Raw genomic sequence first — 60,948 nt, 5'->3', positions numbered from 1 at the left:
TATGAAAGTTTCATTTTTCAGCTGTAATCCATTTATATTAATGTGATTTCTGAGTCAAGTGAGATGCAGTTGAAAAGCATGCTTATTTTAAATTTTACCAAAATATGTTACAGCTATTTACCAAATGAATCATCAATTTCACTTAGTTAATCTTGAAACTTCTCGGTGCGTATGTGTTGTATCAATTATCACAGCTCACCAAGAATATGCGGTCACTACATCCATTAATCATCAACGCAGACACCTTGGCAAAGGGCAAAGTTTGAACCACGTCTCAAATTATATATATAATTGAAGAAGAAATTCTGTTCCAGAAGCAAAATGTTATAAAATCATCCCTGCAGCAAAAATAATAGTAATTTTAAAAGCTTACTGAGTTCCTTTAAAATAAACAAGGACAGAACTGCTATCTTGGATGAAAAAAAGAGGCAGACTACTTTTATGAATGCCATAAAAATAAACTATTTTAATAGATACATAAATAAAAGGTTTAAAGTAGAATTTTCCCCCCCAAACATCAAGATGGCCTAGCCTGTGTACAGAAACGGAACAATATTCACGTGACTACTCCATTAAATAATCACTTTGTTACATTCAATATAATTGGAGGCAAATACATAATGAAGTGATGCACCTGAATCGTTCTCCTTCCTCATCCTAGCAGTGTAGACAGTATTTTCTTATTTTACAGTACTCTCAGGATATGGATCTGTTAAATAAAACTCTGAATGACAGAATGGAAATAAAATTAAAAATCAAAGGGAAAAAAAAAACCAACCCCAAACAACCCTAGCGCCCACGGGGGTACCTCGCATCACCCACTAAGGAAAGTTTTACTGGAAGAGAAATAAGTATTGTGCTGTAAAATAAATTATGTCTTTTATATCTTGTTGTATCTTAAAGTGTTTAAATACTACATTCGCTTTGGTGATGTGCTTTTGCCTATGCCTAGATTAAATTATATATGGCGTGTGCTAGCTGTTCACGTGTGTTGAAGAACAACCTTCTGGTTTTACCGCAAATGGGGGGAGCTTAGCACACCTCGGAAATTTTAAAAATATTTCTGATTTACAGAAGACAGACAAAGTCTAATTCAAAGCAGCTTTCCTCCTAGCATGCTCCTCTCCTCAGCACCAATAAAAAGTTATCCTGATGGCTTCATGTTTCTGCTGTATTATATAAAAAAAATGTCCTAAGTTGGTGACTAATACATTCTGACCCACAGAGGTTCTCAAGTTTTGTTTTTACTTTCTCTTTATGAATCTTCTGTCAGTTTGAGAACATCTGCCATTAACATCTCCATACGCTCCAAATATTCCAACTGATTTGTCCATCAAAACTGAGTTTACTGAAATCAGGTGTTATCGCCGTTGTTATCTGGAATGTAGCTGTGATAGGTGAGCACCATTCATCCTGTAGAGGAGAAAGTTTGTCATGGGGACTTTTACGTACACTCAAGGCAGAGTGTTGAGATACCTTGTGCTGGTGAAATCAGAGAAAAAAATAAAAACATTACAACTTCCATCCATAGTGCAGAGCTAGCCTTTTTAGTATATTCTGTCAGAAGTTCAAGAGAGTTCGGCCAAGCTGACTTAGACTTGGCAAAAGAGCGCACTTGAGTCTATCCACCAGCAAGACGTGAACGGCAATGTAATGACTGTCCTTTTTTCCGATTTGCTTTTTTCTTGTTCTTGGTTTTGTTCTTCTTTTGCTTATTCGCACTTTTACTTTTATCTGATTTCTTTTTCTTTTCGTCCTCCTTAAACCACGGCCCCCAGACTCCTCCATTCAGCTTTGGGTTACTCCGAGGGTCCTTAGGTGGGTATCGAACAGGAACCGCAGTCTTATTGAACTGTGAAAGCCTCCGCAACAACTCTTTCACTACGTCTGGGTACCTTGCAGAGAGGTCCACGCGTTCATACGGATCAGCGGTTATGTTGAAAAGCCACACTGTTTTGCCAGCCGACCAAGAAACGCGTTCGTTGTGCCAGCGGTTGGGGCCCGCATTACTGAAGGCCTGTGGAGGTACCCAGTCGCTGTATCCCGGATTTCCCGTCAGCAGTTTCCAATGATTCACTCGGATGGCAGATTGAATCGCAGTGTTCCAGATCCCATAGCCAGCTGCCCAAGACCCATTTTTGGCTTTGGTGTAAATCGGGTCAATGTTGTGTAAGATGTCTACCCGTGGAGAACGTCTGCCTTCGCTAATGGTTTCCCATATATCGTAGCCATCCAGCTGGATATCCTCATCGATCTGCCCTTCGGCCAGCGTGATCAAAGTGGGGAACCAGTCTGTGATGTGCACAAGCTCCTTACACACGGAGCCTTTGTTTTTCAGAAGGGGGCTATGAACAAACCCAACTGCACGGATACCTCCTTCCCAGTAGGTCCCTTTGCTTCCTCGGAGAGGCCAGTTACTTCCACCAGCCATTGGCTGCCCGCCATTATCTGAAGAATATATGATAATGCTGTTCTCATAGTAACCGTACTTCTTTAAAGCAAGGGTTACATTGTTTATGGCTTCATCCAGACAAGCTAGCATTGCAGCGTATCTTCGCCTGTTGATGTTATTTATTGATCGATAATGTTCAAAATACTTGCCTGGTGCCTGAAGAGGCGAATGAACAGCTTGGTAAGCAATATATAAGAATAAAGGTTTCCTGGGGTTATGAGAAGCTAAGATTTGTTGTACTTTTTGCGTGTACATCTGTGTTGAGTAGATGCCGTTGTCATGATCCCACGCTGCGTTGTCGTTCTCGTACAGGTCATAGCCACATATCCCAGGGCTGTCACATTTGAAGTGAGTGTAATAGTCGCCGCTGCCTAAGAGCGAGCCAAAGAAAGTGTCAAATCCTCTCTGCGTGGGCATGCATTCTCTGCGATAAAACCCCAAGTGCCATTTGCCAACCATGTGCGTGGAATAACCAACCTCCTTCAGCTTCTGAGGTAGCGTGACGTTATCCAGAGGTAAGCAGTTGGGCTGGGTTGGCCGGATAATGGAGTGCTGAAGGCCCGTGTGTATCTGGTACCTGGAGGCAGGGAGGAGAAAGGCATCAGGTGGGGTGCAGGGAAAGAAACGCTCAGGCCTTTATGCCTGGACACTGATGTAACAGCAAATATTCCTATACATGCAGCAATTTTGACTGGAAATCTTTTCAAGTGCGTATGTCAAAAAACTAACGAGGTCATACTATTAAATCTGCTGAAACAGGAGAACGGCATCTGTTTCGCTTCACAAGTGTTTAAGAGCAGTTCCCCCACCTCCGTTGGCCAACGGTCAACAATACTGCACAAGAAACACGACACGGCAGCGTCACACGCTTCTCTCCCTGCTGGCCTCACTTTTAATGTTTTAATTTCCTTGTAGCTGCGAGCAATGTCAAAGGATCTCAGAGGCTGCCTGTGAGCTGCTCTTTGGGCACGACTATTTTAAAACTAGCAGCCCAACTCACCGCCCTTCCCGGTTATGTTGCTTTTTTCTGAGCACGAACAAGTCCTACAGCACTGACTCGCGACCAGTTCTCAGCGCATGTGAAAGCCCGAGGGTCTGATTTCCAGTCATCCATCATGCGATATGCATACGGGCTATGACTTCGCAGAGATATTATTAAAAATCAAAGGAAAACAAAAAAAAGACCAGAGTCAGTCATCAGCATGCACATGATGGAGCCTGGCTCTGCTTTCTCCTACAGTCCCATGCTCCAGCATTTATCTCCCAAGTAAAAGGCGTAAGTATGCATGGATGGCAAATACCCTGGCCAAAACTCAAAGACACATATACAGTTACAGTGAAAGAAATTTATGAGCGATCGCTTGAAAGGAAGTGATAATTTCGTCACTGGGTCTCTGGTTCAGCAGTCATTTTCTTGCCTAACTGTTTGATGAAATGTTTCTCTCTGCGAATTGAGTTAGTCAAAATACCTGCGTATACAGGAGCACAGATATTTTGAGGTACTTTTTCCTCCACAGAAAGCTTTGACATGTCTCCATTTAATAATGATTATAGAAAATTATGTGGACAAACACAATTTTTACACTGCCTCATAATTTGCTAGAGGTAAACTTATCTACACCATATAAATACGCAGGACTTTGAGCATGTAACAGCAGTATATTTAAAGCACAGGATAATAAATTCTGCAGTGCAGCGCAGTCTGTGTGTAAAGAATACATACGGCCTCCATACGATTAGAAAATGAATTCAGCATGGCCAGTAGTAAGCATAAAAAATGAAGGACAAATCAATCCATTTATATCAGTTTGACACTAAAAAATAAAATGTGACACCACACTGTAAACCAAAGACGACTTCTCCCTGAGCGTGAGAATAGATTAAATTCTCAGGCATGAATAGAATACCGTGAATCTTCCCCAAACCCACTTTTTTATTCCTTTGTGGTGGCAGGAGTTGGGACTTCCTGACACATTCTGCTAGTGCTGCCAATCCAATGGGTCTCCAGAGCGATCCAGAAAATTAAAACCATTAGGCTCTGCCTGTCCATAAATAACTGAAAGTCTGCTTTTATACGATGTCTTCCTGGCCAGGATCTTAGAAGGCAACATAGATGCCTTTAATGCCTGCCAATCTGCAATAATTGTGTAACTCCCATTTTATTCTTGAACTTCTTTTCACAGAACCAGAAGCTCTCGACTAATTTATTGCAGAAGCTTTGAGTGTTGCGCTCCTCTGCTTTAAGCTACCCAGTTCGCTGCAGTGCTGCTGCTTTTCATTTTCTCCCCGGCACTTTTTCAGAGCACCGTTTCTCTTACCGGTGTGTGGATCTGGAGCCCTGCCATCCCATTGTCCCCAAACTCTCAAGCTGGCGCTGACCCAGGAGATACTGCCGTCGTTAAAGCACGCTCTCAAAATGACATGTTTCTGAGATCCACCCTTTGGTTTTTGTGGAAGAAGTGTCATGTGCACCCAAATACCCACATCTTTCCCATGATTCGAGTATAATATTCATCTCCTTTTAAAAATTGTAAACTCCAGTAAGGAAACCGCGCGGACTCATGGCAGTGCCCCATACTTCACTTCATCTTCAAGAGTCCTCAGGGAACTACGTTCACAAGACATTTAACGTCCTTCTCTTTCCTCCGCCTTGTTAAACTCACTAAATTCCCCTTGTTTGATCCAGCTGGAAAAGTCCTTGTCCACACCCTACTATTTTAGTCAACAGCTTCTGTTTTCTTAAACCTTGCCAGCCACCTCTGTTTTGAGATGAACCCCCAATCCCAGCTGGGCAGTTTCTCCCCTGATAAGCTAATTTTCCTGGAAGTCAGGATTTTCTCCGAAGTGACGGTGTTGTAATAGAGATCCTTCCACCTGTCTCCTCGACGCAGGATCTGAGTCTAGAGGGGACGGGCAACAGAATTTGCGACGCGTGGCAAACCAGTTTGCCTCTTGACAAAGCCTACACAGAAAATATGATATTCATGCAGAGTTAATTCTCATAAACAACTCAAACAACACATAGATTCCCCAGCTAGGGCTTTTCAATTATATAGCTAAGCATTAAATTCCTACACCATTAATCTGACAAATACCAAACCAAAAAATATCAAGAATTAGCCTTATACGCATTCTTCTCAGGAAAATATCTGGCATACAGCAGTGAGACTTATTTCAGCAGTCCCCTCAGTAACTTGTTCAATATGCTGGCTACAATGCACATAGAATTCTCTGCTGCTGTCTTTTTTCACGTGAGCCTTTGGGGTGCTCCCCACATGCGTGCGCGTATTTACGGCATGGCTATGCTTCTGCATATACATACAAATAGATACGCCTTTTTAGACTCATATATGTCAACAGGGACCTGCGAAATAATCAATTTTAAGTGAAGATATTTAGCCCGTATAAATGTTTCAAAGAAATATCAACCTCTAACGATCAGCATATTCTTCACTATTACAAAAACAGTCAAGATCTATTCACTTTTCTGTGAAAGGCCACGTGCCTTCCTAATTGATCCATTATGCGGCAATATTACTTTTTTTCAGTGAAAGTATTTTGTTTTCACAGGACTTGCAGACCATTCATGGAAAAACAAAGTCATCTGAGCAAAAGGCATTGACTATATGGAAGAACAGGAAAAATATCTCAAGGTTACTGTTTGGAAACTGTATTTAGGCTGCGCAAGAGAAGAAAAAACTGGACAAGGAAAAGAAATAAGGAAATAATAAGGACACAAAGGAAATAAGAGGCAGACGCTGATTTTAGGGGAGTTCTTTGGAAGATAAACTCATGAGCCCACTAAGTGCTGTGAAATGTCTGTGAAATACATTCTATAGATTTCATCGCTTTCCACCGCAAGACTAGTTAATTCTTTAGGATGAAGTGGTTGAATTTAATCCCAAATGTCAAAAGCAAGTTATGATCATGAACAGCCTGGAATTCATTATGATCATGACAACACTAGAAAACAGTTAAATATGAGCAAATGCTGACAGGCCACAGACTCTAGTTTTGTAGTTGTTTGGACTTGGACCTTTATGGATAGTATTTACATAAAGGTAACAGACTGAAAATGTTCTGTATAAAAGAACAGAGCTTCAAGACTTGCAAATGCTTTACACGCATATACTATTTCTCCCTACTCCTCTAAGTTTTATATCATGGCTGCCTCTATTGGATACCTGAAACTTAAAATTTGCTGAATAAGGAACTAATTAAAATTTACGTAGTGTGTTCAGCTAATAATATGGATATTAAAAATTAATTTAGCCTCTCTACATGGGCACAGCTGCTCTTTGCGCATTTTCTACTCTTGTTTCCATTTGACTAGCGGGGAAGTTTTCCGATGTCTACCGTAAAAACCCTGTGATAACAGTTCCGGCTAAGGCAGCTGTATAACGCTGGTTGACTGTTACACCGCTTTGTTTACTTGTTTGTAGTGGAAACTTTAACGCAATGGACTCCCAGAGGGAGTATCTTGATGACTTCATAGGCCCTTTGCTTCTTGGATGCCGAGAGAAATACTTCAGAGGTTTCTTAAAATAAATAAACAAACAAATAAATCTTCCATCCTGAGTGTGAGCTCATGATACTGCTTTCCAACATGATTTCCCTTCCTGTTTTAATCTAGAAAGACACAAAACTAAGCCAGTGGCTTTTACCTACTTTCAGTCTCAAGGTGCAGAGACCATTAAGTTGTTCAAGGTCAACTGTACCTTCAGGTGCCAGAGCTTTTGTGGACATAAACCACCACGGGGACACCCAAGTCAATTTGACCAGAGCTTAAGGAATGCATTAACATTTGGAGGCTTAACTTCCCCCTTCTGATGTCGGTCTAAATTATTTTCCCAGTTCTCATCTGGAGAGCAAACCAAAGTCGAGAAGCAGCTCCATGACAGTAGTCTTTGCACATTTTCACTACTATTCTCCTGAAGCAGAGAACAAGACTTAGGGGCTGTATAGTAGAAGAGGTTCTCCTGGCATGCCTCAATCCCCATGGTGCCTAAATATATGTAGGCCAAACCAGTTTTCCTTAAAAAAAGTTTCCCTAAGGAGTTTTCTATTGAGTATTTTCCCCCATTAACTTCAGGGTGGGTTCTGCACCGAGAAAGAAGCTGGGATGTTTCTAATTTTGTAATGTGCATGTTCAAAACTATTCATTTTAAGCTTTTGTAATTTTAAACTACTGCATTAATGATCTTCAAACTGAGTTGCTTTTAATGCTCACTGAAGATTAACGAAGAAGCACAGTTTGAAGTTTCTAATTTCAGGAACTTTTGCTAGCACAGTTCTAGTTAGTACACGGGGAAAACTTATTATTATTATGCTTGCATAGCTCAGGATATTTCGAGAAAAACTTCTCAATTTCAAAAATCATAAACTCTAGCCTAGGATTTAGAAAAGAATATTTTCAATGAAAAAAAATAATTTGCCAGAGTGAGTTGTGAATGGAGCGATAGCAGTGAGGTACACCTGCTACATTAATTAAAGGGATTACTATTGATGATTATGCATTTCCTCGTTAAAAATAATAAAATAAATCACGCAGGTACCAGTCTATAAAGTAGACTTAGTTTCAGGTAAGATGTCAAAAACTGTTCTTTAGAAGTCTTTGATTGTATCACACAACAAAAGAAATACAGCTATTCCAGATGAGCAAAGAATATAGAATCGGTGACATTTTTTGCGTGGAGGTTCCCACTTATCGTGCTTCCAAAAGCAGGCAGTAGGCACCTCAGCATGTGTTACAGTAGGAAGATGGAATATCTGTTCTAAACAAGGCCAGGCCAGCTCAACTCCGTCTATCGCATTTCTTCAGTATTGGTGCTCTACGGCAACTGTGCATTATTCCATGTGATACGTCTTCTAAATGCTAGTGAAAAATTTTCAGTTTTCATGCAGTATAGTCTTCTCAGAATCAACCTTAAGGAGCCTTCAGCTGATACTATATAAATTACAGTTTGTCTTTCAAAAATAGCAGCTATGCAGCAGCATGAGAGAATTTTTTTTTTTCCCCTGAATTCTGGATACTTGGTTCCAAAGTAAAGTTATAGCGAAAGCTTCAGTTAATTTAAATAAGAATGCAACTTCAGCCAAGTAGTTGGCTGAAACAGGACCAAAGCAAGCAATCAAAGTTTGTGCCCTGAACACGAGTGATGCTATAGGTATGGAAATAACTCTCAAGTCAGCCATGCAGCATTTTGTCCTGGATGAAATTCTGAACAACATTATGAAGGTGAAAGAAATGCCTTCTGCATTAGAACATGACCTGTCACAAAACCTCTCTGCTCAATCTTCTGTCAATTTAGATTCATAGAGTTCTTTCTGGCATACATTTATCGTTTAACCATTTTTATCTTCTAGTGTATAACTTTTATAAGATTCTGGGGCGGAAGGCAGGTTATGAATGTAGATGGACCAGAGAAGCAAACGCAACGTTAGAGACTAACTGTGAACTCGAAACCTTTGCAGACTTTCACTGTGTCAGCCCACATAAAACAAACCCGAATTTTTCACGCACATACACACATTCACTTCATCTTCAGCTGTATTCCTTGGATTTTTATGTGCTTATAAATCACAGCGCAAAAATATCCACTTCTAAACCAAGTATTTACATAAAAAGTCTAACTCAAATTATTTACTGTTTTATCACTCTGGCAGTGCCACAGCAAACATTTAACTTGAAAGGTTCTGAATCTTGCCCTAATTTCAAATTTTGGCAAAGTAGTGGAGATTTTTCTGTTTTTAAATCAGCTAAGGTTCTTCCATCAAATACAGAAAAAGAAAAAATAACGTAGCAATTTATTTGTGGACTAATAACGTTAGTTATTATTCCAATTACCTTTTTTTTCCAAGGACCTACAGGAACTAAGGTATTCTTGTTTAACCAAATGCCGTTTGGATTGTGATGCCTTAACTCAATCTCAAAATCATTTGGAAATTCTGATCTCACACCAGCCCTGACATTTGGTCATTTGAATAACGTCCTCACACCCCCATTATCACTTATACTGCAAGCGTATTTTTATAATTCAGCATCTAGATGCCACCCAGAGTTACTTTAACAAAAATAAACATTTATCAATAGCAAGAACCAGAGGGTCTTGCAGTGATTGTCTTGTGGTGGTTCAGAAGAGGTGGACCTTCCTGCTCAAAAAATAGAGAACCAAGCCAGAAATGTTGCTGTTCTTGGCTCTACATTCTGACCAATTTTGCATCTCACAGTTCTGCACCAGCTCTACTCTCTTTTCTTCTTCCCAACTTCCCATTTTCATACGCTAATTCCAATTTTTTTACAACGCATTATTAACCTGGCAGCATATTCGCTACTAACCCTTCCTGTCACTGAGACGATTTATCTGCTGGAAAGGGAGGACAAAAAGGATGAAGGAGAACGTGGGAGTCAGCAGCAGCTGGAATGCATATGTGTACATGCAGCTATTGTTTTCTTTGCTCCTTGTTTGCTGCAGCTGTGGAAACAGAGCATGTTTCCAACTCTATCGCTGAATGTTATTAATTTAGAAAAAAGAGGGGGAAAAAAATGTACGATTGCATAATCAGCGCTCTCGGTTTCACGTCGGCATGTAAGTGACATGAAAAGAAAACAATGTGACTAAATACTTTGCATGCCCAACCACAAATCCAGACATTGCTGCCAAATTCTGGGCTTTCAGCAAAAATTGATCCCATCGGATATGACACCTAATCAAGGCGTTAAAAGGAAAAGAAATGCACTGCTGGGACTTCAGGCGTATACTGGAGCCACACTGCCAAGAAGAGAAGTTAACATAAACAGACTATCCCTACATAGTTTTCTGAAGTTAGGGCAAGAAAACAGCAAAGGAAAACCAATTCATTAATTAGAGGTGGATTTTTTTAAGTCCCGCCTCAGTCATTTTTTCCAGGAGGAAAACCAGAAGAAAATCAGATACATGGAGTCTAAAAGCCATAAATTGGCATGCAGGAGAACTCCTTTCTTGGGTACTTCCAAAAGTTGGTCTGAAGACCTTGTTGCAAGCACTGCATGAGGCTGGAGCAAGACCAACACGTTGGAACGGGGAAACGGCATGTACCAGCTTGTAAAGGCTGTTCTCAGCACGTAACTCCTGAGCATTGAAAGTGCTGAAAAGAGGCCTTCACCTCAATCTGGAGAGAATATAATCTCAGATACTATAAAAAATCCTAGACTAGTCATTCTTGTAGTTAGGGTAAATGCCAACATGTCCCATTGAAGCATTCTGCCTAAAAGAATACATTAGTTGGTAATAACATAGGCGTTCTTACATGACCAATAAAAAAAAACAAAACCCAAATCACAATTGCCATGTCCACATGTGAAATATTTTTCAGCTTGAAATCTCCAGGCTGCAACTCATAATTCTGTGACAGTTTAGGAAAATTTGTTCGTCTTCAAGAAGAATTTATTCAGTGAATGCACCTAGGGGACGTGAAAGATATTCAATGTATGGCTGCCTTTCATAAGACGACACCTTTCATAAAAATGATGTATTTGGTAGCAGTCCTTAAGGTAGCAGCCAAAAAGTTATTTTCTTATCTTACACTTTAATTAAAGTACCCATTTCCGCCATTTATTACTATTTCTGAATTAATATTGTCCTTACATATTATTCATATATCCAGTACTTAGAGTCTATATCAATCTAAATGCTGTAAAGCGACCTTGAATTGACAGCGAGGATGACTGAGGACAAAATGACAAGATGTAAAATACAGGTTAACAACTACCATATCACGGTTTTATATGGTATCATCTGAGAGAGATAATTGCTTTGTAATTAAAGAATATTATGACATTGAAAAACAAACAAAAAAAAAACTGGATTATTTGGAGCTTCGGAAACATCTCAAGGGTTTTAGATACCTTCACGCAACATCCAAACTTTGCTAAAGTTGTGATTTTCTATGAACCATTGGAACAACTAAATAAACACACAATTTCTGAGCCTGACATTGGAGAATGTCATCGTTTCATTGCTGTATTGAGCTGAAGTATATCATAGGCCATTAAGTTTCTTTTGAAATCTTAAATTAGCCTTTGAGACTCCAATTTAAAATTAGAAATAAATGATTATTGAGAGTGCGCTAATCAAGTGGTAATGGTCACAATCTCTCTTTTGTGTTTATATCACCCCTATTATCCTGCTCCATGATACATCTCAAGCTCAGTTGTTTCAAAGCACCTATTACAGGAAAGACGGAACGGATTCTAGCCCCCTTAATCAATATGTAGCCGCTTAAATAGAAGGATCAATTCAATCAATTTCAAAGGAATACTCTTTTAGATAAATTTTTTCTCAATATCATAAAAATGAGTCCCTGAATTAATGCAAGAAACTCCTTTTCTAGCATAGGGATTCACTGTGAATGCTGATTAATTAAGAAATATGCTTGAATTATTATTTCAGTTTCATCTCAACGTCATTATTCTATTTGTTCTGCTTCATGTGGTGTATCATACAACATCATCGTAAAACATATATTTGCATCAAAAGGAAATTATTATCTCTTCCTTCATCTCCCATGTATCACCCGGCAATTGAGCAGAGCGGGATATCCACCTAGAGCAACGCGACAGAGCTGAGCGTTTATGCTTAAAGCTCAGTTACACATTTCCAGACAACTGTAGTTGATACTGCTGGCACACCAGGTGCGTATTAAATGATAAGCTGTTATTCAAAACTGAAAAAGTAAGAGTGCGCAATCCATTTAATCAACATAACTTGAAATTTTACACACAGACTCCAGCGCCCACCCAGACACCTCCTGTTCAAAATCTTTAACGCCAGCATTCTTGCCAGCAAGATAATGATGCCCTTTGCTGCTGTCTCTACAGGTGTCTTGGGAGAGACACATGCCAGAAATAATTTCATGCCCCTCCCGAGCTTCTGCTGGAACTGAAGTCATTTAGGAAGAAAAGCTACAGCCCTGATAATATGAAGAACAGCTTTATCTGGATTGAAGAAAAAAAAAAAAATGCATTTTGACTTTTCAACCACACAGATAGTTTTCTGGGCTGACGTTTGCTGGCAACAGCAGTGGCACTGAGTCATTAGCAAAAGAAATAACCTTGACTTGAAAGGGAAGGCTGGGAGCCAAGAGACACGCTTTCCTCTGGGTTCTGCGTAGTTTTTAGCCTGAGCGTTGCAACTGGCCTCTAATTCTTCTGTCCTTCTGACATGTTCTTATTAGTTTTAGTCTTTTGTGTTTACCGTTCTTTTAAGCAGGGTGCTACGTCCGTTGTACAACACTGCTAGCGCTTTTAATCTTCTGATAAGACATTGGTGGGATGCAATGGAGCCTCAACCCTGATGCTAAAACAAGTTTGTAACTGGATTTGGTAAAACACAGCACTTAAAAGCATCTACTTGTTTACAATTACTACTGGCAGTTATGTACAAATTCTGTTGCGTATTTCTGGCCTAGATCCTACTTCCTCATTAAATCCAGACTGTTAGCGCTACTGGATGTTCTTTTCCACTTCCTGATTAACTTGAGAAATATTGTATTACAATCCGTTTTTCAGAACGGACCACAATATCTAAGTCCATTTTTGATTGAGACAATGGCTGGCGTTGAAGGCGCTGCGTGCAGTTCCCAAAGAAATTATGGGTTAAAACGGTGAAGTATTTTATTAACCTGGGTCCCAGATGAGAGGTTCCTGATTGACAACACGGGGAAATCAAACATATTTTGTTTATTCACAGGGGAGATTCAACATGGAAATGAAATGCTGTCGCTGCCATTATCCGAGTGGATGTAGGTGTGCTTTTGGAGCAAAGGAAGGAAGGAGCGTGGAGTAATGTTTCAGGGCTGTCAGTCATTTATCTGACAATTTTCAACTAACACATCAGAGACATTACATACTGTATAATATGGCACTAAAAGGGAAGTTAAATGTCTGTATTCAAAGCACGATGCCTTTCTTACTTTAGGAATTTCCACATTTCTGGAAAGCAATAAAAGCGTGAAGACAAACCGAATCCTCCTCCCACGTATTCTTAAATGTTGCGGTCATCGGTTTCTCTCTCTTAAAAGCTCCATATGTTGGAACTGAGAAGGAACAAAACAACTTGAGCAGGTACTGTGCTCAGCTCACTGCAGCCCGTCCCTTGGAACAGGAGCAAAGACGAAAAAATGCCCCTGAGATTCAGCTCCCGTGGCTGCCTCTGATTGTGAGGAGGAGCTTGGCTGCCTTCTGCTCCTGTACCAAACGGATTCGGGTTGCCATCTTTGCGCTCTGCCCAAACTGGGCAAGGGCTAGGAAAAACGTACGGCTGCTATGCAGAGCAGGAGGGCAGGGAAATCAGAAAGCTCTCCGTTTCGGTGATTAACAGCAGCCAAGATGCCAGGTCATGGGGCACCACAAAGCCCCCTCTCACCATCCTGCTACCCTTTTCCCTCACCTTCTGTCTCCTACACCAAGGAAGAGGAAAAAAAATTGAGTTATTAAGGGATGGAGGTTTCTAGGCCTCCATGCAACTCAATAATGAAGTGATTTGGATAAACGCTCCTTTATGTCCCTCCTAAATCTGGCTTAGCAAAACAAGTAGCACTATCTTGGATGCCACTGCTGCACACTCTGATCCTTCCTAACGATTGGTAATTTCTCGTTTACACTGCTCCTCAGTCACAACTTGCTTTACTATTTGCATTGCGGGAGCATCCAACCGCCTAACAGAAATTGAGGCCGCAGCGCAAAAGGCTTGGAAATAAAATGCAGTACAAGATGGGGGGAAATGGGAACAGGTGCCTAATCATTCTTAGTCCAATAAAAATCTAGAAGCCACGCCTCTTACATGTACAGCTATTATGTCTAAAACCAGACAAAGCATACTTAAAATATCTGCTATTAAATGTTACTAAATTAACAAAACCGTGTCTTATTTAAGATGTTAATAGGTGATCTTGATCCCAAAGAGCCACAAGAATGATTCATGTAATGGAGTGAGTTGGATAAGCGTTAAGTGAGGTGTAAATGGGACACGCACAAAGTTTCGGCAGTTTTCAGTAAGTTAAACAACTAAATCCTAGTACATTCATGAAACCTACATATCGATGCCATGAAGGTTGTACACATGCTTTCTGGGGGGCTTTTTCCCACCTATCTGAAAAAATTTGCTTAACAGAGCGATATTAGCATCACGTACCCTGTGATAAACGATTTAAGGACACATATCCTCCTGAGGACCTAAGTCACTTGTATTGTTGGAGGTATACTAGTCCATATGTATAACATTCTATAGTATACGATCAAAGAACTTCAAGGCAGAGTAACCTGGCAGAGGTGGATGGGATTATCAGACCGATTCAGACATCAAAGTGAAGGATGAAGACTTCACGGGGCCCTTGTTTAGATCTCTGATTTTGCTACTCTGCACTTCGCTGCCCTCTCTGCACTCTAAGGCACTCAAATGGGTCACCACCAGCTGGACACTCAATAGTAATCCACTTTGTTCTACAGTCAAACCAAAACCATGCTCTTACATTTTTATTTCTCTCGTTCAGCTGTATGCTGTTCTTCTTGAGTTCACTACATCACATCCCTGTATACTCTAGAGAAAGAACGAGCAGAAATTACAGTGGTGTGTTACTAATTGATTGCATATATTGTCATAGCCCATGAATTTCTATCACTAACTTCAACAGTTGAAAGACATAATCAACATAATATTGTAAATTAAAAACAATTAAGGAAAACTGAAGTAATTTAAATTGTGATCTTGTAGAACATGAGGCATTCATCAGTGATTTCATTTGGAGCCATGAGAAAGAAATCCCTTTTAAAAATTAAAAATAAAAGGTAAAAGTAGCGATTATTTGAGAAACATAAGTTGTTAAGGAGAAAGGGAAACACACTTAACATTTATCACACTGCTCAAAATACTTATTTTGACAAAGGAGATCAGTAAACTGTTCTCTATTTTGACTTGTAATTGTCTTGTCCCAGTAGAAGTGTATATTGTAAATACATTAATAATGTAATCCTTCCCCTTATTCTTTTTTTTTCCTTTTGCAAAAGGGAAATTAAAAGGGCATATTCTGTTTTCTCAGAGTTTCCAAACCAAAATCACCACCACCACAGAAAAATAACTCGTACATACTTGGTCTTGAACCTTAGGGTTTCCTGTGGGAGCCAAGCATTTGTTGGAAAAAGATGACAGTAAGACTGTAACCCATCACTCCTTTTTAAGCACAATTAACTATGTGGAACATTACTTAATCGGTGGCAAATAATTTGTGGCTCCCAGATCGCTTACATCCTTTCAAGGTTGTGAAATTATGGATTTCAGTGGTTAATAATCCTGGCAATAATGCCAACATTAACAAAATACTGCAATGCCAAACAAATGAAGCATCATCATTTAGAGTCTGTTCTTGTTATTTTCAACGTTCTTCTCTGTGTGGGCAGAAGAATATGGGAATTGTGGGGATTTGTAAATGGAAAAGAGGGAAGAAAAAGAAAGAAGAATCAAGCATGCTTCATACTCGTCATGAATGAGAAGACAAAGTTTCTCTTTCCTCTTCAGGAGCCAAGAGAGTTAAAGGAGGAGAAAACCAGTGCAACGGAACGCGCGCACAGTAATTTGCTGACATTGTGCTGTCTGCATTATGACTGTACAATATCACACAGAGCTGATGAGTTGTGACAATACCACAGAGCTATCTCCATCTGGGAGAACGTGAAGATGTTAATAATGCTGCCGAATATCAGAACATCACATCTGTTTGGTTTTGTTCAGATGAGACTTTTCCACTCGCTAAAGAAATCTGTCTTCTTAATGTAGCTCTAATGGGTGACAGAGGAGGGAAGCAGCCCAGAATAAGCCATAAACCCTTCAGGGAGCCTTGTCAGCTAACTCAGTAACAAAATTCTTATCTATATTTTCCTATTAGTAATAACAAATATATAACTCATTTACACTGCTTTTCCTTTTCGGTCTCAAAGCACCCCACAAAACAGATAAATCAAACATCTCTATTTTAAATATCGGCACTCCAAAATAGGGAGAAATGAAACATCTCACAGAAGTAACCCAGCACCAAAGACATAACTGTAGGAAGAGCCCTCGTCTTCCCGGTCCCAGCCCGGGGCTCCACAAAGACATAAGAAAAGTACACAATTAGGTTCAGTGTCCCAGAGTTGAAAAACAAGAGAGAGCTCTTAAAACAGTGGCCTAACACAGGAAAGGTTAGAAAAGCAAGAACATCGCTGGATCTTGTGGCAAACTAGTTTTCTGCACTTGGTCACAATGAGCATAGCTTGGAAATGATGCATCAGCCTAGGAAGAACTGAACAGCAAAGAACTGAATTATCATATTTGGAAATGAGACAGCTGCCGAAAAGCCACGGCTGGACACGCGTTCTCTTGAAATATTTAAGTTCGGTTCAATTGTGTGATGTGAAATAAAGTTTTATGCTGGTTCTTTGGTATGTGACATAAGCTCCCCTTCCCCTTTGTTTTCATAACAGCACATAAATATTTTATGAACTATGTCTTTGAACTGTGTTTCTCTGACCCATTGACTGATTCTTATTTGTCTCTTTGAAATTGTACCTCATCTGCTATGAAAAATTCATCACCCTTGTCTGTCAAAAAAAAAAACAAACACAACAACAACAAAAAAAAACAAACTCAAAAACCCACCACAGTAATTCTGTTTGCGGCCAATTCTACAAGTCAACTCAAAGGACAATAAATTTCCACTCAATACAAGGCTGCGTGCAAAGAATTGTATCCTGATACATTGGAACCAGTAAAGCTCAAACAGATTTTCATTCATTCTTTACATACCTCAAGTTAGCCACTCCCAAAGATGCAACTGAAAAAGGAATAAAGGAAAAATATCTTCTCTTTCAGTGCGGATTAATATAAATCTGGATTTCCACCAGAAAAATAAAAACATGCCTGTATATGCCTACATATCTTATTGCATATCTGGAATTACAGATGACAGTGATAGGCAGGCTGTTCCAGGCTGACATCCAGTGCTTCATAAAGTGCACAAGCTTTTGTAGTATTATGGAAAAATAACTATCTAATGCAAAACATATCATACAGCCCATCAAAGTATCGCAGTCCAACATAGCTACAGAATCCCCCAAACTTTTCCAGCTCAGAAAAAGTATCTTTTTTTTTCTGGTTTCCCCCTCTGCTTTTTCCCATCTGTCTTCATTTTCATTCCTGTGGGGTGAAGGAAAAAACCCCATGCTCAAAATCACAATCAATTGCAATTTAGAACCTAAGCTGGTATGATTGGTTTGACAAGGAAATATCTACTTTTCTTCTGAGATGACCTGCGTTCCCTGTACGAGATGTGAAATAGCTGTTCCAACTGTTTCTCAGTTGAACGCAAAATTAAGACGTTGGCTTCGCTATGATTTAGAACCCTTGCTTATTAACAAACTTCCCTTTTATTTCATTTGCTTCAGAAAAAAAAAAAAAAAATCTCTCAGCAGTATCCCTTCTGAGTATATAAATATCCTCTGCCTAAGTTACATTTAAGGATTTTATGAGCTGGAATAAGTCTTGCTGGGTCACCGGGGTTCCTTACCGGGGTCACTGGGTCCAAACTAATATGAACTTCACAGATTCACTTACGAGAAGTTCTGATTTTGCCTTCTGCTCTGGTCTATTTGGTTTTCTTCTGTGTGAAAATCACTACTTTGCCCGAGCTCACCTATTTAGCTCTCTGCAAGGCTTCAGGAATTTGGTACATTTTCTATGGGTTTCGCTCATTTCCAACAGCCTATCAGTAGATGGTCAGGATGGGTATTCACGTTGGCATCTTTTTCCACTGCGTGTTAGACTTGGCAGCACACTAAAAGCACTTTTGAAAAGTCAGAGTAATTAAATCTGGTCTGCTTGCTGATGAAATAATATTTCCATTTTTAAAAAACCCATTACAAAATCCAGTGAAACCCCGCCTTTTAGTGGAAACAATACTGCCATATCAGCCTTTATCATTAGCACCATGGCCTGAGATCTGAAGAAGCCCACATTATCAGTTGCTCACGTGTCCCGTGAACACGGTCTCGAGCTACCCTGCAGACTCAGTCTCCAAGTCAAAGCATAGCGCACTAGCTTTAATGGTGAAATGGAGAGACTCATTTTTCTGACAGCTACAGGGCTTACAAGGGATACTGGACAGACAGGGTCAAGTTCCTGCACTCAGGTTCCTGATTCTGAGCACAGTCTCAAAACCAGGTTCTTCAACATTAGGAGTTAAGAGTTTGTTACGTTTTCTGGGAAAAAACTCTTGTTTTTCTCATAGTGTCACACATCAGTACAAGGTGGGACACTTTTCAAATCTGAGAAGAAGAAAAATGAGAAAAATACCTCTAGCTCTACTATGAGAGAAGGACATCCACAGAAATGGCAAAACAGGAGTTTGAGCGAGGCAGGCAGAGTTCAGACGTTTACACAACCTCTCATAGAGTTGGAGATGTTGTGGTGGTAAAAACCAGAATCTTGGAGCTAACAAAATAAAAAGCACTGTAATTTTGCTTATCTACCTGTTTTTGTTTTGCTTTTCTAGCTGAAAAAACATTTTCCTTTTTTGCTGCCCTCTCTTGGGATACACACACAAAAAAAGGGCAAATTCTCATAGTTTCCTTCAATCTGCAATTTCCAAGGTGTGTTACTGAGACAGGAAAAACGAAACAAACCAAAAATTTGAAGCGCGTGACTATTACGGAGCTCTTGATTAGCCTACAGATGGAAAAGAAAGATTCAGATTAGCTTGCTGAACAAGGGGAATCACGCGAAGCATACCATACCTCTTAATAAAACCCCCAAATGCACATACACTATTTCACGCTCTCACCGGAAAGCATAATTTCTCCCACTCACTCCCTCAGGAATGTGCTTACAAAACTCTACTTCTCCTGACTCAGTAACTCCTACTTCAAAATTCTTCCCAATTATGGCCGTGTTTTCAGCTGCGTGTTTAAAAAGCGTTTGATGGCCTTTTATTACCTGCAGATAGTTGGTTTTCTAAAAGAGAAAGGCCAAAAAGGAAGCGCTATGCCTGCACAACGCTCTTTTCCATCCTAAAGTAAACTGGCAGCTAAAGAAGCAAAACACGGATTCAGGGAAGATGGAATCTCTCTATTGATTTGTCTCAAACGTCCCCTGACACGCAGGACGAAGTACAAAGGACTCTGACTCTTGAATAATGAGCGGTGCGTCCTCTTGATATCTTCTTCTCTCTGCCCTCAGAGGTTGCCCACCCCAGAAAAATTTTGCCTTGGTCCTAGCAGAAGTCTAGCTTCACTGACGGTTTAATAGTCAAATACCTCAGACTGCAGTCCGTGTTGGCAAAGATAAAATTCCGGTCCCTTTTCCTCCCCTTGGCACAGGGCAGTAACCTCTGACTTCAAAAAGAGGACAGATTTGAGTGAGGCAAAAATACCTCAAGTCTGAAAGGAATTTGCCCATCGCAGTTCTTCATTTTAGAGATCCAGAGTAATAATTCAGTTATCCTCCTCTCACAAGAGCTCTGAGAAGCCAACCTTATGAACATCTCTAAAGCCGTGTGAAATCTTTCGACAGAAGCAGCTGTGGAGGGCCAAAGCTTTAAGACGAAAGTAGCTTCAGTTTCCATGGTTCAGCGACTGTTGGTGATGACAATAACAGATACTGGATTTCTCCTCCTTTATCCCTCTGAAAACGGTTTTCAAAAATTCCTAGAGCGAGTCCAGGGTGGGAGGGTAGGTTACAACAAAGAAGGACTGGAAGAGGAGGAAGTCAAGGTCATCTTGCCCATGCTCCTTGCAGGGGGCTTGGACTAGATGACTTTTAAAGATCCCTTCCAACCCAAACCATTCTATGACTCTATGATCTTTCCTATTTCTTCTCTTTTACCATTTGCCCGCATCACCAACCGGCATACTGGTGCCACTGGGGCTCTTCCACCCTGCATAACCACGGGCAGCATGAGGACGGCAGCGTGTTCCTCCTAGAAAAAGTTTTGCTCTTGGCTCAGCCGCAGTTTGTCCTCTTCCTGGGCTGGCTCTTGCATTACCATCCACCTAGACAAATTAAGACATGGTTTCTTTCCTTCCTCCCTTCCTTAAATAATGACTTGACGAGACACAAATTTAGACGCAGTGGTATCAAAAAACACATACAAGTATCTTTTTTCTTAAAGACTAACAACTGTGTAGCATAAATAGGTTAAGTCAGCTATTTCAGCAAAGGAAAGCAATCTGTTCCCTCCTTCGCATGTTTTCTGGCACGTCCATCTCCAGTTGTACCACGTGAACTGAGAACACAGAGTTTTTTTCTCCAGGATCCAACAGGCGTCAGAAAATGGGAGGGGACATAGAGTTTGTTATGTTACATTCCTCTGGTTTTTGTGCATTACCTGTCTTCAAGTGCCTTCCACTTACCTAAACACACTATCTGGGCTTATTTAGATTTAATTAACTAAGCAACTAATTTAAGAAAATCCACATTGTTATTTCAAAGCAGTATATCAAATTATAGCTTTAAGGGAATTACATTTTATGCTTAACAAATTATTTATATTTTAATAAGTCAGATATTTTCCACTAACCATGTCAAAACCATGCATGTGTATCAAATAACATCTTGTAAATAACGGCTTCGCTGGCTCTGAAATTTAGGTTCACCTAGCTAACAAAACAAAGATTTAATGTAAAAATACGCTAATGGAAAAATGATGTTTCCAAAAAGTACACCGAATACTAGGAAGAGTGCAGTCATTAACAATTAGGAAAATTAGTAAATAATCTAAGTGGGATGTGATCGCTGGAGTCAGATAAGGTTTTATCTCTGGCGACAGCCATTTGCTTGTTTTGTTTTCTGTTTGTACCATCAAGAGATGGGCCCCTATACTTGACGTTATCAACCTATTGCACTGCATCTCTGGCTCTTCACCAGCTTTCTAAGGCTGTCCTGAGCATCGGAAAGGTCATGAGGAGCGTAGAAAATGTAAATGTCTCCTATATGGTTGTATATCACCTTTTTTTCCCTTCTTTCCGCAGGCATGAGAGGACATTGCCACAGCAGGAGGTGGCACGGGCTGAGCATGGTCCCAGTACCTGCCGCTGACTCAGCATCACTTGCTGAAAGGAAGAAAATCCCAGAGGGAAACGCAAACCATGCCTTCCTACCTGAGCTACATACGTTGACTCAGCGTGACCCACACATGCAGCACAGGGGTGGGAGATACAGTCACTGGTTGTCTTTGGCAAAAAAAAAAAATAAAATAAAAAACATTATATAAATTTTTAAAAATGAATTTTTAACTGCAAGAACCACTGAAATAAGTCTTTGTTTGTATTGAGTTATATTTACAGTAACTTTTCTAGAGTTCATTTCCAAGTAATCTCTTTCCTATGTTAAGTTTTCCTAAAAGAAGTGGTTTAAATTTATTATACTAAGTCTGCAGTGTTTGGGCCATTTGCATAAAATATTGCAGTATAATTTTAAAGGATGTGAAGTTAAATTTATGCTCTGTGTCCAATTCATTTAGACTCAGAATTTGAATATTTTCCAATATGAAGTCACTAACTACTCTGCACCGGACCACTGTAAACCTGGAGTGTTTCCGTTAATGTCCACGCAACTGATGCTGGATGAGGCTCTGAGCAACCTGATCTGGTTGGAGATGTCTCTGCTTCTTGCAGGGGGGTTGGACTGGATGGGCTTTGAAGGTCCCTTCCAACCCAAACCAGTCTGTGATTCTATGTTAAGTTGATGCATTGGAGGTTCTGGGGCAAGACAAATTGATTGCAATTAAAGCACGGTCGTTAAAGCCCAAACTGCTGAAAGATTTCTTTGGAAAAAAACAAAAAAAAACCAAAAAACCAAAAACCCACTGTTTATACAGGAGGATATTTTTAGTTTGGATCAGCATACTACAGCCAGACGCAGTTTCTGTATGGCATTACAGCTGATAAGCCGAGAGCAGACGGAGGAGGGGAAATATTTTAGTTCCATTCCTGCCTGGCCGGTGTTGTACCAGCACCAACTGTTTAAGACACTTTTGCAGTGTGGTAATATTTGCAAGTGTTTCCCTTCAAAAATGTGCAGAACTTCGTTCCAAGTGCGCAGGACTGTTTTGACACAACTTATCAACTGCTACCAAACAGAGCAGATTCAGACCACAGTTGTTCCATTTGCTAAATTCAAAATTTCCCACGTGCAAGCCAAGGGAATTAGGCCAGAGAAGGATGGGGTTTTTTTGTACTTTTTTTTTTTTAAAGCCAACTACCATGGCCATGTACATTTGTTGCCAGAAGACTGAAAGTTCAAGTGAGACAGCAAATTTATTTTCCATAGAAGAATGATGGTAAAGAAAATGAAAACTTTGATGTCTCTCTTGTTAATCTTTTTCTAGATACCAAAACTTCACTTGGCATTCAGTATTCAATATTTTTTCCCTTTTCATTTGGACACGAGACAGTTCTTTTCAAAACTACTTCCAGTTATGTACACGCTTACTTGGTATAAATCATTTTAAAAGTACAACTCTTCCGCCATAATTTTCATTTGGATGATGTCTCCTAATACAGTAGTTGCACTTGACAAAAATTAGGTCAGGCAATACATTAAGAAGGCCAACATACATCTATTCTACAGACTGTTCTAGCATCGCTGCAGCGAAATGACTATTTCTTTTTAAGAGTAACGTGTTTTTGAGCATGGAAGTTTTTCTCCTAGGAAGCCTTTTTAAAAGGCTGGGTACTTCTTCAGCACTTATTATTTTGATTAGTGAAGATTTAAAATCTTCATCACTCTCTTCTGAAAATTATGAGTAATATAATTTTACTAAACTACAGTATAGTGCACAGAATCTGGCTAAGTCACAATGATGCTTTATTAATGTTAAAGAAAAAAAAAAGACAACAAAACCAGCTGATATTAAAAAAAAAAAAAAAACAACCAGGAATCCCTGGCTAAGCGACAGATCTTGCCCTCTCCAGTAATGCTAGTTTAAATGAAGAAAATGACAAATTCAATTTTTTGTGATATAATATCGACATTTTCAATCTATTATGGGATTATTTTTCCTACCTTCTTCATCATAACACATGTTCTTTGGAGAGGAAGAGGAGAAACTGTTATGCACAATTAGGAACATGCATTGTTTATTCCCAAAACCAAAACCCAGTTCGCTGATAATAAGTGACAACTCCATTTTGCTGGACATGATTCAAAAGAAAATAAAGGTCATATTTCTAATAAAAACAGGTATTAGCTATAGTAAAGGAAACACCTGGAGCATGCCTGATTGGTCAACTCTAATCTTTAAAACCTAATGAGGCCCCCACAGTAATTTTGTCCTTGCTGTTAAACACCATATGTCTACTTCAAAAGACATGAAAGCTTCAAGCGGTCTTTTAAGAAAATGCCTCCAACATGTTAATGTCCATTAATTCATGAAATTGGTCTCTCCTCAGCAGAGAAACAAAGTAATAAGAATATTAAAGAGTACAAGTGTACTTTGTTGTTGAATACAGGAGCTGTGTCTGCATATTAGCTTTCTACCCCTGCGTAAGATTTATGATCACCTTGATCTGCAATACAGACAATTTTTCGTGAAGAAATATACTCGAGCGATGCTGTCTTGAAGGTCTATGAACCACAAGGCTCAGCCTTGTGAGAAATGACAACTTGTGACAAACAAATCCTTCCTTGTAAGTACACGACTGAGATCCCAATCAGGACAGTCTGGTTTCCTGGCTTGTACCAGGCCTTGTTCTGCCAGCTTCAACACAACATGGCTACAGAGAAGGTTCTCTCCACTCGTTCTGGTAATTGCTCGCATTTCTTCAGAGAAATATAGACACAAACTAAGATTGGACAATGAACCTATTCCTATATTCATTTAATACCTGCAGATGACATCCACTAATAGGCTAGCATAGCAGGATGTGTTGACAATGTTCATTCAACATTGTAACACCAAAACCAGAGGTAATTATTTTATTTGATGAACCGGGAACACCAAGAAAGGACAGCAGACACACCTCAAAACCAAACCAAATATCTAAGGCCTGAAAAGCCCAAGGCTGAAAAGGACATCATGAAATGCCCCTATGATTTCCCTCACTAAACCTGAAAATATATCCGGCAAATTCAGTTTCAAGTTCTAAATGAAGTATTTGGAATAAATATACTTAAGCTACAGGTTTTTTTCATTCTTAAAATATATCTCTGAGGAATAAGAAAAGCAATTGGGTTGATTACATTTTGAGTTATTATTTTCATATGGGTTATGAACACATTTTTAAGGTGAAATTTATACATAGGAGATGTCATTAGCTAGGCAGACCGTGAATCTGCGCTAGTGGAAGTGCCGCATTGCCTTTTGCAGAGGAGAGACGAAATTCAAAAGGAACCTGAATCAGAGGAATAGCCTGAAGTAAACAGAAGGCAATTTGCTTACAACTGCTGAGTTGTGCTTCTAGGTAGCAAAAAATCAACTGCACAAACTTGTTTTCTCTAGGGCTTACTGATAACCCAACCTGCAGGTAAGTCACCATGACTTGATGTTGTGAATAAAAGCATCATCTTCTTGGGATGTACTTTACTGTTAATTAAAACATATGACAACCCATTTAAAGTAAGGCAATAAAACAGCTGACAAAGGTTTTTCAGGACTGTTAGAGGAAAAAGAAATGCGTTTGCTTCCTATCCAAACATTCAGACCAGAGAGTGGACCTACCTCAAACTTATCTTATCATGGTTTGGGGTGGCTGGAGTGCACTTTGACCTGCACTGCACCACAACATGAGTGTCCCAACAGGAACAGATGCATAACAATAATCATCTTGTTTTAATTTGCAGATCACAGCTCAACCGGTAAAAATAGTGCAAGATCTGGTGTTCTTGTGGCATTTCCTACCCATCGGCAGCGGAAAAAGAGTCATACGCTCTTTGATACACAGATGCTTTGGCCAGATTTTCTGCTGAGGTAAATTCATGCCAGTGTAAATGAGTTGATGTACTGCCTTCCAACTACTCAACAGTGAAAATATTTTAGAAATTTTGAGATTTATAACAAAATATTGAGGCAGTACTGGTCAAACTTGAACTGGAACACTGTGTCCTGTTCTGGGCATCACTTTTCATGAAAAATAGGCCTAAATATAAAAAATCGGGATGAGAACATTAAGAGTCATCAGAGGTATATAAACCAAGATCTATGTGGAAAGAAGAAAAGAACTGATTTGACTCAGGCTGGAGAAGGGAAGAGCACAGACATGATAATTAATAGACTTCAGACACGTAGGAGATTTATCACCTTTTTGTAGCAAAATAAGTTCTTCACTTGCGAATTGCCAAGAGATCATAGGCTTAGAAGTGCAGCAAGAGAGATGGAAGTTAGACAATTGAAAAGTTATAGAACTGATATTATAGCTAGGACTGCCTGGGGAAAGCGTGGAAATCTTTGTTGAAGGTTTTTAGGAACACGTTATTCTCAGATATTTTAATATTTTTGTTCCTAAAGTAGGGTGGACGAGGTAGTTGATTAAGATTTCTTAAATCCATGTTTTCTAGAGGTATCGGTACAAATAAAAAAGCAGCAAATGCCAGTTTGTTCTCTCCATTCCTCACTGGCCAGAAACAAGCCAGCTTCAGCTCAGGAGCTGTAAAACAAAAAAAAAAACCAAAAAAAAAAAAATCCAAAAAAAAACCAGCCAGAGAGTGTGAGCTGTGCCTAAGCCAGCCGCCAAGACTCTATTAAACCCAGCCCACTTCGCTAGCAAAAGCGGCTAAATCCGCAGACAACAGCTGAGAAAAACCAGTCTGAGCAGCACCACGTTTAATTTGTTCCCTTTGCGCAAAGGCAGCAAGTTCTTCCCCGCTACCGGATCCGCTGGCAGGGCCTACGGGAGTCGGGTCCAGCAAAGCCAGCCATCGCGAAGAGGGGCTGGGCCTAGGCCGCTGCAGTCGTAAAAAGAACATCTGCCTTTCTGAAAACACCTTGTTCTCGTATCAGATTGCAAACTGGAGTGTAACAAATCCCCCTACGCTGCTAGGACAAGCTGGCAGTAGCAGAGACCTGAATTCCAGGACTTGTAGTAAATCAGCAAAGCATGGTTCGGTTTGAATAAAGAAGGGTGAACTTAAAAGGTGAATAATCTTGCCTATATATCTTATCGCATCACATATCGTATCATGTCTTATCTAATTAGAAACCCCTGAACTGTTTCCAAGTGCCTTAGGTTTGTTTTCTTTCTCAAACATTCTTAGGATTAGCACAACCTTTGTCAAGTTCCTCATTCTCCCCGTTAGTATCACCTTTTCTCTCCCAGTTTTAAAATACGACGCTGATAGCAAGCTACGGGGTAAAAATCAAATATTTGTTAGAAAAATCTCCTTCAAGAGCAGGCTTTTAAGCTGTTTTTAAAATATTTTCAGAACTGTGCAGGGAGTATTATCTATGATACTCCTTAAAGTGTATTTACTACTGTGATCAACTATAATTAATCTAGCCCTAAAACACTCAGATAAGGCAAGTATAAATGTTCTTACATTACAGATACAAAAGTTGCATGCGTGCATGCCAGTAACTGATTAACATGAACATAAATTCTGATTTTGCCTGAAGATACCTCAAGCTTGCTATTCAGCCAAAAAAAAATACCTGAAGAATTGGAGACAGAACTAAAGGACAGGGTGATACAATTCTTGTGGAGAAGACTTGATTTGGCTTCCCCTTCGCTTGGTGCCGGAGACGGGATAAAGGGGGGAAAATTAACAAAAAAGAAGGATTTAAGTCTGGGCAGCGGAATCGATTTGCCTTGGAAGCAGATTGAAGACTCCAAAAGCACAACCTCGTGGGCTGGTATCCAGGAATGTCTGGAAGATGTTTGGGAGGCTGCAAAGATTTAAAAGGGATTCTGGAACCACCTGAAAGATTCAAATGTTTTTCAGGGATAGGGTGAAAAAGTCAAAGAAGCATAGAATCATAGAATCACAGAATGGTTTGGGTTGGAAGGGACCTTCAAAGGCCATCCTGTCCAACTCCCCCTGCAAGGAGCAGGGACGTCTCCAACCAGATCAGGTTGCTCAGAGCCTCAACCAATCTGGCCTTGAATGTTTTCAGGGATGGAGCATTCACCACCTCTCTGGGCAACCTGGGCCAGTGTCCTAACACCCTCATTGCAAAAAATTATTTCCTAATATCTGAAGGATGGGAGGGAAGCGTTGCACAGAGAACCAGTATTACTATGGACATATAATTTCTTCTGCTTTTCCCCCGAGTCCCCCAAAAACCCAACTACGACATGAAATAATTTCACACAGAAGTGCGTTACTCTGTTTTCTTTTTTCCTTTAAGATGTCTCAAACTGACTTGTTTATCAAGAAAAACAAAACAAAATAGCTCACAAACTTAATTTTGCCTTACCTAAGCTGACTCACCATGGTTAATGGTAGCAAAATACATGTTTTTGTGACTGAAGTGAGCAGGTATGACTCAGTTACGTAGAGGGAGCATGTTGAACAATAAAGTGTCATCTTCACATGACAGTTTTTCAGCTTCAAAAGCACTAGAAGGACTTGCACAGAGAAGCTACGCCTATACAAACAAAACCGTTAAATAGCTTACTGGTAAAGATCGTGCCTACTTAACAAGGGCAGTGTAGGAAAGAACAGCTAGAATTAAACTCCAGCACACTTCAAGGTCACCTTCAGTGGTTGTAGGCAGAGCATCAAAAGGATGCTGAAGAAAGCCACTTGGCTTCTATAGAAACACCACAGAGACAAGCCTTGAGGTCAGCGTAGAAGACATGAACACACTGCTTGAACTACACTTCCCCAGTGGAAAACAGCCAATGTTTTGCATGGCAGAAATATAATGTACTCTATGGAAAGCTCTGGGCTCAAAGCAAGCAGAGGCATTTCTACTGGAAACATCTAGGAAAATATTTAAGCCCTTCAAATGCAGTCAACTCAACTCTGTCAAGTTTAAGATCAAGCAGTCCTGAAATTTCAAATTGGGACGAGGAACATGACACCAGAAGCTGATAACAATGGAAACCCAATATATAAGCCATGGGATTGCCTCAAGTGGCAAAAACATACAAAACTTGGAAATCAACAGAGAACCTGAAAACTCTGAGAGATGCTCCATGCATTACTGCCAAAGGTTCTGAAATGAAACCTGTCACAGAGTAAAGACTCAACAGGGCTATAACAGTGCCAAACAGAATTACCTCAGCTCTTAATCATCACATAAGACCGCGTCGCTTACAGCATATACGGCCAAATGCAGCAAGATGGCCAAATATTCCTCCGTTTATCACAGAGGCTCATTCTTTTTAATCTTAAATGAAGCCTTAAAGGTTTTGTAATGTAAAGGGGCCAAAATTGCAGAGTTACAAAATGAAGAACTAAGGAAATGTTATCTTCCTTCTGCACCGTATACAAGGTCAAACACTCATCTTCCTATTAAAATTAATTCTGAATTGTAAGAGCAGCAACAACAAAGTTAAGAAGAAAGAAGACAGGAATAAAGCTCAGAAATTGCATCACCGCTTCAGTGAAGTACCCACCTGACGCATGCAAGTCTATCTTTAGTGATGTATATTCTTCCTGCATAGAACGGGTACAAGTACAGGCTGGTACAAGTTCAGAATTTGAGATACAATGCTAAATTTAGGGGTGTTATATCCTCACCAGTATGCTGTGTTCTTAAACGAGACTTGAATAGGGCTGTAATTACGATGACTCAGGAGAGCGACTGCTCAGACCGATTAAGAGGGCCATAAACCAAGCAGGCAAACACTCCAAATAGTTGATTTTCTGCCTAGAGTGCTTCTACAGGGTGAGAAACAAGACGGAAATAAGTTGTTCCTTCCTCCCCATCCACCAGGAATTTTACTGTGACAAATGAGAACCATAAAGTAATTTAAGTTGGAGGTGACTTGTGGAGGTCATTTCGTCCAACCCCCTACAACAGCAAGGCTATTTCCAAGCTAAACCAGGCTGCTCAGGGCACTTTCCAATTGACTTGAAATTTCTCCAAGAATGGAAATGGCACAACTTTTCCAAGCAGCCTGATCTAGCCTTGGTGCAATCAGGGCCTGTTGCTTTTCTTCCTTTTCCTGGGCACCCATGAAAGGACCTGCTTCTGCCTTCTCTGCTCCTCCCAGGAGGTAGCTGAAGATAGGGATGAGATTCCCCTCAGCCTTGACTTCTGCGCAATAACAAACCCCAAGCCTAACCTTGTCTATCAGGCGGTGAGAAGACTGAAGAAAAGCATCCTACAGGAGAGGAAATTCTACAAGCAGACCGCAAACCAGAATTAATTTGAAGTGACGGCAGAAAGGTAAGTACAAAAGTAAAAAAACTCTGCTTTGAGAGAAACCAGCAAGCATCCTGGAAGAGCTTTCTCTGAAGTCTCCTGAAAACAGGACTACAGAACAGTTAAATAAGGAGCTGCTATTATGCTGTGGCCATTAACAAGTTAACCAAACCAATTTCATCAGTTGGCCTTTAAAAATAATTAAAGAAATAAATTAAAATAAGATCTATTTTTAAGAGATGAATGGAAATATGAAAGACTCCATGAAACAGTTTTCATAAGTTCACTAAAACTGATAGCTTGGATAAAGCTAGGTAATTTCCTAACAACAGCCTAGATTCTAATTTCTTGACTACTTTGCAATACTTTATTATTTCCAGGAGGAAACAAACAATAAAAGAGAGTTTATAAAGTCAGCGTGTCCCTGCCGTTTAATATAAGTTGTCAGGAGACCAAATTAGACAACTCCAGAGGTCCCCTCAAATCCAGTTTTCTGTGATTCTGTGAACTCTAGCACATGACAAGGAAAAGTAAGTATCGAAAATGTGATGGTAAGTATTGTTTTGACAAAGTTTATTAAATTCAGAGAGGCATGATTTCTGAGGTAACAGTATATCTAGTTGAGTATATTTAGTCTAAAGATACCACATTACTTCCCCCTACCCCGGGACTAATTTTCTCCACTCCCTCCAGCTTCACATTTTCCTCAAATGTTTATTCAAATTTGTAATTTTCTCCTTCTTCAGAACAGAAGGGAACTAATTTGTTATGAGAGCTTATTATCACAGAGATTGCCTCTACAGTAGTACCTTGGTACCCATTTCCGTTCTATAAATGTTAAGAAAAATTACGTAACGTTATCTCTTTATGATACAGTATCTCTACCAGGGAAGAAATTCTAAGACGTATAAATGAAGAGAAAGACAGACTGAATCTGAAAATGGACACGAGATTTATCCAGAACACAGTTAATCTTCTGATAATAAATGGATGTATTGGAATGAAAATGTACTCCAAAAAAAGCGGAATTAATATTTTGAAATGATTTTTCTCAAAAAGCAAAAATAAAAGCAAAAGAAAAGCCAGAGCAATTTAGTTGGAATCCTGCATTTCTCTATAATCAGATTAAAATATCAATAAGTAAGGACATTGTTTTTCTTTAGTACTAAGTATCAGGTATTTTTAATTATTAGAAGACATATGTTTGATTCTTTTGAATATTTTTATGTTCAGCAATGGAAAAATTCTGGTTTTCCACTGTCCATCACGGAAACTGCCTGTATGCCATCACTCTGTGCCATAATACAACAAACCCTTAAGAGGACGAGAACCTGATAGCGTTAAATCGTATTTTGAAATATCGTTATCACATGGGTCTCTACGCGCAGAACGATAATCAGACGGTGCAACATGTACAACAGAAGCTGGATACTAAGAACCTAGCAAGATGCATCGCAAAGCCTGTCTTTCTCTTGGCATCCCAAGCAAACCGAGACAGGAGGAGGGAGTTTAGGCCTCATTCTACGTCTCTGCTGAGGATTTTGACTTTAAGCAAGGTTAAGATTTGTTGGGTCTTCTTCAGTACTGTTTTTAATATTGTTTAAAGCTTCCAAATATTGGAATAAACACTTCCACACTCATGCTTATAAATCTTAGTAACCAAATCCATTTCCATGACTTATTTTATGCCTTCTAAAGAAGGCACTGGACTGCTTTTTCCTCCAACACATGGGATGGAAATTCACATTTGGTACCTCAGAGGTACACCATGATCAGCTCCGTGCTCATTCTCACCTTCCTCCTGCCCCTGCACACGAGGACCTCTGCAGGTCATTCATGTGCTGGTGCCCCTACTTGAGAAGTCATCCCCTGTCCCTTCACATCCCTGCCCACACTCAAGACACAGCTCATCTGCGGATCACAACCACCCACCCACAAAGACCATGCGCCATGACTCTGAGAAAGCTATCACGGCACAAACATCTTCGTTAATCAGGTGTTTAAGAAAAATAAAGTATGGGTTGGGTTCCTATACATTGATTTTTTTGTCCCTAGGTTGAAAATAAAGGCTCAAGGGCCACAGCACACGTACAATTATGAATAATATCTATTTTAATGCGTATTCTCTAATACAGCCTCTTCATATATGCATTCAGGAAGATAATTTTGTATTTGAAGGGTATTAAAAAGTACTTAATTATCCTAGATTTGTTTTCTAAGTCTAGCAATGTTTTCCCCCTCCCTTAAACTACAGCTTGATAATACGACAGTAACAGCCTGAATTAATAAGCAAGGGATAGCTGACACAGTTAATTAACGTATCACAGCTGCAGTTGAACTAAAATCATTCATCATGTTTAACTTATTTCTTCATAGTCAGCAGGTACAATAAAGTTCCCTATCTAAAATGTTGCAATTTCATCACAGACCACAAAAAGTCAAAAGCTTTTTTAGTGAAACCTCAATAGTTACAGCATCTTTTATATTAATATTTAAATTTGTTCCCCATTAGCGTTATCTTGATTTCTTTGTGAACTCTTCACATTGCATTTCAGCCTACCAATTTACATTTACAGGGACAACCCGAGGTCACCAGCCAGATCTACTCGCTTTTAAGTAAGAAAATTAATAAATTGGGCAGCTATTATAAAAAGACTATAGATATACAGAAAGCAAAGACATCCTACACAGGATCACTCACACAGGCGCAATCTTCGTTTACCTTGTGCTATTTATATTAATTTAATGAATTCAGGCTGGTGAAGTGACCTCAGTCTTAAACACACATTCTAAGACTGAGCAAACTCATGTCAGGACAGAAAATCTGACTATGAATTAACACAAAACATGGCAAAAAACACCAGAGAAACAGGAAATCTCAGAGATTTACATCTAGGAACTAATGAGAAATTAATGTCAATTACTACAACAGAAAAAAAAAAAAAACAACCAAATCTAACTCCCCAAATTTGAAACAGACTATCGTATTAAAAAAAAAAAAAATCCAAAGATAACTATAAGTTCCATAAGTCTAATGGCTTAGTTTCCATCCACTCATCTTTCTTGACACATGGTAATAAAAAATAAATGCTTAAACTTTTCATTTATCTTGTTTTAGTATGATTTTTATTTGGCTGTGCACATATTAATGAAATATTACTCTAAGGATATTAAATATTACAGTAGAATGTCCTCAACTCTATGTGGACAGCTTTGCTAAGCATACATCATGGGAACAAAAAAAGAAAGGCACATTTAAAATGGATTCAAGAATGATCAAAGATTTTTTAAGTTTCAAGATCTCCGTTACCTTGAAACAATATTGTATTAATTATTATTGGGGGTTGGACTAAATGACTTTTGAAGGTCCCTTCCAACCCTAACCATTCCATGATTCTATGATTAACGCGTGCAGAGGCCCTTTTCAACAAAGCAAAACAGAAATTGATTTAAAACCAAAAGGGCAGTAAAACTCAAATCCAGAACCGAGATACACACAATTATGAAAACAAACCTCTGGGTCTGATATTATCACCAACTTAAGAGTCACAAAGATAAAAAGAAGGTAGATAGATCTTTCCCTTCTTCTGACCGTTAGCTCAAAAATCTGGCAAAGCTTTCTAAAAAAATGTGAAGTGTTTTAATGAAAACATTAATTTAACTTGTTCAAATTTTAAGTCACATCTAATGTGATTGTCTTGGTTTAAGTTCTTTGACATGAACTAAACCCCAGCTTTCTACTACCCAGTTTTATTTCCAGACACCCATCTCACTTTCCCATCGTGATTTGCCTAAAGGGTCTCAGGAAGGAAGAGTAACTATGAAAAGTAAGAGTTGTTCTAATCGGAGTCCACCACTACCACTCACACAAGTGATTGTTATAGGTAGCAATATGCGTCATCAGTTACAAAGCAAACAGATGGGGAACAAAGCTGAACGAGCAAAATTCCTTAATTATTTTAAGCCTAAGGTTTCCATGGAATATAATTTAGCTTTTCCAGTTTAAAAAAAAAAAAAAATAATTCCACGATGAGTCTATAACTTCAACTCCTCTGAGTACTGATAACTGACAAGCACAGATTTTGTAAATTTATTCCCATCTGCGTTCCTTTCACTTACTGTGCTTTGTATAAATTAGACAACAAAGAAAAAGTTAATCCATTTCCACCATCTCGTTATATATGTCAGATAACGTCATGTTTGTCTTTTAATCAGCGGACCTAAAATAGCAAATAACCTTCTTAAACGTTATCAGAAAGTGATGCAAGAAAAAGTTATCATGACCTGTACTACGCTTTGCTGCTTCCTCCATGGCATTTTTTTTTTCATCTCTATTGTTTGCATATAGTTTCCTTTCCAACTCCTTCCTCCAAATGCTCCTTTGTAGAGCGTGTCAGTAATTATGGTGTTCTTACAGCTTAAGACCATAGGAGAGGTCAGTACCTTGATCCAATTTTCTGCAGAACGAACACAGAAGAGAACAGAGGCAGAGAAAAACAAGAAAACAAAAAATTTGTTCATCTCTGCATATACTGTGTTTGCGTGTATGTATATATATATGGACAATGTCATCCTAACTGAAAGACGTAACAAGAACATGGAAAAAGATATCTCAACATCTTTGGCAGCAGTCCTACAAATTGTCCTGAAAGAAGTCAGCAGAAATAAATGATTACATACCGCAAGAGTTATGAATGCCTAGCAGGGGAAAAAAAAAAAACCTTGAAAATTTTCAGAGAAAATGAGTATATGGAAAACAGGAATTTCTAGGAGAAACCTGGAATGAAACTCACACAGACTACTTTCTCTCAGAATGAACGCTGAAATCATTTCTAGTGTTTAAAAATACTTCATGAATGCTCTCCTTCAGAACGCCTTCTGCATTTAATATGTACTTTAAATGAGCCACAGATGAATAGGAGTTGGAAGAGAAGCCATCCAGTTCAACCCTTTTCCCCAAGACAGATTCAACTACATTATGTCATTCTTGACATATTTGTCTTGTCTGTTCTTAATGACTGGCAGTGAAGAAACTCAGCAGTTTCCCAAAGCCAGCTCTTCGTGTTTCACAATCTTTAGCATTTGAAAGTTTGCCCTATTGTCTAACATGAAGTTTTTTCGCTACTCAAGAAAGACCCTCATTTCTTGTACCACCCATCACGATGCTTAAAATGCATGACGCCCTTTCTTTTTGCATAGCTCTTAAAATACTGAGGACTTATCATAACCTCTCTCATTTTTTTTTCTTCTTTAGACTAAACAACTCCATTTCTTCTGATCTTTTCTCCACAGTTATCTTTCCACGATATCTAATCGCCCATATCTGGACACACTCCAGTTATGCACATTGCTCGTGGAGAGCAATGCCCAAGTTTGGGCACAAGTCCTCCAGCTGGAGAGCAGAAGGGCTGCTTCACATATCTACGAGGCTCTCCTGTTTATACAAACTGGTATGGTGTTTGCCTTTTTTTGTAACGGCGTTACATTGCTGACTTGATATTCTGTGCATGATTCACTGTAATGCCAGCTACTTTTCTAAAGAAACGCTGTCTAAGCGGTTGTTCACCACTCCTTGCTTGTGAAGTTATTCCTGGCTCAACATAGTGTCTTCTACTTATCACTGCTGACTTAAATTCTGTGGTTTTTTTTTTTTTTCAGATTATTTCTCTAATTCCCATCAAGTCTCTGAGACCTTTCATTTCAACTCAGAGCACAGAAGCTAACTTCCCAGTAACGCACCATCGTACTCGATCCTTCTCAGGGCAACCAAACTGCTGAAACTGCAGGTTGGACCACGACGCACCCAGGAGGCGGGGAAAGAGGAGGCGTACCAAGAAATCTGAACCCCCAGATTACAAGATTTCTCTTTGCTTGCATCTCAGTCATCTTGCTTGCGAGTCAGCTGCACTGCTTTCAACTCTAAGTAATTTAACTTTCCTCTATTCTATTTCTGTTTGTCAAAATATCTTCGTTTGCTGAGACACTGTCATTTTTAATGGTGAACTAGGTATCGCTACACAGGGATGCCCACAAGAGAATACATACTAATGAGCTACACATAGCTAGATATATTTATAAATGTGTAATATATCTATAATTAGATAACAGATAAAATTATTTATATTAAAATAACACTTTGATTATGCTTACTGATTATACAATCTATTTCTGTCTACTCTGGGTGAACAAATTCTCCATATTTCATTTTATCCCACAGAAAAAAAAAGGATTTATTTCCCCAGACCTTCAACATTTCTCAACATCTTCCATCGCCACATTCCATCCATCATGCAAAGCTCATTCTTGAGATTAGCGTAGGGCTTCCACGATTCGTAAGTGTTCATGGTGAAAAGGGAGCGCAGATTCCTTAGTGATCCATAACCCTAGCTGTGCATCACTTTCTACAGAGATCCCTACTCTTGCGTAGGTCAGGAACCTTCCTGTGGCCCAGAGGGATTCCAGCGCACATGATGGTCCCAAAGTTTCAAGTCTGATGGTCAGCAGAAAACTGGGAGCCTAGAAGAGGAAGTACGTGTCTGCTGCCTATGTAATGGCAAAAACATTTTATGACGTATTATCTCTAGATTCCTTCTTTTCTTACCAGTCTTATTACTCAAATTCCTTTGCTAAATTAAGTATTGCTCCAGCAAATACAACTACGCTGCATAATTCCCTTTATAGAATTGGGTCAGCTACCCCAACAGATGTTCCTCTAAGCTCATAGTCTCACCAGCTCCAAGGTACACTCCTCCTTTTGGTCATTATTTTTCAAAATTAAAAAAAAAACAACTCTGGGAAACAGTCCACACACTGACTATGCTTCAATAATTCTTCATTTAAAAAGGAGATGACTCTTCACGATAACGTAACTTAACATATTATCTAAATAAGCAATACCACATGTGACCATAACAAATAAATCTTACTCTAACTCATCTGAGTCAACTCTCGCACATGCAGAAAACTTCACACACAAATCTTAGATTTCCTTAGTATGGTACATGACCCGTATTGTTCCATAAATCAAGATCATCTTAAACTGTACTACCAAAGCGGTCTACAAGATTAGCGATGCAATGAAGAAATTGTCAAGGCTATTAAGCACACAGATTCAACAGCTAACTTGATAAGTGCCTGGCCAGCCAGCTGCTGGGCGCAGGTTGAGTATCCATGTGTGTTCTTAAACTCATAGAATCTTAAGGTTGGAAGAGATCTTCAGGATCATCAAGTCCAATCGTCAACCAAACACCACCATGTCTACTAAACCATGTCCTGAAGTGCCACATTCTTAACCCCTTTTCCTAGGGGAGAGAAACTCAAAGACTTGAGGTTGGAGACACTATTTTTGTGTGTTCTTCTATGTTAATAACAAAGCATAAGCAACTGATATGTGCTTATTTTTAATTTCTTTCAAGGATAAGTTTAAAAGTTGTCTTGTAGTATAGCTGTGTTCTGTGCCACATTCATATCTCTCTGTATCCTAAGGATGCTCCAGCATGGCTGATGTAAACACACATACAAATTTTTTCTCATTGCTTCCACGACGGCGGTTGCGCAGCTGCAGAGCTGATTCCCGAGAGCCGCCTTCCTCACCTCCCCACCTCGGCCCCGGCGCGGCCGGCCGGGAGAGCGCATCACACATGGCTCTCGGCCTGCTGGCTCACACTTTTCTTCTCTGTTCCCAAGATTCAGCTCAGCTGCAACCCCCTCCCCACACCCATAAATAAATCCCCAAATTAAAAAAGAGCTGTGGAAGCCAACTGTACTCTTAGCCTAAAAGCAATAGCTCTTGATGGAGTGGGGAACAAGGTAATACTGGCAGAAAATGAGAAATAAAAGGAGGCCAAAGCCTCAAGCACGGGACGTGAGAAAGCAAACAAAGGGAAGTAGAAGCGGTCAGTAAGACAGGCTCACCAGCTGTTACGCTGTGGGACGTCATGAAGGGGAAAAAAAAAGAGCTAACCCTACCTCTTCCCTTTAACACATGGCCTCCAACCTCCTTCACCAGCACAAAACAGCCACCAAAAGAAGGGTCTCTACTAGCACGGGCCTTAGAGGGACAGCTTGGACACCTACGAAGAATTTGGAGCATTCCAAGTCTCTTCATCCAAGCCTAACTTCCATTTGGCAACGTGAGTCAATGCTGCCTGGCCAGCCTGGTTTACCTAAGTCCCTCTGGTTTTCCTAGATCAATCAGAGAACGCCCGAAACACGTGAAATGTGGTATGGATATTTGGAGGCATGGAGCATCCAGGTGATCCTTCAGTGGACAAGCTTTTAGTCTTGAACAAACGCATTTTGGCATTTGAGAAATACCAGCACTTCTCCCGGACTAGAATGTTCTGAGCCCTGGCATTTTAATTAAGGTGCCTTGACTAAGAAAACGTTAAAAGTAGTTATCACAAGCATTTATCTTCGGCCAGAATGAATAATAGCATCCTCTGAATCTGCCTTGGTAACACTCTGCTCAGGTCTACTAAGCCCTCACCATTCCCTCCCTCATTTCTGTCATGCAAGGCAATTCTTCCTCTCTTCTGCTCCTTTTTCCCCGAAGTAGAAAAATACGAGAAAAAAAAAAGTTCTAAGGATTTTAGACCAGCAGACTAAGAAAATAAAAATGAAGCATAAGCAAATTTCTTTTTTTCCTATAAAAGGTTCCAAAACCAAAGCAGGCAGATTTACAGACCCGTTTCCGCCCGACGAGCCGATGTAAAGAGCAGTGCCCATTCCTCCCGCCGCTGCCTGAGTCATTCCCGCGCAGTAGGGACGTTCCCTTTGTCAAAGCGCCGGGTTCCCAAACCACCATCCTCAGAAAGCTGGCTGGCCGCACGCTCCTGGCGCGGGTCCTCGCTTCCCGCTGGCTCCACGGCTTGAAAGACAAGCGAGTGGCATCCAACACCACCCGGATGCGTGTTTCCCTCGTAAGCCGTTGCTTTTAGTTGCTGTGGGGCAACCATGTCCTTGTGAACATGTGGGGAAGTCTCGCCCTAGATAACCCCTCAGCTCTTCACACGCATCTCCCCGGGCCAGCAAATAGTCTGGGAACCAGGCTGAGACCGGGATTTACCTCCAGCTCTGCCACAGGGAGATGCAAGACACCAGGCCAGCGGCTTGTTCGACTTAAACATCTGTTTCTTTTACCAGCAATATTGACATCGCCGTGTTCCTGTTTATACTTAAGGAAAGGAGAAAATTAACTAAGTGATGTTCCACCCCCCCCCCTCATTTTGTTTTGCTCTTTTAAGAGTTCTCTGTGCCTGTCAAAGTGAGTTAAGCTAAACAGAAACAAGGCGAGTTTGTTCCAGAGTAAACGCGTCCACACTTGGAGGTTTTCGGGAACCGTTCCTACAGTTGAAACACATCCCCCCTCCTTGATCCTTATTAACCTTCATGTGTAAAAAGGCCCTTAGGCTGGGCCATAATTAGTTATTTACTTCAAACTTCCAATAAACCACAGTTTACCAGAGATGGCAAAGTACGCAGTACCAACCCACTGCTTTTATCATTTATGGCCAGGCACCTATTTTAGCAGCTTAAAAGTTTCAAGTTGCTGGCAAAGCGGCGACCGCATCCCGACACGAGCGAATATCACAGCTCGTCTGGATTCCCTGCGCTCGATCCCGAGGGAATCATCTCCCGAACTCGACACAACCCCCTCCGCAAGAACTCGCGCTAAGTCAGGGTTCGGCGAGACCCGTGATCCAACTGCAGCGAACGCACTGGGGGGGAAGCGGAACGCTTCCAGTTCCCCAACGCGGGCTCCTCCTAAAGTCACTCCGAAATCGCACAGGGAAGGAAGAAAAAAAAAAAAAAAAAATCTAAGCGGATCGCTTCCCAGTACCAGCAGCGTTACTTGACAGCTCGCACGTATGTTAGCAACGCAGTGAACGCAAACGTACGGTAGCGTTGCAGGGCTAGCTCGCCGTGCTGAACCCTGACTGGAGCTTTTTTTTTTTTCGTTATTTCAAATATATCAGAAAGTCCGTTTTGTTCAAAGTTTTTAAGGAAATTGGAAAAGCACCTCTCTCTGCTAGAGGCAGACCCAAGCTGGGGTTCGGCCCAGGCTCGTTTCGACAGCGTTTAAGCCGGCAAGGCAAACGACGCGGTAGCAGTAAACTTACTTTCCAGTGATAAATTGGCTTCTGGACGGCGTGCACATGGGCTGAACGTAATAGTTCTCCAGTTTAACCCCTTCGGCAGCGAGCTTGTCCAGAGTGGGCGTCCTTATCTCCGATCCGTGGTACCCTACGTCTCGGAAACCCTGATCGTCAGCCAAGATGAAGATGATGTGAGGTTGCGAGTTGGGACCCTCGCCCTCCGGCTCTTCTCCCAACTCGCTGCTCGTCGCCTCGGTCTCCGCGGGCCCCAGCCCCAGGCTGTCCCAGGACAGGTAACCGTAGGTGAGGAGGCTGAGGACCGAGAGGCCGGCCAGCACCCCCAGGGCCAGCATTTTCCCCTTGCAGAGGCGGTGAGGCCAGTTACGCCCACCGCGGGCCATTCACCTCGGCTGGAGCAACAGACAGAAGAGGGGGGAAGAAAAAAAAAATTAAAAATTAAAAAATAATAATTAAAAAGCCAAACCCGAAGCAGTCTCTGAGGCGAGGGGCTATCAGGAGGCGGGGGAGCGGAGAGGAGCCCCGCTCATGGCAGCCATCGCCAAGCCCAGCAGCTGCTGCTGCGGGGGCTGCCGGTCCCGGTCGCGGGTGGGTGCGTGGGCAGGGCCCCGCGCCGGGGCGCCGCTGCCTGCCCGTCCCGGGGCCGCTGCCCACGGCGGCGGGGAGACTCAGGGCGCCCCGGCGCAGCGGCCGCGGCCGGCGGGACGGGACGGGACGGGACGGGGCGGGACGGGAGCGGCGGAGGGGGCGGGCGGGGGAGGTGCCCTGTCCCGTCCCGGCCCCGCAGCCCGGCTCCCCCGCCCGACCCCGATACAAACCCGTCTGCCAACCGCGCCTTCGCTTCCCTTCTTTTCGCCTTCCATTTTTTCCCCCTTTCCTTCTTTTTTCCCTCTCCTTCACTTCTTTCCTTTTCCGTTCCCTTCTTTTTCCCTCCTCTTCACTTCTTTTCTTCCCTTCCTTTCCTTTTCCTTCTTTTCCCCCGTCTCTTTCCTTCCCTTCTTTTTCCTCTTCTCTCTTCCCTTCCCTTTTTTCCCCTTCCCTCTCCTTTCCCTTCTTTTCCCCCTTCCCTTAGTGCTTCTCCTTCCCTTTCCCTTCCCTTCTTTTTCTCCACCTCTTCCCTTTCCCTTCCCTTGTTTTTCCCCTTCCTTTCCTTTCTCTCTTCCTCTTTCCTTTCCTATATCTTTTTTTTTTCTCCTTCCCTTCTCCCCCCTTCCCTCTTCTTGTTACCTTCCCTTCATCTCCCCACCGTGTCACAGGGCAGCCCTTTCTGCCAGCGTGTCCCACCTCTCCTTCTCCAAGTTAAGTGGCCGTTTCGCCCTCCTTCCCCCCAAAATACGGATTGTTTTAAGTGTTTCTGAAACACTTCATCCAGAAGTTATGAATGCACCGGATTTCTTTTTCAGCCTCAAACCAGTCCTGAATCCCAAACCCTCCTAATTCTGGTAAATGCAAGGAATGTGCCTTTTCTAAATACTATCATTGGAGAGGAAAAAAAAAAAAAAGAAAAAGAAAAAAAAAAAGAAAAGAAAAAAAAAGGGTTTAAGTATGAATGTGCTGCGGTTGCAAAATGCAACTTCACCCCATTCCTGAAAGACACCCAAGCAAGCAGAAACTGAGATTCCTGCATGATGAGGCTGAACTGAAGTAAAAGTGCAGGTTTGACTTGTCTAACATGAGTCATCATGACAGGAATATTTTTTTTTTTTTTTTTAGATTTTCTAAAGCATTAACTCTTCAATAGCTGCAGCTACGGCAGCCCCATGCTGCCCTGAGCAGCTCGGGCTGGTCCCCGCTAACAGATTGGCTGGTATCACTCCCGCAGAAACAGTTCCATCTCTCTTTTCCTAAGAGCTGATGGATCCTAGTACCCAAAGTTCTCTGTACTCTTAAAAATCATCTCTGCTCACCATGGCTCCGAGTAAAACTGCCTCGAATGGCCTCCGCAGGACACAGCAGTGGTTTTGGATGAGGAGGGAGCATGGGAGGCTTCTCAAGGACCAAAACTTCCCTCTCGCACAAGTATCCACTCGTGTGCTGTGTGAAAAATTAAATCAGTTGGAACGGCTTCTCCAATGAGAAGCTCCTAACGTCAGAGTTACCGTCAGTCACGTTCCTAGAGTTACTGTTTTTCTCCCAGTTACACCTTCCAACACACACTTTGAAAACGTTTCCATACACTAAATGGATAGAGCGGACACGAGAAGCTCTCGTAACTCATATCCATAGCGTGCCGAATAGAGACGCCGAATATTGGCTCACGCACTTCAATTACCTTCAATAACATGGCCTGGATTTTGCCTGCACCAATGTAATCCAGTTCCTAAAAGCACTTGCTGTCCTTGTTCCAGAGGAGAGAAAAAAAAAAAAAAAAAAAAAAAAAAAAATTAAAAGTAACGCTGTCTTTGGGGAACTTGAATTTTGGTCAAATCTAACTGATTTTGTCCAACATAATGGGAATAGAACTGTCCCTGCTCTAAAATTTCCACTGAAAAAGACCTGTTGAGAAATAATTACGCCTTGTGCCTCAGCTTACAACACTGCAGCAGAGAGAACATCGAAGTAAAAGTGGATTTAAGGATTTTACTCTGCTACCTAAGGGCTCGTCCACATCGGAAAGTGATACTGATAACATTACATCTAAGACATACCCTTTAAAAGAATTCTCTATTCAAATTTTTTTTTTTTTTTTTTTTTTTTTTTTTTTTTTTTACACACTTGCTTTTCCTCCACATTTACAAAATCCAAAGAATGCCTACAGAAACCTAAAACTACTAATGGCAAACTGGATTAGTGATGCTATTTTGCCTTTCACCCATCTACTGTAAAACACCAAACAAAACACAATGTCCTTTTAATGGAAGCTGTAATAGCACCAAGGTCCAGACAAACATTAACGCATCGCGCTAAACATCCGATCAAACGTATTCATATTTGCTAGTAGTTAAATATATTGGTCATTAATTATTTTTTGGCCATTTGTTATAAAAAAAATACCAAACACCAGCTATCACAGTACACTTATGATATAATCTATGCATTATAATGTCCACATATAATTATCATAACTAGCTTCACAATTGATTTAGCTGATATTAGCTAAATAGATTAGATTTTGCTTATATTAGCAAAATATTTCCAACACATATATAAAATATTCAGATTGGTATCAGGGCTCATTCCCAAGTCGGCGACCAACATCAGTGAGCAGAACTACAGAATCGTCTAAAAGAGAATTTGGAATTAAGATTGTTTGAGTAGTAGGAAACATTTTTTTTAAAAAAATATGTATAATTATGCAAATGCAACAGAGTTTACCTCCCCGAAGAGCACAGCTATTAGTAGGCAGCAGCAAAACACAGCCTTTGATTTCCCAGTGCCCCGTGAGCCGTACCAAACCCTGTTAGTCACCACTCAACCATAAACGAAAACATTTGAGAGCAATCTCTGTCAGACATCTGGAAACTTGGTCCTCTTTCTCTATGGGCCTGACAAAACTTCCCTTTTTAAAAAAAAAATTAAAAAAAAACCAAAAGTGGGCTTATCACAGCAAAATGCCCTGCTGACCTTCAGGTAAACAGGCCTTGGAAGATAACATGCTATTAATATTGCGCTTCAGAAAGTATCTGTAGATGCTCAGGAGTCGCAAGCACGGTTTACGCAGCCCATTCAGGATGCTCAGTGAAAGGAAGAGCAGAGTTGTGAAAGCTGGAGAAAGCGTTTTTCCCTTAGGGGGAGAAAAAAAAAATACAGACCCTTCACAGGTATTTAAGCTTGAGTGCAGTGAATACATTAATTCAAATATACAGCAGTTAAAATTGAATTTATTATACCATTAGGAAATGATATATTTTTAGTACTTGTTATGAAGTCTCTACGTGTCTTGAGACCAGAAAATTAACTCAATTACACACATGCGTAGAGGAGGACTTGAGCGGAAGGCTCATCTGGAGTTATCTTCAGTCAAGGGGCTGTTCAACCTGCCCTTTCCTAGTTGTTTCAGGTCGGGCTGATATCTCACCTTTCCATTTCTGAGGCTTACATGTTTGATACACAAATAGAAGCCCCAGAAGATAGCAGACGTATGAAGTTGAAAAAGTGAAAAATTAAAGGAGACTGGGATGTCTCAGAGTCATGGCTCCGCTCCTATTCCCTCAACCCTACCAAGCCGCTCGCTGCTGGACTGTTCTTCTAACGCCTAGTTCAGTCTTAGAAAGACAATTCTTACTGGTTGGAGACAACAAGGGTCCTCTTACCTTCAAGTCAAAGTTGACCGTAACAAGCAAGCTTGCAACTCAAGATGTGCTTATTTTTTGCACAGCCTTTCCCAGTGGAGAAGGGAAAAAAAGCAGGACTTCACTCCTTTCTGCTTCCTAGGCACAATGCCATGCTTTCGCCAGGCGCTCATCACTGGAAACAGCATATTAGAAATATGAATAAGAACTTGAGTTTTCGTTCATGAGTCATGGGAGTTACATCACTCCCTTTGCCTTCACTGGTGGACCACGGTAATTAATTTACTGATGTGCTGCTTGCGAATCATCAGATTCCACCCGTGGCTCACTCCCTGGTTCACCATGACCTAACCAGAACTCTGCCGTTCACTTGTTCTATATTTAACACAGATTTTCCTCAATTCCCTGCCCTATTTCATAGGCAAAGGTCCAGATTCTGATCTCAGCCGCCTGCAGTGATGGAAACACGTAGCTACTCAACTGACGCCGATCAAGTCACTCTGGAAATTTAGAGCTTGACCTCAGATATACCTCTCACGTCAGCCGCTGTAACGGCTGAAACAACACAACTTCAGAGCTGGTGGTTGCCTTCCTGGAGAACCCTCCCATTTCCCAGTCACATCAGGCTGACCATCCCAAACCAAACAGAACTTAGTCTTTAAATTTGTACAGCCCTACTGAAACAACTGCTGCTGGAAACAGCAACTGGATGATACGCTTCCTGAGGAAAACAGGACAGTTTAGGAGCAGATGCCAGGGAAACTCCTCACTGAACGAAGGGTCACCCAGTTCTAGGTGACGTTAGAGATGATATAACCCCTCTCAACATGAAACTACTATGCTGCTAGATTTACTTCCCAATTACAAAGCAAAGGAGCTACATTTATGCATTTACACCACCTAATCACAGCTAGGGCTTCTTGGTCATAACAGCAAAATAGAATTTTGCGGTCCCAAGGATGAGGGTACAATTATTTATTTGGTATGGGCAATGGAGCAGCTCCCTGACATGTGCTTCAGAACACCATCCCAGGCGCATCTCAGGACTAAAAAGCGGGCAAGATTTGTACACACCATTCGGTGGCCGGTCACAGCCATGCCTGTGCCTGGCCGCGGACCTACATCTCTGATACCGTCACCAACACGAGTAAGTCCACAGGAAGCGGCCTTGGACCAAGAGGCCCTTCGGTTTACCTTTAATACAAGCACCGTTGGTGGGCTTCTACTGCAATAATGCTAATTCTCAGTCAAGACTACAGGAGGAAGAGTCTCATTTGTTCCTAGATCACAGGTTTGTACACACATAGACACCTGTCTTGTTTAAAACGTAATATTAGCACAGTTCCAAAGGCCAGACCAGGAGGACAGGGGCAAGCCATGACCTTATAAGGCAACGTAAATCTAGAAAATTTAAACAGGATGGATCTTTTCAGAATAACTTAAGGTTTACAGTGGAAATATTTCTCTTGGTAAAAAAAAAAAAAAATAATAATAATCTTTTCTATTTCTTGAAGGAAAACATGCTGCACATGTTTTACCAACTGCCTGCCATTCACAAAACAGTACTTTTTTTTTTTTTTTTCCCAGACAAGAGTAAAGCTGAAAATACGGATTGGTCAAAAGGGTACAACTGTAGCAAAAGATAATTCTAAGTATTAAATATAATTCTAAGTGCTTTTGGCCTGGTGAAATATTTGATTTCACAGCTGCAACAGAGCTGTCCCTTCCTAACACGAGCTTTAAGGGGGAGGGATGCTTTTAGCTTGGAACAGCGCACAATCTTCAGCAGGAAGAATGCTAATGAAGTGCTTGTAAGGCCCAGAATTTTTTAAATAGTTGTTAAATACTAGAAATGGCATTTGGATGACTCACTGCTCTACCAAATGGAAGCCTCGGGTCACACGTATAGATCTCTACATACTGTAATGTCAGAGATTAATTGGGCAATAAATTTTAATTATACCTTGTAATGATTGGCAATTCAAACAAATCTAAATAAATTTTCAGGAGGTCTCACAGTTCAAGGAATTATGCCTGACCAAAAGGGAGATTAGAACATAACTGCAACAGGCACGTACAAATACGTTTGCATACACTTATCAATGCTTCCTGTAGTTACTGTCCTGTACTCACCTGGAGGGTGATGGGAAAATTTTTTCACAAGCATGTCTGTCACAGTCTTCACCCCTCGTTTCCATAGTCTAATGTTTCACTTCTGTCAGTGACTCTCCTTGTATTTGGAAATATAGACAATAATGGTTCCATCCTTTCAGACGTGTTTAAAAAAGATGACAAATATTCTGGCACAACCCACATCTATGTTGATATTTATAGTTTTGTCCCACCCCAGAATGTTTTAGCGGTTGCTGGCTTCTTCGGAATCTAGGAAATTTCCAGGCTATGCAACTGCTGGAACTCCAGTTAAATAAGATATTGCCTCCAGAGCCTCTGGAAATTTCTCTTTTGTGGGAGGAATGGCCATGAATTGCGATGAGCCTGCACTCGCTGCAATTTCTGACATTCTAAGTGCACACTGGTGTGTTGATGGCCACTTAGTTCTACTGGTTTCTAGTTCAGAATTATTAACTTGTGCTGCATGAGAAGATGAATGACAGTTCAGTATCCGTCTTCCCTAAGAGATTCAGGACTTTATGAATAACTATGAAACTCTTCCAGTCTTTAAGAGAAGACTACTGGAATGTTCAAGTCCATTTAGGCTCTCCTCACCCAGAAAGTCTTCAATATTCTAATTAAGCTGTTAATAAGTGTATTAATAAAAAAAATTAAACCCATTTATTTTCAGGACACAGATCCCCTTGTTACATTGCCAATATGTACATCTATTATTAATTAACATTTAATTGATAGCACAATAGAACTAGTGAATTCTAGCGATACTATTTTGCTTTGTGCAAGTACACACCATAAGAACTTGCACTTGCTTTTTTTTTTTTTTACTGTCAGCGAGTTGAAAAGTGAGTTTTTCAAAGCAGTCACAGCTACACTCAGTGCAGACAGTAAGATTTAGATTTATTTATAGATTTCAAAGCTGGAAGAGCCCACCATGATCATCTACGTAGCAGCTCAGGTAGTACAGGCTAGAGAACTTACCCGAATTTGTGCTCTTATGAACACCTGAGCATAATTTTTAGAAACGAACTCAAACTTAACTTAAAAATTATAAAGAAACCATCACAGACCTGATATGCTATTCCAGTTGTCGATGAGTATCACCCAAACTTCCGTATTTTATTTCTAGTCTGAATTCAATACTGTCCAGTCCATGAGGTGACTACTCGTATTCCTTACCCATTCATCAACTCTCTGCTCACACACATAACCAAAATATACATTGAGAGACGGAACATGATAGAAGAGGAACCAAAAAACCCCAAACTCACAAGGCTTTTAAGGAGAAGTGTGTTATAAATCTCTTTTTGATATTTAAGTAAAATAGCGTTTTGTGGAAGATTGGTAAATTATCTAGGCATGTATGATAGAAATAAATAAAAATGTTATTTATTAAAATATATGCTAAATAAATGTTATTTATTAATGAAATAAGTGTATTTTATTATGAATTTGGAAATACACGTTGTTTTGTGGTGCTATAACCATACACTGACCATGTAGGAGTTACTGGTTTATTAAGCTCTTATCTTGCCTCATGTTGCTAAATGTATTGCTTGGTATGAATAATGGTTGTGCGTGCCTTTTTTTTGATGCAAGCACTTTTTTCCTAGGATCTGGGATGAAAACAGCAATTCTCCAGCTACACATAGAAGTGACGTTTAACCGTTTTTACATCGATTCAGGTCCAAGTCTGGAAATCTTCTTCAAAAAACCCCCATGCAACACTAAAATTGCTTACGGTATTCAGCAGAACTCGTGTATGTTTTGTGTCATAGAGTGTCAGGTAAAGGCATAGCTAACTTGGCAGAAAATAAGTGTTGCTTGGGAACCAAAAGGTAATGAAGAAAAAGAACGTATTCATCAAATTATACTGCAAAAGTTGGCCAGAATGAAATTGAGTGTAATGCTATCACGCTTAATTGTAAAATCTGTAGGCAGCAACATGTTCTGAACACTAGGGCAATCGAAAATTGCTGATTAAGTTCAATTAGTAATTAAAAAGCAGAAAATGTGACCCCTTGGGTTCTACAGGGAGCAGTAAGTTTCAGCCAAAATGCTGTGTAAGAACATCTCATCAAACCAGAGCCTCCAGGCACTATTATAGCGTCAGTAATAACAATGAGCTTAAAATTTTGCAGGGAGGGGGTTTCTATCCTTCCTCTGTGAATTCCTGAGCATTCTGAAAGTTGGCGATAGCGCCATGCGTTAAACAGGATTTCAGCTGGGCCCGGATGATTGCCAGAATTTATGAAAACATGCCGTCCCCTACTTTCCCAAACTGAAAAAGGAATAAATTAAGAATTTTCTGAGCATCCTTTACAGTGTTCTGCTTTGGTACGATCACACGTATCGCTGCTTGGATTAATGAGCTACGACCCCGGCATCATCCCGCGCTCATGGATGAAGCCCTATTGATTCTCTTTTCCAAACAACGCCAACCACCTCTCCAAATTCCTGTCGAGTGTGTTTAATGACTCGCATCAGCCTGTCTTTTCAATTACACACAAGCCTTTTGAAACATTTCCATGAGTAACCAAACACTACGGGGAAAGAGGAAACTTCAATCCTGTTTTGGGAAGGTCACCCAAAGAGAGCTTTCCTTTACGACACAAACAAACTTGAGATTCATCAGTGCGGCCTGTTGTCTTGCCCTCTAACCTCAGCACAGATCAGTTCTAATCTATTCTCATTAATTGCTCATTCCTTCATCCTCTTCCCAAGCAAGCAGCATTGTAAAAGATTTATTTATACACAGGCCAGCTCCTGCGAGAGGACTTCAGACAGACAAAAGCCTGCAATAAAATCAAGTTGCTCTCCCCCAGGTGGGTTAAGCATTTCCTCCACCGCAGATAGGGAGTAATTGAAACAAAAACCTCACGTCTGCTCGCTTTCCCATTTGGGATGAATTACCCATGCAGATATTTCATTGCCAGCTCTCTGCTCCTGACAGTATCGTTAAGCTTAGCTCCACGAGGGACAAATCTTTTAATACACTGAACAGTAATACTTTTATGCTACCTAATGAGTTTTGCGGCATTGCGTGTTACGTAGGGAAGCAAATACCAATCCCTGTGCAGAAAAAGTCAGGGGCAGAGCGTTCAAAGCATGCACTGTTAAAAATCTGTATGTGCTTGTTGAGAGCAACTGTGTCCTTTTCTTTTTGAAGTGCTCACAAGATAGAAACTGCAAAGAAATGGGAGATGTCTGTTCCTTAGAATTCACAATAAATAACCGAGTTTGTGCCACAGGGTGGAGACGAGTTGAAGTTTTGGGCCAATATCCTTGGGTGAGCAGATGTCAGCGTACAGACAACTTCAGGGAGCTTCCCAAACGCAGTGTCAGAAAAAAAAAAATTTACTTAGAGATTAGCAACTGAAGACACGCTATTGCACAATGCCTACAGATACGAGGCACATATTTTGGCTAAGGAATGGTTGATTAGTCCAGCCCGGAAATAGCCTGAAGCAAAATCCATTGAAGTCTGTGGAAATGGTCCTCTCTCCGGGGAGCTATGGATGAAGCCCTTGGAACGACACAAACCACTGCAGCGTCAGTTTAACAACTGATTCTGCAGTTGTTAAAACGATTGCCATGGTTTACAGGGAATTTTACTACTTTTGTTTTCTCCGTTCCCCAGTGATAGGCCTTACAAATTCTGTGAAACAGAAACTATCCCATACACAACAGAGGAAAAAGGAGAGGAAAAAAAACCCCAAGAAACCTTAATTTCCTCAACCGAGGGTCAGCAGTTTTGGCATCGACCTACAAAAGTCTTGAGTTATTTGATCTACAAGTTGCATTCCTTCTCCAGCAATAGACTTGAGCTGTACGTATTTGATAAACACTGCTCTTAAATTCTAAATAATTTGCAGCTGCTGGTAGGTCAATGTTTGTGTGTACACTATGTATGTACACCCACCCACGCTCTCTATACACTCACAGACATGTTTTTATACATATGGGTTAAAAAAATATTTTTTTTTCCTGTTGATTTTTGATGCACTTCATCCCACAGGTTCTTACACCCACGCTGTAAGATCAGTAACTCCTACTACCATAAAATGTCACAATTTTGGGCACAGTAGTAGCACGTATGGCTTGAACTTGCACTACTACAATTGTCTTAAACACACAAATTGTATTCTGTATAATAAACTGTGAAATACAAGAATCAAGAAGGAATAGCTAAGCCTTTTTTTGGATATGTAGAAATGTACACTTTTAAGTCCTTTAAAGCTGTGTCCCTCTATTGGTTTTCTGAATAGACATATTAAGATACAAACTCTCCATCACTACGGAAAATTCCTTCTAATATTGCTTCTAAGGTAAACAATTATAAATGTATTCACGGACATTTATAATATTGCCAAAGCTCTATGCCTTCAGATCGCGGGTCAGGCACCTGATTTTCATGGGATTTTAAAATACACTTTTGTTTAATGCATTTTGAATCCTATGTCTTCTGAATTTTGAGTTTTTAATGCATTGTATTTTCAACTTTTTATTTTGTATTTCACCTTCTGTATGCATTCCTCTCTGTGGAGTTTCCTTAATAGAAATACTTGTCAGAGGCAAAATCCAAACATGATAGCCAGCATTAAGAATAAAAATAGACACCTGTTTCACATAGAAGCAAAATATTAGGTTTCAAAGGATCAAGGAAGTAGAGGAAATGCTGTGTACGTCACTAGGTGACCCCTGACTGAGATAAACTCTGATTAATTGAATGCATACTTGGTCCAGAATATATTTTGATTGTACTAGCAGAAGGCATAGATTAAAATTAGTTCTTAAAATTATTATTTGGATGCTCAAGTTCATCTGTCAGAATCATGGCCTCTATACAAGCAAACCAACAATATGTTGCTTACTGAAAAGCAAAGAGGCCTGTGTTTGCTTAATATACAGACTGCCACTGATTAAAGATTGACTTGGTAACTGTATAAATGTGACTTGAAAATTAAATTGCTTGTTATGTTAGAAAACTGGAGCCAAAAACCTAGGAGGTCTCTTCCAGAAGGGCCTTGCTTGCTACCAACTCTTCCTCTCTTGTCTAGTTTTAAACATAATGGTGAAGACATGCATTTCAATTTCTTTGTTCACAGTAAACCAGACTAATCTCTTGGCTTAAGTCAACCTCTCACAATTAATTTCAATAAATATCAAATCCTCAGTTCTGTTCTTAGATGGCTCATTTCAAATACACCAAATATCCCGTGGTTGCAGTCCCCAATTCCATGGATACGGTAACGTGGATATGTTTGGTGGCATGAAACAGTAAACTTGGTTCCTTTCTGTATTTTATGACTAATACTGTGGATGGATTAAGTCGCAAGTGGAAGGTATTGTGCCAATCAGATTTTGATCTGGAGCCGTGATCCAAGTCTACTGTTTCCAATGTACAGTGTAATACTCAGAAAAGGAGTCCCTTGGGTGAAATTCTGGGGGTAAAAAGATTTAAGTGTGCAGGGTTGGCTCTAACTTATAGTAACAAGTAATACACTGTCAGTAGAGACTTTTATATCATTTTAACATGCAGTTGCTGAAGGTTTGCATGTGTAACTCCTACGATTTCCAAACAACAGGACTTTCTACCTGTTGGTTGCCAATGGTTTCCACAGACTGTTGAACCACAGAATTCCAATATATCACATACTGAGAGCTGTCTACTTGGGGAAAGGCAAGAAAATTCGATCTGAGTTAGCTGCAGCTGGGAATGGTAAAATGGATTAAACCCTCCATGAGGTCACTTGTAGTCAAAGTTAAAATGACCTTAATTTGATTTAGACTGCTCCAGGACTGTTTAGATTCATACTGGGATCTCAAAACTGCCAAGATGCCCTAGTGTAACTCACTGGTAAGTGTTTGCACTAGGGAGCCTGTCTCTGCTTTTTCTCCTACATAGTCAGAATGTTAACATCGTTCAGATAGATTATGCTGACTTGGCAACTTGGGTTTGTTTAGCAATAAAACAATTATAGATTTTTTTTTTTTTATTATTTTTTTTTAAATTATAAGTGACAGGACCCCAAACGTTTTCTATCACAAATTCTCTTTGAGTCATTTCTATATCTTAGTCACCAATTAGGCTCCTGAAACCCTGTAATTTGCCTAACGCAATTAAGACATGAATATCCCAAAAAGCTATCATACAGAAAACTGTGTACTAGGGACACGGAGTGCTTGCTTTGACAAAGGGTTTTGGTTGGAAGGGACCTTTAAAGGTTTTGCCTGACAATAGTATAAAACAGATTCCAAAATGGTTTCTCGCACGTTGTTCATCTCTGTCACAGCCAGTTCCAGCTTATGAATAATTCTGTCCCAGCACACAAGATGAGCAGTGAGAATGCCTATTTCTGGGACACTTCCCCCAAACCCCATTTTATCATTGGCTCTAGAACAGCATGAACTGGAAACACGGCTTTCCCAGTGGGATTTCTCCGAGACTGAGGTTATTCCGCTGACTTTCATCATAACACTCAGGCTAGTCTCAAAGATCCAGATTATTTTGTATTTTGGAGAATCCAGTGAGGTCATTACCACAAATTTAAGAAAACCAAGAATGTTTTCTATTTATGGTATTTATTCCACATTTTGCATGTTAAGTGTTGTTACTTAACGATTTTTTTTTTTTGCCAGCTACTCGCCCCCAAGAAGGGTGAGCTATAAAACCAGTTTCAAGCTGTAGATGGTTTTGTAATCATACAAAGTTAAGGGCAGCAGCTAGGGACAGTAGCACTCAATAAAACTTAAATAGTTAAAGTAAAACTGGCACCAGTGTTTTCTCTGGTAATATGATTAGCCCTTTGGAAATGACTGCATGACACATTGCGCTTTGAGCAATCTGTATCTTTTTTTTTTTGTAATTGCCCTGATCATAGAGATTTGCTTAAGGACATATTTATTTGTCTTTGAAATTCTTCAGGAAGAAAATGTAACTGAACACAGACGCGAACGGCTGTGAGACAATGTACTGAAGGGATTTTAGTATATGTATGAATATTGCTGTTTCTATGGTAATTGATCACCAGTTTCTGGATAAAAAAAAAAAAAACAAACCTAAATTCGCATCAGCAAAACCCAAGCACAAACACACACTTGCTGAACACTCTTGGAATAATTTCAGGACAATTTCTTTTCCAACAGTAAATTTCCTACGTATGTAACGTTCGCTAAACACTGTGAGCACTATGCACAACATTTGACAGGCTCAACTAGGAAGTTTTTTTTACACCAGGATAGAAGAAAGTCAGCCAAAAGGTAAAATTGGGGGGCAGAGAAACCCTACCCACATTCCTGCTTTTAAGTGTTGATATCCTTCTTTGTAAAGGGGGGAAAATAAACCAAGCGTGCACATAAATAACTGCTTATTAGTAAGAAATAAACAATTTGAAGTGAAAAACTAGGAAATCCACTTGAGCAAGGTCTACGAGAAATCTGCTTGTAGAACATCACATCTAACAAGTGTTTTTTGATGCTCTCTAGAGTGACAAGCCCTATATGATAAGTAAAATGATATGTTAGAGGCATGATTTTGCTAATATATTTTGTTTGACTGAACTGTGCCATGTCAAGGGGTGGGGATGCACTAGAGAGGGTTCTTCTAGCAAATGCCATGGATATTTAATGAAAATAACTATATTTTCCTTAAGCTAGAAGTGAAAGAACAAGTCTACAAGAGGATACGAAAACAAGTAAACATGAAGCTGGCTCCTTATTAAACTTAAGCAATTTAATTTCTGGTTTTGCATTTCTCAAGCAGCAGCAGCATTTTATGTCCATACCATGCATCATGTGGTTTATGATTGAGACACATCACAGATCCATTACCTAGTATAACAAACTAATTATTTGGGAATTACTGTGGTGATTAACATGAACAGAATTTGCTTTATAGCCTCAGAATATTCGAGCTGACAAACGTATTATGATGACCTCTAATTCTGTGAAGACAAACAACTTTATAGCCATCATCAACATAGGTCGTAAACGCTATATATGCAATTCCACATCAATTCTTACAGGCATGGAAGAAACTCATTGCAGCTTACATGGAATATAAGACACAAACGCATCCTCTCTGGTGTACCATCTACAAAGAAGGAAGCAAAAACAGTGATGGAATTGGAAAACATGTTTCTGATTTGCAAATGCATAGCCCATTCACGTAATTAAGTAGACGCATAACCCTAGGCTAAGTCCATCAGCATAACAAGGATTTTCACCATGCGTAGTGCTGCCTCACGGCATTCGTAAACATCTCCTCCCTGCTGGCTCCTACCAGCAACTGGGGCATCATGGAATCAATTGTCTTCTCCTCAACCTCCTTTACCAAATACAGACTCAAAATTTCTACTGTAAAGAGTCCCATAACTCACATGAGGCACGTGAAACGTGCACGCAATTGTTGGCAGAAGTGCCAACACACCTCTCCAGGGTCACCATCACCAATGGGTTAGGTCCTTTGACATTTTACAATACAGAAGAATATGAGGTGAAAAACAAATTGCAGAATCTATATTTGAACCACAAAAATTAATAGCAGCCACAATGCCCTTGCAAAGCAGTAAAGGTCTCTCAGAAAAAGGTTTAATAAAAGGAAAGCAATAGAAAAGATCCAACTAGTACCACCTAATTAAAAAAAAATCAGGTCACACTTTCCGCTTCTTCTTTATGAATCCAAAGTTTTAATGCACAGGCAGAAGTAAATGCTGGGTAATCATTGGCCTTGCTCTTAATTCTCTTTTCTGGCAGACCCAAATCATTACAGCATGATTTCTGCTTTTCCAAATATAATCATGGGCTTGGAGACCACATTTGGCAAAGGTGAGAAAGAAAGGAAAGTTAAAAAATAAAGTGCAAAGGGAGCGGTTTACTTTATAAAGCAGTGATGTGTCTTTCCTTTCTTTTCTCCTTTTAAAATTCCTCCGGCCCATGCTACTGAAGGAAAGGATGAGGCTGAAAAACCAGGCTGGGGTTCGCTTCTGAGCTCTGGTACAGATTTTTTTTATGATCGTCAGCGCTTCGATATTGCAACTGTACAAGCTAGTGAGTGTCACCATGTGAATCATTTTGTTCACACAGATACTGTTGGAAAAAAAAACAAAAACAAAAACAACCCGAAAACATGTGGAAGAAATCTTAGGCATTTCCTAGTTTTAAAATATTTTAAGAATGAAATAACGATTGGAAGTAATTAGTAGCATCACGTAAGAAAAATCTGGCACACATTCTGATGCTCAGATGTGACACAGGGCAAACAGGTGTGCAAACCAAAAGCAAGAAAAAAAAAAAAAAGAAAGTTTCTCTAGTGAGAAGTTTTATTCAATGGGAACAAGACAAAATTTATGGAAAATATGTAGCTAATGAGAGAAAAGAGCCATGTGAATGTTCAGATGCTGAGAAATTGTTATGACAAAGATAAAAAAATAGGCTTAATGACTGCGTAAGGGGAAAAAGCAGATCAGTTATAAAGGAAAGGAAGTTCTGAGTTGATACAGTTCATTTTCTGAAAACTATGAGAGCTTTTTAGCTTGGCAAATGAATTAGTAAATGAATACAGAATTGCGGAGTTTTCCGGGCCTCTAGAGAAAAATTAGCGGTACTGGCTGGTACCGCCATGTGTTAAGAACTGTTTGGGGATTCCGCTAGAAATCCAAGTAATTGCTTTCCGTTTTCAAGGGCAAACAAGAGAAAGTGGAATAAACGGAATTCATAGATGTCAAGCATTACCTCCAGTGTGTCACACTTTTAATGTCTATTTAATACGCTGCATTAGACCCAGCGGGTTACAATGAGCCTTGCAAACTTAAAATTTGTCATGGGTGGGCTACAGCATGGGAATCACTGACCTAGAGGGGATTTTTCAAAGAATTTTTTTTTTTTTTTAATATGAGTTGCCGTAGTGCTCTGGAACAACCATAGAGTCACGGCATCATTCTGAATCTGCACAGTACTTCCAAAGTAGTGTTTTCTCAACGCTCTCTTCCATTCAGGAAAAGGCATCTTGGGCACTTAGGACCCAATTGCCCTTAACAAATTTAATAGTGATCAGATCTTTTTTTGAGAAGAAAAAAAAAAAAAGAAGACAAAATTGACTAAGTGGTTCTGCCACTTGTATTGTGTATGCTTAAAATTACACCTGGGCTCAAATTAAAGTTTCAAAGCACGTGTAAGGAAGAAGAGCGAGGTAACTGCTGGAAAGGGAGTCTCAGAGTAGGAACAATGAGATTTCCAGAAAACAGCCAAGAGAGAAATTGGAAGGTTCTTTGGGCACCATCCAGCAACAGCAAATTCTCCTTTCAACTGCAATAACTCCCACGAGGTTTGCGGGGTTAGCCCTTCTGATATAATTTCTTCCCACAGATGTCACATTTCCTTACTTACTTCACTGTGCACAGGCCCGCATACGTAACAACTCCATCACCGAGCTGCCAAAAACCCCTCTGCCTCTACTTAACATGAACACCACCTATTTCTCTGTAGGCGATAAATCGCAAATCTGCCCTGGCTCCCTCATCCAGCTAAGATGGCGTAGACGTGGTAGAACAGAACTACTGTCTCTCCTTATTCCGTTTTTATCGTAGGACAGCAGCTCATTGCAGTTTTATAAGCCCACAACCCCTGGGTATACGAGCATCCAGCAAAGGCTCTTTCAGTCAAGAATAATTCTGCTGGGATCCGATACTGCTCAAAATTTTGCTGGGGGGTCCAAACTAACTTCAGTGCTGGAGTTACGGTATTAGATGTCCAACATCACCTGCCCAGAAGCCTAAACTGGACACGTTTGTGGATTTCGTTTGAGAGTTACCTTTGATCACGTGGAGTTGAAAACTTGGAATTATTTCATCTCCACTTTCAACCCCTCCACCCCATCCTAAAATCTTTTGGAAAAAACAATGTTTGCTCATCATTGTAGTATCTACCAACAAGGAGCAATGGAAATGAAGCAGTAAATTCAAACACAATATTCAGTTACTATGCTAAGATGAACCTTGGCACATCCTAAGATAAAACACACAATTGTGGTGGTGTTTTTTTTTTTTTTTTCTTTAAAGGAACAATGGCAGCAAAGTTCAATGACAGAACAAAATTCCCCTGACAAACTTGCAGGCAGCTTTGAGCGCAACCCCATTTACAGAGCAACACAGCATATGTAGCCACAGGCCGCATTTTTCGTTACAACAGGTTTTGTGACAATTCCCAGCTTTCCTTCTGGCACTTGTTTTTGACTTCAGCTTTCGGGCCACCTTTCCTGCAACAGTTCTAAAGGTTGCACTGTGAATTATCTTAGAGAAGCTTTTAAGGACAAAGAAAACAGAGCTTTTAAGTCACCTCAGCCCAACTATATCACAAAAAGAGCCTGCAAACAAATTAGATGGGGTTGGCACAAGTTAGGAGGAGTGAGCTACGGCACCAAGGGCACGGTGCCATGCAGCCCTGTTGCCGCCAGACTCCGGGCATTGTGAAACCAGGGCCTCAGCTCACAGAAATGGATGTGCGTAAATTCAGCTGTCAGCTGCTGAAATTGCTGCACCTCCTTTCTCAGACAGAACCATAATTAAGTGTTGATGTGTTTTGGGTGGAAGCCCCTCAGCAGCGCTGCTTCTGAACAAGGCGTTTCGTTTTGAAAAGGGTATGAGAACAGAGGCCTCTCCCATATTAGAGAAATATTTTGGAACTGAATTTGCATTCCACTTATCATTGTTTTCATAGTGGTTGGATTTAAACTCAAAAGAAAAAAAAATTACATCACAAATTATATTCCTATAACTCATTAAGGGTGACCACAGAATCAGTGGAAAAAACTATTACCAAATCTCCCACTATTGTGGGACAGTTAATTTGTTTTGCCTCTACTTTCTAGTTTATAGAAAGGCAAAAGTGCCTTGGCCTTTGCTTGCTACGTATTAGATGGTCTGCGGTTGGCAGAGGGAGAAAAGTAAACTGTTGCTATAGGATACATCCATTTTTTCCGGTTAAAATTTGTGTGTTTTACATGTCAGCAAGCCTCTAGAGCAGATTAAAAATTAACATGAACTAATGAAGACACAGATTTACAGCTACTTCATTTTATGTTTCTTCCTCTGAAGAAGAGGAACCACCCCTTCTCCTCCTTGCATGTACCTTCGAACCTTACGGTATCAAACACAGGGCAAACGAACATATGGCAGTCGGATTTCTTCTGGATGAGGTCATTTCAAACCGAGCTCTTTTACTTCCCCTCTACAAACATTTACATGCTGTCCTCACAATTTGGCCATGACATTCCAGATAAAATTATCACTTTCCCAGCCCTTCGTATCTTCTCAGTTTTCTTTTTTTAAGCCAGCGCTGGGAGGACAGCCGTATCACAGCAGAATAGCTAAGAGATTTCTTGGATTCCAGCCAAAATGCTGTTTCGTAACTGCTTTTTGCTATGTTTTGGATTCATTTCACCCCTTGCGCTGCCAACATAGCTGGAATTTTAGGGGTGTTTTCAGGAGTTATTTTTATTAGAGTTTAAAATGACCTCTTTATGACAGTTATGCCTAGTTTTGAGAGAATTCAGGCAGCTCTTTATGGAAAGAAGAAATAAGGTAGTATTGCAGGAATTCGGTTTAAAAATTATGTGTACTCCCCAACAATTCAAAAAAAAAAAAAAAAAGATAGCATCAACACAGGTTTCTCAGCCATGTATCATGTAAGCCTTGCTTTGGATAGGCTGCTCTTAAATAAGATAGGTTGGTTCTATGACCTGCAGCAACTGGTGATCAAATAGCATATTAACAGTGATTGTACTGGCTTACGTTTTGTGATGCAACCGGGCTGTACCAAAAATACCAACCATTGCATACAGGGGACAAAGAACCACAAGAAACAGGTTTTTGTGCAAGCACCGCACAAAAGATTGGATTAGAACTAGAATGGGCAAGCAAAAAGAGACTGTCAACAAAGATGAAGTTAAAAGGAGAGTAGAGCAATCCACTAAGAACATACTTTAAATTATTTCTTTTCTCTCATTAGAAGACATCCTCTGTTTTCATGTTTCTGTAAACAGAAGTGAATAGTCAATGTAGACCAAAAAAATCTCGAACATTTAACTTAGTAGTTTTTACTCTTAATTAAAAAAAAAAAAATTCAGCAATAAAAGGCATTATTACTTAAACCCAGCTTATCTTTTTAGGTCATTACATCTTTTACTGAATTGCACATTAGCTCATATTCATGGGGAAAAGGTGCTCCACAGGGGTGGTTACAGCAAGAGGTGAAGCCAAGAGAGAAAGACCCCACTCCGAGGCGAGCGCTATCTGTGAATTCAGAGGAGGCATTTAGCTCCCACCGTGTTATCACTCCCACTTGCGGAGCACTGACCTGCCCCACCGGTTCCATGAGGCTCTGCTAGCGTTTGTCAGAAATACTGAGATTTTCGTCTGAAAGGCATGACTAAAAATATTTTAGTTTCCATAGTAACAGACCGTGCGATACAATGGCATGGCTCTTTGCGGGATATTGCCAAGAGATCATAGAAGAGAAACTCTAACTTCAGCCGCGATAGCTGCAACACAGCAAAGGACCCACAAAAGCCATTCCTATTTATATAACCCTATCTTGCTCTGGTTTGTACCTTTGTGCAAACCTCTTTATTCTTTCAGTGCAAAATTCCACAGGCAAACTTTCCATGACCAAAGAGTAACGGTAGAGATGGTACCTAATACAGTGCATAAAAATCTTGTACTTCCACAGGTTTCGTACTAGTTCGCAAAAGCCTTGCAAATTCATTGATTTTAATACGACACCGAGGGTGGTGGGGCACTGGCCCAGGTTGTCCAGAGAGGTGATGGATGCACCATCCCTGAAAACGTTCAAGGCCAGGTTGGATGAGGCTCTGAGCAACCTGACCTGGTTGGAGATGTCTCAGCTCCATGCAGGGGGGTTGGACCGGGTGGCCTTTAAAGGTCCCTTCCCACCCAAACTATTCTATGACTTCAAGCACCTTTAGAGCCACGTCAGTATTTAAACTTGAATTATACCAACATATTGAAACTATAGAGAGGTTGCTCTGACTTATTTCAATAACAATATCATTATGATTGCTTGGGGCAAAAGATTTCATAAATATGCGCCCACAGACAGGCTTCAAAATTCATAACCAGCCTCCTCTAATAAAAGTTGAATATTTTAGAACTGCTGAACACTTTGTAGCCCTTAGCATTGTGGAGTTGGATTTAGTGGGAATTAAGAGAAAAGCCATTACTGGAATCGGAGCACTATCGTTCAACAGCTGAATGGATGTTAAACCTAACTTCCAATCCCATTCTTGAAACTCTTAGCATAAAATCTAGAAATAAGCTAAGAAATCTGTCATCTTGGCCTTCATGAGAGCTGTGCTTGCTCATTATCTCTAACTTGAATAAACATAGTTTTTGATGTATTGTTTCTGAGCGAATAGCCTAGCTGGAAGAGAATTTAAGGAAGCTGGCTTCCAGTCCTTTGCTCTAAGTTATCCGATTTTCATCTCTAAAATCAGTCACTCTGCCAAGGCTTCATACAAAAACTAAGGCAAAATACAGCTAAATGAGGATGTTTCCTGGGATTTTATCTTTTTTAATGATTACAACAAGAGACCATTTGAATTAGAGTGCATCCACTGTTTATTCTTTGTGTGGAGTGACTACATGGGGAAAGAAATTCAGTTTACATTATTGTAAGTCTGGCTGGA

The 60,948-nt window shown here is 40.3% G+C and overlaps 1 protein-coding gene across 1 annotated transcript; it reads right to left on the bottom strand.

The window, feature by feature from the left end:
• Positions 1–437: 437 nt before the first annotated feature.
• ARSJ (arylsulfatase family member J) lies at positions 438–40,514 on the bottom strand. The gene is made up of 2 exons (XM_086746775.1): positions 39,889–40,514; positions 438–3,029 (listed from the first exon to the last, which is right to left on the bottom strand). The coding sequence occupies exons 1-2, from the start codon at positions 40,263–40,265 to the stop codon at positions 1,622–1,624; spliced, it is 1,785 nt and encodes a 594-aa protein (XP_086602901.1). The 5' UTR covers positions 40,266–40,514; the 3' UTR covers positions 438–1,621.
• Positions 40,515–60,948: the final 20,434 nt, after the last annotated feature.

This window comes from Chlamydotis macqueenii, chromosome 4 (assembly GCF_036417535.1).
Source record: "Chlamydotis macqueenii isolate bChlMac1 chromosome 4, bChlMac1.mat, whole genome shotgun sequence".
NCBI lineage: Eukaryota > Metazoa > Chordata > Aves > Otidiformes > Otididae > Chlamydotis > Chlamydotis macqueenii.
The sequence above is the reverse complement of the archived record's forward strand: the minus strand, read 5'-3'. Positions and strand labels throughout refer to the sequence as shown.

Excerpts from the sequence above, each read along its gene's own strand:
- ARSJ (XM_086746775.1), bottom strand. The coding sequence starts at position 40,265 with ATGGCCCGCGGTGGGCGTAACTGGCCTCACCGCCTCTGCAAGGGGAAA. Across the intron at positions 3,030-39,888 it reads AGCCAATTTATCACTGGAAA|GTACCAGATACACACGGGCC; the intron begins GTAAGTTTACTG and ends CCCTGCCTCCAG.